Source organism: Bombus pyrosoma, linkage group LG9 (genome assembly GCF_014825855.1).
Source record: "Bombus pyrosoma isolate SC7728 linkage group LG9, ASM1482585v1, whole genome shotgun sequence".
Classification (NCBI taxonomy): Eukaryota; Metazoa; Arthropoda; class Insecta; order Hymenoptera; family Apidae; genus Bombus; species Bombus pyrosoma.
The window spans coordinates 3,570,489-3,642,577 of record NC_057778.1 but is presented as its reverse complement, the minus strand read 5'-3'; the positions used below and the strand labels follow the sequence as shown (position 1 = coordinate 3,642,577).

Genomic DNA, 72,089 nt, shown 5'->3' with positions numbered 1-72,089 from the left:
TTCGAAAGATCACAGATTGAAACACTCTTTGATTATGCATACGACAGACGACCCACCATTTCGTTACTTAAACAAAAGATTTCCATCGGTTATAAAAATAAACTTGCAGATAAGATTATGCAGATATAAATGGATATATATATCTATACGAAGATCTATCGTGATTAAAATTCATTAAGGAAACTCTAAACCCCATATGATTATCAACAGAAGAGAGAAAAGCCATTTTAAATTAACTAAAGATTGAACGTATTTAATTATTTTATAAAATACGGGTAATATGGAATTTTTTACGGAATTTTAAATACGATTAATTTTTACGGTTAAACTCTAAATTAAATAATGGTAGAAAATGAGACGGTATGATGTAAAAATGTAAATCACCGTATAAAAAAACATACCCTTAATTACCTAGATTATATAATTACGTGAGTATTATCAATTTAATTATTTAAAAACTAGAGTATAAAATTAAAAATTAAGAAATAATATATTAAGAATGTATGATCTGAATGAAAAGTATTCAAAAGAAATGACAAACTTTTTAACATCAATTAGCATTCTTAAGTTTACCATCTTATTTTTACAATACTTTACGATATGTGTATATAGTTTTAATAATTATTTGATTTCAATTTTTACATATCAGACAGCAACAGAATTAAAAGGCCTATTTAAAATACATTTACAACATTAAATTCCACTGATATGGCCAACTTGCCATTCAATAATGTTTACGATTAATAAATAATATAAGGAGTAATACATTATATCTAATTTTACATTTGTATAACAATCGATAAAGTAAATGTAATATATACGACGCATAAGTGAACAATGGTGCGTTATCACATGGAAAATATTGAACCAAAGAAAATTCCAGTCGAGCTACGTATATTTGCGGGTTAATTAATTAATGTATCTACGTTCATTTCATATCAGGTCGAATCGAGAATAAGGATAAAACGTCTCGTCTGCCCTCGCACGTATAATCATGACTCGAGAACGAACACCTGTGTTATCGTCTTCCTCTACTTATTACGCATAAGATGATAGTAAACTCAAAACTCGTCTCACAACGAACCTGGCAATTCCGTGCAAGGGAGTTAATCGAAGGAAAGCATGCGTTCTCTCCTTCCTCCCTGTTGCAGTGAAATATATTTATGAATCCTGTCACGACGAATTTATGCGCGGTTCTAGAAAATGAAAAGAAAAGTTATCGTTTTCTTGAATTGAAATAAAAGTAGATCCTCGAATTTATCATGATTTTAATTATAAAGATATTCGTAGGATACTTGTTGTTGTATTTACAGAATAAAATGGTATATTAGGTTTTTAATGAATAAGTAAATTTCAATGAGCATGATTCTCCTTGGTTAATAAGAAATTTTTTAATTTCTGATGAAATTACAGTGATTTCCTCTTCGTGGTTGTCCCGACAAGGAGATGTCAAGAACTGCGATATCTTCAATGAGTTAGCTTTATGTCGATTCGATGATTTAGGTTAATGGTAAAATGGCCACAAAAGAGTTTGGGTACATGACCTTTTGCTTTCTTTGAGAAATTAATATCTTGATAAATTCTTTTAATATTAATATTATGTTTCTTTCTAATATTAACTTTTTACAATTTATTTTGGTACACTCTTTATTACATTTATTTATTATAGTAATTTTGCATATCTGTACTATTTTGCGGTTGGAATATGTAATAAAAACATTTGAAACATAAGAAATTGTTTCACCAGGAACATAATTTCACTCAAATCTTTTTGAGATTGCTTAACCATCGACGTGAAGCATCCAATGGACATACAGTCAACTCATTCAAGAATTCACAAGAGTTCTAACCATATTCTTATAAGTACTACAATGTATGCAATGAACTATTAAATTATTATTATCGCACATGCATTTAACATATGTAATTTGACCGTTGTTTCCAAGAGTTTGTTCTTTTTACCAACAACGATATATTTGATGACTAACTCCGTCGTGAACTTCCGAATAGCTTTTCGCTTTTGAAATATATTTACAATATGTATAAATATTCTCTGGTATATAACGAACGCTCAAATTGAATGATTGCAATCGTCTTTGCTAATGAAAGAATTAACTAAAATTTCAGTTAGTTACATTCGAAAATTCGTTACAGAGAGAACTTGGAAGACGTTCATGTAGCATCCATCGAGAAGAATACGGTACTTACGGTAAGCCGGTAAGAAAAATCACAGAGGAACTCTCCCCGCGGATCTTCCATCATACCGTCCAAAGATTCCGTAACGATAATTTGGGAAACAGTGGGATAAGCAGGAAAAGTTTCGCGATTACGTGTGAATTGACAGAAAATTGTTACGTTCTGCCGGAAATGATATTTCAGTGTCTGGTTAAGCACTTTTAGAAAAAATGAGTGATACGAGGGGCTGAACTGTGCTAAGCACGCCAGAAAAAATTTCAAGTGGCGCGAAATATAAAACGTTAACTACACGAACGTAGGAAAGTGAAGCGGGGAACATTTTACTTGTATAATGATCTCTTCATTTCTCGCGGTCTATAACGCGCAAAACTTTTGTAAAACTACAACGATACGTCACACCTTGCTCCATGTAACACACCTGCAACTGAGATTTTACGTTTACACTCCCGACACGTTAAATCTCTTAATTCTTTTAGCGCCGATACGGTAACAAAAAGTAGACGCGTTCGTTCCTTTTATTGGAAAATGGAAGACTTTCTTTCTTTCCTTTTCCTCTGCGCGTGTGTTTCTTTTTTACGTTTTTCCGTTTGAATTCTTCGCGGTGGCCCAACAATGCATACAGGTAAAGTAAATCCGTGCCCGTTTTCACGCCGCGCATAGCGAGCACATAAATGAAAGTGGGGCAAGATGACGAATTGCAATCTTTTCATACGCGGATCCGGATAACCGGAGTAGGATTTGTCAAAATAACACCGATAAAAATCTGGCCGCAAGTGGAATTTTAACACGCTCGAGTTTAGCGTGTAACGTAGGAACCACGAGGCTAGAATCATCAACACGTTTATTGGAAAACGTTCCTTACGGTGATTTACAGCCATTGAAATAGTGATATTGGTTTGTTGATAAGTTAGAAAGGGGATCGTAATTTTATTTGCAATACCTCGAAACATCGAAGGATTATTGATGACGATTTGAGTAGGACAGATACAACACCGTTGTCGTGTCTTTGTCGTTTATATCGATGGACAAATGTTCTTTCAAACCTTGCTCTCGATACTTGCATTTTTCACGGTTTCACGCGAGCATTGGACAGTTATATTTCTACATGTATCCGGTTATTTTAAAAGTGATGTTGTATTTTTGTGAAATTTTGAAATCGTGGAAAATTAAAGATTTTAATTCGTTGCTTCAAATTATCGACTATTGAAGAATAATAATTCGACTATTACAAAGTGGGTATTTGTAAGCAATAACGAGGAATTTCGGATAAAAACTGTTTCATGAATTTTACCGTATTTGTTAAAAGTTTAGTATGCAATTATAAGAAAGGATTATGACTTTAATTGTCAGAATAAATCTTTCTATTCCTGGCTTTCCAGTAAACTGATCAACATTTTTATTATTATAGAATGGAGCAATTTAAATGAGTCGCTCAAAAGCCGAATTAATGAACTTCATCGACTAAAATACAGCGAAAATTGATGATTATCAACATAATTATTTAATTTCGTTTAAAAATTTGTACTTACTCAGATATGCTATTTCCTTGTAATAAATAAATTTATCGAAATAATACTCTGTTTCTGGAGATGTACGATACTAGTTTACAGATTTACCTCCTATTAATCTAGTAAAACACCAAATATAACTATTCTAAATTTGCTTTAAAATCCATTCGAATTTAGAAATTTCTCGCGATAACAACCGCAATAATTAATTAAATTCCATTAATAAAATGAAAACATCTCTCTCCAGCACGCTTCATCGAAACGTTTCTCGTCCATTAATTACCAAAAAATTCACGAGGATCGATCACGGAGCATTTACTGATTTTCCACCGCGTGTTGGAGCTACGTTCACGAGCGAAAATGCGGGGAATCGAAAGTTTTTAACGCGTTCGAGCTATTCACCTCTAAATTCCGCGCGAATGAAATCGTCGGGAATTTCAGACTTCATTTTCTCTGTCGCCGCGGAATCATGGAAGGGGCTTTATTTTAATAATTGAACGAACTACCTAGTTGTCGAGTATCCACAGAGTTCCTAGGAGTTCTTCCATTCTCATCGTGGCGGCGACGACGATACCGTTGAAAACGGAAGACAGCGATCCGTACGAAATCGACCGATGGAATGCGAACGAGATCGATCATCGTACGAGCCCTAACACCACGACGAATGTCACCGTGAAACTGTTGCCGGTGAATGTTGATAAATTCGCGGAAGTAATCGGCGTACAGCGATACTCGAAAGGTCGAGCTTCATTACGGAAGTTAGTTCAAACATTGAAAGTTCGTTCGATCGACTCGAGATGCGTGCGCCGATTCCGCTATTCATCGTCTCAGTTCAGGCGTCTTTGTGGATTTATTTAACAAATTCGTCAGATTGTTTCCACTCCTTCGGGCAGAACGGACGAATGGATTATAAACGTATTATATTCGAATCACCGTGAAAGCTTCTGAACCGGACACGGAAAGAGGGCGTCCGAGTGTTTGTCGATAAACTTAGCCGGTATAACGTATGAACGGAGAAAGAGGGAAAGGTTTTACTTAAAAGCCTCGCTGCAAAGTTGAAACGAGATCGTGGAACGCCGAGGAATTGTGCTTTGAGAAAAATGGGAAATGATGGAGGATTTTCTTCTTTCAGTAGACGTTCATGATTAATACTTGGAAATAATACCGAGAGGTATAAATATTGTAATTAATTGGTTCTGTTTTATGTCTGTTTTATCCCTTTATCCCATTATCTTTTTATCCTTTGCTTTTAGTAGTCCGATACAGTATGTGAAATTATCGTTTGATAACGCATAACAAAATAACGTTTGTTTGATTAAAATGTGCACATTGCTGTGAACGGCATTTTTACAATGTATGGTATTCCTTTCTAGAGGATTGCTATAAAAATTTACATTTTTCCATGTGGTAAATTCTTTAAATTTGTATTTATTTAATTTATTTAATATCTAGATATATCACGACAGTATTTACAAGAAACCAAATTAAATATTCTCTCAAATTATGGATTTTACAAAGAATATAGATGTACTGTTAATATCGACAAAATTGATGATCATGAATTTCAGTTCAATAATTAGAAATATGTATAATTATAACTATACATTAGTATGATTGAATAGGTATAAATTATGTAATTCAATAGCAATTGAATTATTCAGTTGAACAGGCTGAAAAAGAAATTACTTCTTCTATTGGAAATTTTAGATTTAGCTACTTCAAATCGATCGAATATCATAAAGCTTTGCTGTGATATGTAAATAGGTACAAGATACGTAGAACCATAAATTCAATATTGAATTAATATCAGATTTCTATTAATACATCAAATAGCAATCTATAAAGTTACATGAAATTGCTGGTCCATATCAGTTTCGGTGTTTCATTATAACTTTTCAATGAAATGTTTCCAAATCGATGTTTCTTTTCGAGGTTGCTGAAAAAAAAGTTGCCACGCCATATGTTATTCGTGATATGACGCTCAAAATTCATGTTTTATGTTATTCAATAACAATAATAACAGAATCAATGAAGAACATATTCTTTTAACTCATTTATATTGTCATTAGCTATATTAAAGCACATAAATGTCGTAAGAAAACAAGATATGAAATTCATTTTGATTCCTATAATTAGTAATTAACAGTATATTGAAAAAGATTAATGGAAGTTCTGTTGCAGCAGATTTTGTAAATTATTCATAAATTGATAACAAGCAAAAATTTTAATTAATGACATACAGTATAAATGATTACTTGGGATATTTATTTTATAATAACCATTATTAATTTCGCATCGTTCGACATAGTACTTAATTGAAATGTACGATTAAAGAATATATTATCACCTTGGAGATTTAAATTTACCACTAAAATAATATTTCTTGTATTTGAAATAATTTTAACGCATTTTAATGAACGATTTCTGAAGGCTTTTATTTCCGGTGATATAATTTTTGAAATCTTAATTTCTTTTGAAGCCACCAAAAACAACTGATTCCTCCGCGTGTCCACCATCTCTTAATTCTAAACATTAGAAAACATGACAATTTAATATACATTGCGAGATAGAAAGAAATCTAATTGCGTAATATCAGGTACTAAAAACTAGTTGTTAGCTTTAAAATTAATTACCAGGTACATACTTGCTACTAGTAACTAATTAACTACAGTTTCCCAACATGCACACGCTTAGACCTAATTATTATACCTGGCGTGCATAGTTCATAATACATGTAACTAAGCTTGCACCACGTGTTGTGCGATACTGAATTCCACGACTCGTAAATCGAACAAACAATTTTCCACTACCGTTCGACAAATAACTTACGATCTCTTTCAACTGTGTTCATTACGAATTCACGAGAGATTACAAAAGGACGCTTCGTGACGAATTTCCGACGAAAAATTTCAACCAGCCACGTGTATCTGTACGGTAACCGATAGTTCCGTGTATCACTTTGAAATATGCATTGCAACTGTAATCACTCATCGGAACTTTTATGACACATTTTTAAACAAACACCGGTGCATCAGGTCTCGCGATACTTTGCAAATAAAGTGGATATTTCTGCGCTCGAGCACGAACAGTCGTGACCGGACAATCGCAATTTTCGGTCGGAAGCTTCGATTCCAATTTTAAATGAATTATATTTTAAATTCGATCGTATAAAATTACATGGAACTCCCACTGCAAACTTCGAGCGGACTTTCGTAATTTTCGATGGAGCCACAGAAATTTATTGCCACTCTATGTATACCAGGCATTCCGTTCTGCCCGATCATTTCACGCAAATTGAAACGGTCAATCGAACTGTCGCCCTTCCGATTCCTCTGTCATTTAATCGCGTATCAAGCAATTTCAACACGAGAAGAGTACGAGATACGATTAATAATAGACCGATCGAAAGTGGTTTCTTTTAATAAACTTCGTCCTCTTTCCAATCAATTGTATTTTCGTTAATAAAGAAAGATAATTGGAAAATACGAACAGTAATACGTAATTAGACTGCGAATGTTTCTACAAATTCATATTTTTATAATGAAATTAAGAAGATACGAAGTTTAATACACATGGACGTAATTTTGAAAAAATTTAAACATTTAAACGTGTCGCGTCCGCTTTTCACAAACATTCAAACATTAGCTCCTAGTTAATGGCGAGAGCCACTTGATAACATCATTAGAGCATGAAACTGTTATAACTAGTTCGTAGTTTAAGCTCTGAAAATTCCTACTTTCATATCCCATCAATTCGCTATTGTGGAAAGAGCATAGTGAATAACTCCCGTTCGAGACTCATATTTTGAACAAATGAGATAAAAACTTCCTTTATAATTAATTTCTTCGTAAGTATAAGAAGAAATAAAATTTCAAAAATATTAATATTCAATATTAATAACGTGATATTGCCAATCGATCACCAGGTTTCACGCACTATACGTTCATAAATAAAGATTATGTGTTTAGCGTAAGTGTAAAAATCATAGATACATGCTTCAAATAATTTAGTTTTATGTGTCATATTTTTCTTATCTGTACTCATAGAACATACTGGCAATTTAAGTTAAATAATTTTATTAGAGATAAGACGTGGCCTAAGGCTTTCGATCGCTTCGGAACGCAAATATTCAATACACAAATCCATTCCACTCCCATACTTCCACACCATTCCGTAGAGTAAACGAACCGTAAACAAAATTTTCGAATAATCGCTGGTAACATCGCCACGAAGAGCCCACGGCAAGGCATTATAACCTGAAACCGGCTGTAAATAAAATAGCCAATAATTCGCAACCGCAACAAAAGACTGACGACCCACCCACGAGCCTTAACGTGGTTACAGCACGTAAACCAGACACGAAGCCGCGTCAGGCACACCTTACGATCGCCCATAAACATAATTAACCAACGAATCGACGCACGTGAACGCGTAGAAGCGTGTGGCCGCGAAGAGTGAATAGCGGAGGAACGTGCAAACAATCGTAGCCCGGTGGTGGCCAGATAGGTTCATGAGTAACAGTAAATATCAGCTTCCGAATCAGCTGTAGCCCGAATTTCCGGGACTTTTAAAACCCTTTTGAGGTACTCTGGTTAGCCACAATGTTTACAATGCAACTATCAGCGAATAGGGTGAGAGCAAGGGGCCGCGGAGTCACGCACCCGTATCGAGACTGGGCTAAAAACCAGGGAAACCTTCGCACACAAGCACCGATCGCGTGTACATCGACACTGTTCAATGGTCGAGGGCTGTGTTTTCAGCGGGAATAACGATTCGTGGTATAACGTATAATTAACATTCGGCGACGTCATTAAACCAACCCTCCTCTACGTACTGTATATGTTTTAAACGCTGACGGAACACTAACACGACCCGCTTAATACATCGTTGTTGCTCGTACCTTTTTCCGTTTCCATGCTTCGCTATGACAATTTATGTCGTTTCGTAATTTTTCGTTTGGATGTATTTTAATTTGAATTCTTTTATTTCTTGGTTGTATTCGAGTTTCGTGATTAGATTGTTGTGTATGGGTTACTTGTTAGAAGAAATTGTATGTAAAAATTGTTAAAGCGTGAGAATTATGTATATGTGAAAAGTGGTTTAAAGAAAATAAAAGTGGTTTCACAAAGTAAAGGCTTGAAGTATGTAAGTGGTTATTAATTGTGAAGAATTGTACGTCGAAAGGTATGTGACGAGGATGACTAACGATATAAATAAAAATACGAACGACTACGTCTTGAAACTCATCTGTTTGACGTTTTCTAACACATGGGCTTCTCTTAGACTTAGGATAGTTATCTTTTCCGATAATTTATTACGACAGCCAGAAATATATATGAAGTAACTTACACTGAAACGAGCTCGTGTTTCCTATCCAAAATGATATATGTGAGTGAATATATTCTACCAGTAGAATTAAAAATGTAAAAATCAATTTTCTCTAAACAACTTACATGTATATACTATTTCCAATGGATGAAAAACTATATTTTACATATGAAAAAATACAATTTTTTCACAGGGAAACATAAGATTCTCCAAACAATTACGCGCGTTATGTATACGGTACCATACAAGTCCAAGTCGTCTACACCCTAAAGCTGCCTAATCCAGAGCACAATTATTCATAATTAATCCACTTTAAACTAGGCAACCTCCCTATTCTAGTCAACCCGGATCTAATTCATCCAACTGTCCCCGTTAAGACCCAAATAATGCCGTGTGCGAAATTCACGTGTACTGGCGTGTTAGCGAGACCACGAAGAGAACATCGTCCATTTAAAAACGCCGGTGTTCGCCCATAGTGTGTGTCAAATTTGTTCGAATTCGAATCGAATCCGGCGTCTACGTTGTTGGTTATCAGCAACAATATACACGATTTTATAGCGCCGAACAGTAAATCTATCGGCGTTGTCTCAAAATTGAAAGTTCATCGATTTTGCATACAAGGCGACCAATTATAACAATGAAATTATTGTAACAATGAATAGTCGGCCTGTAATGCGGCCGGTCCAGGTCGCGTTGTTATCGCGCGACGGAAAACGGCCGCGTAACTACTCGTCGCTTGAATCATCGGCTGACAAATGGGCCGCGAGTCGCGCCGAATGACAAATCGAAGCTCCAGATTCCAGCACGTGAGGGTGAAATTACTGTGCGATCTGCCAACACCGACTGGTTCCGCGTCGTAATACTTCTCTGTCGGACATTCGAAGCAGAATCGTACAAAGTGAGCCGTGAGTCCACGCTTAAGAGCGAACCCTGTTGGTGAAGATCACGCTCTATCAATCTGTCCGTAGCTTCTGGTACTCTTGCGAATAGACGTGACTAGACGCTTGATAAACCTTTAGCTGATTCATTGGCATTTATTTGCGTCGATCGCGTTGCTATATCGTGACTGCGATGATTTCGAGAGATCATGATTCGCGACACTCTTTGCTGATGTACAAACGTACATACGTTTATATCGATACATGTTTATCGATGTTTAATACTGTTGCATAATAATGGCTGCTGCTTAGCCTTGCTCCATTATTATTATCCTTTTTACATCAAAATGCAAATCTTCTTGGTACGGGGAGATTTAATTTGTTTTATGTACGTTTAAGACGTTTAATATAATTGGTCAACTTCATCAATTAAAAGGTAGGAAAAGATGACGATATTACAGTTATTTTTTTAAACTTTGTTCTGGAATTTCCGATTATCGATGTTTGATTGTCCGTGCAACATACGAACTCATGGAAATAAATCATTTGTGTAGTATCGTCAATGGAATATATTCTTATTATATCCTGATATTTGTAATTTATTTACAACGAATGGATTGTACACATATAGACAGGAAAACGATGGTTAGTTTACTATGAACTAATCGCAACAACACGCTACAATCTAGACAACTCTCGTCACAACGGATCCAACGTTTTCTCTCACGCGGATCACACTCTCTCGACAACGCAACTCGTACTCTCTGACTTTTCGATTGATTCTCTTCGACTTCTCAACTCACAACTAGAACTGAACTGCCCTCGCATATCTTTTGTCTTTCCGTAGATCCACCACGCACGTGTTCCGCGACCGCTCGTGGCCAAGGCCACGTAGACCTTTTCTACGAAACTATTCACTTGAAGGACCGACGACACATTTATGGGCCCATCAGCACCTCGGCTCTCGGGACATTGTTTATGATTCACTAGATATTTCTTAGGCCCTTTTCCCCGATACTACATTTATTTTCCGAGAAATTCAACACTGGTTACGCATGTAGACTATAAAACTGAGAAACCTACAAGAAATAATATTAGTAAATCCGGTTTCTATGTAACAGAAAACTGATATCGATGCGATGCATGCATATCTCATCTTAAAAGTTGTCAACTTTTCTTCTTCAGATTCGAATGTGTGATTCATAAATATGTCAGTATGTACGCATATTTAACGTATCAGTCCATACAATCGCATTGCAGCACTCACCGTTAAAAAAAAAAAAAAAGAAAAATCCGTTTCGAAAGCGTAACTAACGATGCAACAATTAAGAATTCACTGAATTATCACTCAACGAGCAACGCCCAAGTGAAACACAATATACCATGACGTATAAGCCTGTCCCATAAAGTACACTCGACCATACGCGTGCATGCAATAAACGTTTAGGATGCATTTAGCGTTGGCTGAAATACGGCCAGGCCGCGTTTGCTGCGACATTTTAACGTTTTATAAAGATAGAAGATGTCTAACGCATATTGCTTATAGAGAAAAGTCCATTATTTTTAGTTTCCACTTTCGTATTTTCAGCGTGAAATTCTAGCCAGTATATCCCAGCAGTGACGCGTCCTTAACGGCCACGATAAAAATAAGACGAGTGGGGGCGAGTCAACCCTTTTCGGCCAAACCACTCGAGTTATCCGCGTTGAAAATACGTCAGCATGAATTACGGCCCTCCTAATTCGCCCTGCTGGCCGTGAATCTCTCTCTCTCTCTCTCTCTCTCTCTATCTCTTTCGACGTCTCTCTCATCCTTCGTCACGGATTAAAGAGTGTGATCCCAAGGAATCACGCTTCGCGTCATTGCGGTGAGCCGCGTCTCTTCAAAATGGGGAGGGACTGGGTGGTAGAGGAGAGCGGAGAAAGGTGACGGATCTTAGGGGATGGAGAAACAGCCTGAAAATGTGTCCCTCTCGACTTCCGGCCGGATAGAGTCCTGGAACTCGGCAAGTAAGGCAGGTAGCACGGAGTAACTTATCGCCTAATAAATTCCAGCCATTAGACTGCGGGAAGTAATGGATGTACCATTTGCACCCTCCAGTACGCTTCGTGGTGGGTAACTCGGTAGGCGTGAAAGGGAAGACGAGATGATGAGAGAAAGGCAGAGAGAGAGAGAGAGAGGGAGAGACAGGCAAGCAGACAGACAGACAGACAGACAGACAGACATACAGACAAACAGACAGAGACGAAAGAGAAGGAGAAGCCGTTGTGCCGGTTTCCTCTCTCGTCTAGACGAATTCCAGATATCGATTTAAAGTTTGGCGTTACTCGGTTACTGCATACATTTAGGCAAAGACTCGATTAGGTGTAGCAGCAGCTATCCATGCCGGTTGCACGGCGCGTTTATCGCGTCGACCAGAAGAGAAGGCAGCATGCCTGGAAACGCGGTTACCTGTTATCGCTTTCGTGGTAACACGATTTTCGAATTGAATCGAGAATCGATGCCGGCTAGTAAATCAGAAAAGGAATCCACGGACAATTTTCACGACTATTTTATGCGGCATAAAACGTTCGCGCAGATAAGGGAATGACGGATAACCGTGCGCAGAGGTTGCGGACCCAAGTAACGAGATACACACACACATACACACATACCCAGCGTCTATCAGTTTTGCCTGCCATGCTATCGCGATCTTCGCGCTTTAACTGAAATCGGTGGTAAGGTGCCAGTAACAAATTCTCGGATATACTTGTAAAGTCTACAAGTATACTTGTCAAGCTGTGGCTTCTAGGAATTAGTTAGAGTTTTAGTATCGCGCAAAGTTTCTAGGAAAAACGTTGATTACCACGGTACTGAGATCGTGGATGCTTATAACGAATTACAACTCGAAACATCTTATTTGGTATCGGTAAATACTGAACTTGTAACATTACGATTGGAGAGATTTCTGCAAGAAAACTTTGTAAGACGAAGCAGTGAATTGGGTAAATTACGTTAGAAGTACTAAGTCTACTTGTTTAATAGTAATTACGTTTAAATTTATGGTTTGAGAAATAAACAGGAGTCTTATAATGATTCCATTATTTGACTAGAAAATGTTAACATTTGTCAGATCTATAAGCTCTGTTTCTCCTTAATTATATTTATACTCCAGATATTTTTCGTGTAGCATAGTATAAGTTTAAAAGATTTCATAATAATTATCGTATATAAATTTAGTTTTGTTATCCTTTATCTGAATAACTGGTGACCGTGTATTAATTGCAAAACGTACTTCTAAAGAAATTTATTGCAGTTCAAAATATGAATAGGTTGTGCAGTTACAATAAGGGATCGTTATCTCGAGGAAGGAACATTTGTATACGAAAATACAGCAACATTCTCCAAATAGTTGAAGGTTTCTGTTTATCGGTCGAAAGTTGTTCTGTTCACGAGCTTGATATTCAACTTTCTTTGGTTAAATCGCCGTAGTTTGCTCTACTTTCCATGCTGCTACGTTACTTTGGTCAATTTGTTAAACTAATCTGACTGACTTAACCGATTCAATGTAATCTTGACCTATTTGACTTCGATTATATTTATGCTAATTCACCGTAAGTAGAACTTATCTTGGGTATAATTCAGGATATCTTCAACCCAGTCCTTTGCATATTACTCCAAATATCTGTAAAAAAAAAAGAACGATAAGTCTGAAAATAAAAAATATTCCAATGTAATATTCAATAGCAGTCAGTAAGTCAAGTATGTACAAATTTTAAAAGACTGGTGATAAAAATATTCGTAATGAGATCAAGAAAGGCAGTGTCAATATCGTCAATAGAGCATCGAAAGATATCATTCGGTAGACTATAATTGTCCTAACTTTGTTCGAATTTATTCATTATGACAATACTACCACGTATTTAACCATTTAAACGCGAATACGAATATGAGTAGCTATTAATCTTTTCCTCTTCTGGTATCCGTTTTATGAAAAAGAAATTTTATCGTACAACAAACTTTTGCAATCGAGGATTTCATATTAAATCAACCTAACATCGAAATTGCATTTTTTCCACGCTAATGCCAAAAATCAATGTTATCGCTAAAAACTCTACCTTAATGCTATCATCCATCAACTATTAAAAAAATCGATTCCTCTTCTGAAACTTTCCGAAACTCTGCTACAGAAGACGCTCGCCCACGATTTCCAATTTTATCGATGTCCCTTACGGAGAACCACATAAAACTCGTAGAAACGTAAAGATGGTTAAGCCGCGGAAAATCTTAAAAAGCAGTTACACCGTGTCCCAGTTCCTGAGATCGGCCTGTCCTCACACCGACGTAGTAACGAATACGAACGATCGGGTCGCCTGTTTATTAAAGGAGATCCTTTCGTTAAAAGAGAGGCCTCCTCGACCTTACGTTGCGAACTTTCTACTCACTCGAGAGTGTCTTCGCAGTTACATGTAACGATCGGTCGCCTTCATCTTCTTGGCCACCGTTACGAGAGTCCTTGACGGAGAAGTTGCGCAACGAAGGCGATCATCTTAAAGAGTGATAAAGATGAAAACTTGTTGGTTAATGATGCGATCCCTTTGAACCATGGGACGAAGACTCGACCGAGTGGAAACTAGACGAGTATGTTCCCGAGGGCTGAATGGGCTAATAGTGGTAGATGTCTTTCGAATAACGACCACTATTTAGCGATTCGATATCCGTCGAGGTAATTACCGCTGCTGCTGGTTGAAAGACCGATTGAAAATGCGACGTAGCGCTCGTTGAAAACAACTTCGCTTTCGAGACGATTTTATGTATCGTCGACTGATGCGACACGATACCGTATTACGAAGTTCGAGTAATTTCAGTTCCACGTAGAAATATGTCAAGAGTGATTGTTAGGGAAAACGTTGAAGCATCGGAACAATACTGACATTTTCGTGTTTAAAATGAATACACCTGCAGAGGCTGAATAATTACAGATATTATTATATCAGCAACGAGGAGCGAGAGATATCATTGAGTGGAATAAGAAAATCGAAAATGCTTCGCTTTGTTTCGGTAGGTCAAACTTAATTGCGTTTCTGTAAGGCATTCTTTATGACTTGCGTGTTTCTTTCTAATTACATGAAAAATATTTAAAGCACAATTTGATTCCTTTCGAAAGTATCGCGTTACTTCTTACAGATCATTTTTAAGATTCGCAGAGAATCTTATTGTTTTATCAGCGTTATTGTTTTAACAGTATATCGGGATACTTTTGAAGAATAAATGTAAGCAGAATCCGCGGTACAGATAGACGTTTCTTCCGGCTTCGTCGGATTTACAGGATTCACCGTGAACAGAATCTCGAATAGAGTTCTTCATGGTGGACTGACGAAATTCGTTTGTCAATAAAGCCTCGAGGAATATTCGTTTTATTAAACACACGTAGCTGGTCTTGGTACGGTTCTGTGCACACTAAATATCAAAAGAAATTTCGCCGTGCGATCATTCCCAAAGACCGAGTGCACCGTAAAACCGGGAGTCCATAGAAACGAACGTAAAACGGTTCGCTGTGCGTGGAAACGCTTATCGTTTGAAATTCCCTGCTCTTTTGGTCTTACCATTGTTCCAACGGCCCATTGCTCGACCGTTTCGTTATATGCACCTTAGAAAGGACGACGATTCAAGCAGAAAGAAATGTGCTCGTGATCGTGGAACGACTCGTTCGTCAGTAAGCCGCTTTATCGCATTCCTTGATTGCCCGTTTGTGTTTTTCAAATGATCCAGCTTGTCCGCAAACTCCTTGTGCCAATTGCTTCGTTACGACCATTATTTTGTAGATTATATTACAAAATATAATGGGAAAATCAGTTTCAACAGTAAACCTAAACAATAGATTACAGTTGTTAAAATATCTCTAATATCTTATATATATATATATATATATATATATATATATATATATATATATATATATTATAACAGTAAAATATCTGAAGTGTACAGATCAATGGTACATTAATAGTCAGAAGCAGCACTTGCTATTACACGACACGTACTTACACGACTCTCACTTATTAAATCTTCTTACACACAAAATATCACAATTATTTTGTGTAATCATTTACATCTAGTCGTTCATTTGGGCTAAATTGATTAAGTCCTTAAGATTTATTTAGAAAGATGGAAGGAAAATTGATCGATTTATATCCTCGAGTAAGAGAAAATAATGGCCAAGAAAAATGTTAGACAAATCCTTGAGATTCACACTCTTATCGTAACAACGTTAAAAAGCATAAGTGAATTACAGTGTATTGATTAAAAAAAAAAATCTTTTTTCAAATAAAACATTCAATTAACTCAACGTTGGCTCTGAGTAAATTAAGAAGATACTTCCGGCAATTGCCTATTTCCATCAAAAGTCATGATCAAAGTCAAATTTAACATTCGGAGCTGTACATCTCGGAGAATTTAAGCTCAAAGTATAACCACTTCGCTATAGGTATCCGCAGAAATGGTAAACATTAGACGAAGACTTATTTGAGAGGCACTGTAGGCTTCGTATAACGAAGCAAATGGTGACGCATGCATACAAATGACCCGGATATACATGGCACTGAAAGATCCCTGCCGCGGTTCCGAATGCGCAGTGCCTGTTTGAAAGACTCCCAGGGGTCGTGTAAACTCGGCCGCGGCGCTCGTGAAAGCACAAATGACCGGTAGGGTACAGGTTGACGAGAATCGATCGACATACGCAGGATTTGCGATTCGACTCGGCAACCCGTGGTTACTGTATCGCCAAATCGATATTAAAAGAGCCGTTGTTGCGATGTTGCGATACAATTATTTTACGTCCCGAGGTGACATCGTCTGTAGTTGCTTTCGCACGTGCACAATCACACGCATTATACACCCTCGTTTATAATTATTTGGACGCGTCCGAATTATTGCCAATATATCAGATAAATGTACCTTCAGTGAAATTCTTCGATCTCATTTTCACCACTCTCATCTTAACTCAGACAACCATGTGGTACAGATAATAGAGAACAACAGTTAGTGGCAATCAGTATAAATAAAAGTAACTGAAAGGAATGAACAATTAGTCCTAATGGAAGACATCCGAGTTGAATATATTTTATATCATTATCATGAATATAAGAATCTGTGCTTTTTAATTCTATCATGGGTAGTCTGGATCGTTCATCAAGTTCTATAGAACATAGATAGATGTCCCAAAATTTATGAACGACAATGTACTTGTACAGTTATCTATGGATGCAGCTCCATTCATAAATGTCCACATTTGTCTCTGATTTTATGTATATAAATTCTGTTTCTAATTAGTTCAACGCTCTTTCAACGAGATTTAGCTTAAGAGATTGTCAGAGACCAACAAGTAATTCTTAGATTATCGTGTTTAAAAATGAAAAAATTCCTAGAGCGTTATCCTACATTTTTTTTTTTTTAATTGTTTGATTTTAATTTTACAATTTGTCCAGTGGGACGGATATTAGGTAAAATGTTATATCTTGTAAATACATAGCATGTGGATGGTTACCCCCAGCGGGGTACCATCTTCCTGTTTTTTAAGTTATATCCTTTGTGAGATCAGCTGGGTGTTTCCTTTTTAGCCTTCTTTCTATGCTTGTGTTGATCGTTTCCGTAGCCAGCCGGTTTGTTATCCTACATGAAAGCAAAATTCTGGTCGATTAATCGTTGAAATTGATAACCTGAACCAACTATCACACTTTCTATAAAGTCAAAATATATCGTGATATTTATGAATGAAACTATACACATGCAGTTATATATATATACATTTAAACGCATCTAGCGGTTGGTAAAGGTACAAACATAACCGTGTTGGTATACAAAGGTTTTCTTCGCTCATTGAGAATTGGTTTATAGACTACTTACGTCGCAATCGCTCCCAGGGAAAACGTTCCTCGAGCCCCGTAGAAGCCCGACGTAATAAATATAACCATAAAACCCGAACCGTAAAATCCAGCGGAGGTGGTATACTCTGGAATCGTATATACGTATGTACTTGGTGGGAACAGGATGAAGAATAAAAAGAGAAAGACAGAGTTTACCTATTGGCACGTACGATGAAAAGATACAGCAAGAATGGTGCGGACAGCCTAACCCAAACGTCTCTACACGTGTAGCGGATGGCTTTTAAAACACCGTCGACTATTTCGGTTGTGTATCGCGATTCACCGATCCTCACGAAGAAGCCGTACGCCTTCTGGAAAAGAATAGACAGTTACAACGATGCATTAGTGTATTAGGTCGCAGCGTGATATATTTTATTCTGAAATAAAACTTTAAATATATACACGGGTCAACAACTTGGTATCTATATATACATATATTGAATTACCTGCTGATTTTACTATTCGAAATTCATCCTACCAATGTCACTGATAATATCTTTTACTTTCATACAGATTTTATTAACGGGGTTTTTTTTCAGATTACACAATTTCAAGATGATCGTCTTCTAATGTTGTAAGTTTCATGAAACACGCGATTTCAAACGTTTGGTAGTGCATACTTAATTCTATGCGTATGAAGTATCAGTGACAAAGATCGCCTGAATATTGTTAAAGAACTAACGAAACATTCCTATTTGAATAATTAAATTTACTTGTTTGATTCACTAAACTTTTCATCGCCAGAATATTCTTCATTTATGTACATTTCACAGAGCTAACCTTTGGTAATGTACTATTTCATATTTTAATCCTATTGAGATAAAATGTGTGCTTTCATTTCTTTGCGAATACTCTTACAGATACATAGCATCGTTTCCACTAGAATGTAAAACGATATAAATGCCTATTTTGTACTTAAATAGCGAACATGATACTTGTAAAAGTATTATGATTATAATTGAATATAATTTCCTCATAACTGATATTCTTTTTAACTGAAATTTCTTCAACAATACTGAATATCTATGACAAGTAATGCCATTATTCGCCATGGTAGTAAGATTTATTGAATGACAAACTTGTAGGACACAACAGTGCAGAGAATAAGGAAGTAGAATATATTCGATAAGTTTAGAACCCTGAAGTCTCTTGTAAGTCCACAAGTTCAATAACATCTAAGGATTTTAGTTTAATACAGAGAGACAGAGAGAGAGAATGAGTTCCAAAACCACGAAGTTCCAACAAGTTCGTGCATTTAACTGACTTCAATTTTGGAATTAATTTTAGGCTGTAGCTAAATTTATCGCTTTTATCGTAAAGAGAAATAAATCGTGAATCTCAATTAGATAAATAGATTCTTAATTTTTATTCTAACTTGTGTATATCATAAATCCATTAATAAATCTAAAGACACGGTCGGTTAAACATAGTTCAAGCTACATACATTTTGCTAAAAACTGCCAGTATGTATCCATCGTAACCAATAAAACAAAAAGCAGATAATTGCGTGTGCTTAATACTTGAAATATGGGTCATGTGTATCTACGTTTTTGCTTACCGAACGCAGAATTACAATTTCCCTCGGTAATTTCATGTGCACCATTTCTTTTCTATCCTCGGTTTTATTCCCACAAGTCCATATTACCAACACTAAAAAATTCTGTACGAAAATTGTCAATAAAATAACAATGTCCTATATCATCCCTTACAAAAAGGTAATAGATATGATTCCGAAGAATGTCCATCCTCGAATTCTTTCTGTCTCTATGCCATACCCGATCGTCGAGCGTCAGGAATTGCGAAGACCACTCGCTTGTTTGCGAGAATCTTGAAAATTCGTGCGAGAGATAGTTAGAATAGTTTGAAACAGTCTCGGCGCCATTCCCGATGATGTTAAACTACGGTGGCACGCTTCGATACTTGCGGATCGAACGGTTATCAGCGTGTGAAGATCGGTCTGAAGGATCCACGTATAGGCCAAGTGTGGAAAAGGAGACGCAAAGAGCTTTACACGGCATTCCTGTGGAACAGTTTCGCTGATACGGCAGTAATTTCGTAATTCGTACGCCCGGTGGTGGAGAGACTGGGCGCGTGTTCCCGTGGAAAATCAAGGGAAACCACCGGGGGATCACCTGTGTGTCCCAGTTTCTATTCTCTTGGTGTTGTAAGCTCTTTCCCTCTCTCTCCCTCCCTCTCTCCTTCTCTCTCTCTCTTTTGAGAAAGGTTCGCCATGGAGAGTTCGCCTGAAAGCAAAGGCACCACGAAGACTCGCCCCTTCGAGCTGGATAAGTGGGTATTAGGAGAGTCAAGGGGTGAACAATAACGCGGATCGGTTAACTTAATAATGGACATTAGAGCGTTATACTGACTGGGAAGAGGAGTAGCTACGGTTCAGTCTGAAACTTACTTCTCGTGATGTGGGTGATTTGCTTCCAAGATTTTCTCCAAGCACTTTGAGAAGTCGACTTTGCCGCGGCAATGAAGACGCTCTCTCTGTCTCACACTCTTCCCTTTCGCTCTCTTTGTCCCGCCTAGCCTGCAGCCCTATTCTCTCTCCCTCTCTCTCTCTCTATTTCCCTTTCTTCTGCTTTCCACTATTCCCCGGTGTACTATGAAACGATCCGGAGTCTCTTTGAGTTTAGCGGTGCCTGATGAAAAGGATTCGAAACGTCCGCCGTGATTTATTTCCGTGTTTCGTTCGTCACGAATTTTAAGAATTCCATAGGGCTCGACGAGCCGATTAATTGGCAAATAAAGTCGCTTTATTTACAGATCATAAATATGTTATAATTAGATTGATACTGGAATTATCGAACTGGCAGGTTTTAGCTCTTTCTTCTTGCAAATACAGAGACTCTATATGTTGAGTTTCAGTCAGATAAAAACATCGATTTGCCTTCTAAAATCCTAGTGATCCTGATACTAATTAACTGGCATCTTAGATATACTTAGAAATTAAAGTTTGATAGTTTTCATGTTAAGCACGGGCTGAAGTTTTAAAAGCGTTGGTTATATAGAGACATCAAAGTACAAATAAAAAGAAAACTCAGAAGATTTGCGAACGCTATAAGAATTGTCATGAATAAATGGATATAAGGAATATTCAAGTAGCTTTTATTTGGCGAAAGTATTTGCTTTCCATGAGAGTGCATATATCGGTATTTGCGTTTATATTATAGGAATATCGTTTGCGCGGAACTAAAAAGAATAACATAGATTTTTGACAAATTTATGAGAATTATATTTAACATTTGATACGAGATGTCTCGCTGCGTTTCATTGGCGAACTCTTGTTGTTGATGACCGCAACCCTCCAAAGAGATAGTCAGCAGCATACAATGCATGTCAAAATATAAAAACGAGCGAATGAGTGACGTGAAAATGGACACCCTCTGTAAAGTTCTAGAAACCGATGAACGTGTGAACATGCATATTGTTGCGTGTATTTGACAGTTACAGTGTGGAACATCAAAAGCGACGTGTAGCCGACCAAAAATTAAGCTTTAAATTTAACTTTACCGGAGGTGCATTGATTATGAATATTGATTAAGTAGAGAAACTAGTTAATGATTTCCGTAACTTCGTGCATGGCTATATAATAATATTCCACATTATATATGTATATAAAATAGTTACGTAACAATATTATAAAATAAAAAATATGACCAAGGAAGATCAAATTAGAACATTGCGATATAAAGGTGCTCAATATATTAAATTTTACACAAACGGTACACGATTTTTCATCACCAACAAATCCGAATAATCTCGTTTCCGAGAAATTTGGGTGTTAAATTGAAATTAGGAATATCCACTTGTATCGCGTAGTATTGTTTGATACGTTATACCAGTGTTAAGTATCGTTTGGCTTGGATATCCACTTGGCGGATCGAATAGGTGAAGTGAGTTAATCAGGGTTGCTTAAGCTTTGTTACACTATCTGTGTTCCATTATCACGGAATAACGTGCTGTATCAGTAGGAGATAGCGTATCTGTACTGGCTCGTGTCAGATTACATCGCTTTGTTCGATAGAAAGAAAATAATTGAACGCGCGTAGAATCCGCGCCGATACCAGCGCGATAAAAGTAAAGTAATTAACGGGGCCGCGATGGTATGATAGCGAAATGATTATGTTCGTTCTCGGTATAACGAGGGGTAGGTGACACAAGACGCCAAAACGCAATTAACTTGATACAACTTTAATTAATGTAATGCGTGCACAGGGTGGAATCGGGGTGTCTTAATGAGGTAAGTACACCTTAAATTCGCGCGACACGCAACTGCGAACCGTTCGTTGTACATTTTGTCGCGTGACAGACAGACGTCGCACGATAAACCGGAAGCGTAGCTTCAGACACTAGACTGCTTTGCATGCCTCCGATAACGCTTTTTGTCCATTAACGTGATTAAACGTCCAGCTGGATTACCGCACGATCTTTTCCAAATATAGTTTGTGCATGCGCGCGTGTAATCACACGGTCTCGTTCGGCCTTCTTTACTGTAAACGTCGCACAAAGGATACATCGTGTAGCGTCATTATAACGTTAAGCAGTATGTGCTATTTTTCTGGAAATTTCACGTTTCGGTTACGCTAGAGAGCTAGTCGAGCTGCGTACTAAGAGCATTTTAATCGTGTTAATGGCAATGGAGCGTAATTTTAAAATTAGACGCGCGCATCCTTTGGAACTGTTTAGTTGGGTATCTTCTAAATTCGTAGAAACAAAACAGAGCTCAGATGAAACTGGAAATATTCTTCATTTCTGCTATATACACAAACGTTCATATGGCAGAAAAATGTAGAAAAATGTAAGAATAAAGTACAGAATGAACGATTGAAAATTTTGTAATACGATGTTAGGAAAAAGAGGAACGAATGGTATATAAGTGGCACTAATAATTCGACGATGCAAGCAACAAATGCGGATACATGATATGCGCATAACTAACTGGCAGTGTGAAATTTCTGTCTCCCACCGGATTTAACTCGACTAAGTAAGTAGACTCCAGAGGATAGGTAGTTCAAGTGGATCTTGATTCACTTGTTAGATAAGAAAAACAAGTGCAATCTACCCGAAAATCTTTATAGGAATTATATAAGATATTTACTGCAGATATAGTTTCATATTAACGTTTGCAGTAGAATTTGTTTTAAGCTTTACAGTCTCCATACAGTGCTAATGAAATTAATGAATAACACGTTAACGTCTCGTTACCATATTAATGAAATTTCAGAGTATTTTCTATAACACATAAAATGTTTCCATCTAATTACAAGTGAATCACTACATACATGTATATAGCGTATTGTATATAGCAGACATTATAGACATTTACAATTTATATCTCGCTTAATGTCTTAAGCAAGAATGCGATGCAGCCGATAGCTAAGTCTCCTCTAGATAGTCTGCCACAGTTAACCACAGCATTATCAATATTTACAGGAGCAAATGCCTTTAACTTGGCCCCGGTACCTGTTCGACGTGTACGTTTGTATCGCAAGAACGTAACCTCCTCAAAGCATGCTATCTCGACCTATAAGCGAAATCTGTATTGTGCTGGTTAATATAACCTCATCATTAATATAATAGACAAAGATGACAGGTTGGTCAAATTTGGTTATTGAAATTGTCGTCGAAATCCTTGTCTACGTGTACTAGATTGTATTGTTCCGGTTGCAATCGCAGTCACACGATCTCTTTGAATACAGAGGGTGCGACCTATAAACATTATCAGCGATCGTGAATCAACGGGTTGCAACTGTTCCAGCCATTTTCTATAAGCGTAACCGAAGAGACAAGATAATTCTGTTCGAAAGTGGAAATAACCGATCATTAAAATTAAAATGAAATATTTCTTTTAATTTCAATATGTGATGTAAATGTACGTTTATAAATTTATTCCATAAAATTATAATACGTGAAAATAAATAGTTCAGTTTTAGAATTAACATACTAAGCACCAAACTACTCAAAATGATCGGTGGTTCCACACTTTTTGTTTTTGCAATTACTTACTTTACTAAAAACCTGTCGAAATTTTTGACAAAATCAAGCCTATCAAGTATCAAGTATAGTGTTCAGTTATATAGTTAAATATGCTATATAAATTATCATAAAGAATGAAAATCGAATTTGATTAATTAATATTTTTCAATCATTCAATTCCGTTTACCCTGATGACAGTCAACTAACTAAACGGAATAATTCCCAACGACGGAGATCGCATAACTGTTTGCGGGCATCTTGAGAGAAGTGGACAATGCGAAGTTAAAGGGGTTGGAAATCAAGTTTATCGGCTCGATAAGCTGTATGCACGAGCCGTTTGAACGGGTCTTAGCACGACAGGCCAGAAATTTCATTTCCTGGATAGATCTCTGGAGACAAATCGATTGTTCCGGGATCCCGGGCCGGGGTCAGAACAGAAGAGATTCACTTTGACGCGTCGAGTAACGCAACGCTGATCCTTTATCCTTTTCCTTATAGCCTCAGCCTCTTTCTTTATGATCTTCCGTCCCTTACGTGTTGTTACTCCCTGAAAAGATCCGACAAAAAGACTGGTCCGCTGTGGTAACGTCACTTCTCGTGTAGCTGCAATTTTATCGAAACGAAATTTCGCGTAAGTTGTCCAACAGTTTCATCTAGAGAGCCGAGTTGCCTGCCACCTCTCCGGAGTCTCCCAAGAGTATCCTTTTCACCGGATGCCATGCCATCTCTTCCCACGGCTAGATGTTTGTGGTTTGTTAGAAGGACGTAACAAATAAGGTAATCTTCCACACATATAGCCGGCTTGTTGAAGACGGGTGCCGAGCTGACTCTAAAACAGCACAGTCGTAGGAAACCCTTTCTCTTTGCCTCTTTTTCTTCCTTCTTTCTAGCTTGGTACTTTCGTTCCCTGGGCCGTCGCTGGTCTAGAAAGCGAACGACCGAGAAAACGTCGACGAACAGACTCGGAACTGTTGGAGAAGGAAGCGACTCTTCAGGCGATGTTTACGTCTGTGTACGTACACGAGTACAGTCGAACAAGTCGTGTGGATGTCAGGGAGGAAGAAGGAAGCTTCATAAGCGTACACAAGATTGGTACAGGAAACGAAGAGAGAATCGTCAGATTCACGCATGCACGAGAGCCGACGGCTCTACGTGGCTGGAAAACTGGAAGCACAGACCCTATATTCTCTGCATTTCTTCATTACGGGATCATACGCGGGGTAGTGTGAACGTGAGCGTGGCTACGGGCGACCGGTTTACGTGTGTATCGTTAGACGGACTCGAAGAATTTTCAACCGGAGTAACGCGCAAGTCCGTGGTTCACCGGTCAAAGCTTAACGCTGTTTCCCCTTGTTTCTTGTTCCTAGAATACACGCAACTTCTTCTGCCGGCTTTTTTTCATCCGTTATGCGCGCGATATGAGCACGCGCCTGAAAATAAACGTGTCAGAATCGCGTTGCACAATTTCTGCCGCCGTTTACGATCCGTGATTCGAGTCGAGTTCGTGACGAGCACCTTCTGAACAATGATTTTGGTAGAACTTTGACGGTACGACGTAAACATACATTATCTGGTTAATTGTTTGTGACAAGAATGGAACGACGCCGATGCGTATGAGAATTTTGTTTAGATTACCGTGATTGTTTCGTATCGGTGAGAAATAATTCTTTCACGTTGGAGTATTTTATCCGATTGATTGTCAATTGGATTCTACTTTTCTAAAAATAATTCTTCTTATTTAATAATTTCTTACTAATGAGTTTGCATTTATATTTTATTTGATAGTTTCGGACGTATCTTTAATTGCTATTATAAAACAATTCAGACTATTCTAGCTTCTTCTGAATGAATTTTCAGTTGAGCTGGAATAATGAGAAAAATATAATACGCTTATTCTAGTAAAGATGATACAACTGAAAACGAAACGATTAGGTCTCGCAGGAGGCTTCATTTTCGAAAATTCTGTAAACATTTTAAACGATAAGGAATTGGCACATCTATTATATTCGTGTAGTTAGCTTTTCTTGCGCTTTTAAATTATTATTATTATATATTTTATTATTATATATTATATATATTATTATTCAAATACCTATACTACTTTGTCAGAAAATCAAAGTTATCAAAGAACCGCATTAATCAAAAGTCGAAGTTTCGGATGAATCAGTGAATTTTTATAATTTTTTAAAGATCGTTTACTTTTAGCCTGGCATACTCCAACTTTTATCGCTTCGAAATTTTATACAAATTTTAACAAAGTTCAATTTCCTTGCATTGACTTTGCTTCTATACTTCCTATAATAATTACAGTAAAAGATACGAATTAGGGAAGCTTCGGCAAATATTTGAACGCTAACAGTTGACACTTTTAATGCATATCTTTTAATCTTTCAACTACCATTTAAGTACATACCTATCTGAGGCAGAAGATGAACAGTATAAGAAATAAATTTATAGAATATAATTTACGGAATAAGAATTTTCTCAAAATTCTGTTAAAAAATTAGGGAACAATCGGACCATACATAAAATATTCTCACGCGATTTATTTTAAAAATACGAACTTGTAAACATATTTCTCCGTAAAAATACAATCAAAACGGGAATTTTCACAGTACCCAGCTAATTTACACGTGTTGGAGCAACACAGAGCCACCCTTCCACTCAAAATTCCGGACGAAACCACAAACTCCGTCAGCCCTTTCGACGACAAAAGGGAATCCCTGTTTCGACATTTGCAAACGAGAACCCGTGGATTCGCAGTTGCAACAGTTAGCAGTGTCAGAGGGTCGCGCGAACGACGATCGTGGCTCGTTAGAAATCCGCAGTTGGTCCATCGCTACGTGCGAATTTGCTCGATAAAGTGCGAACCTACTTTATAGCGGGCATGTTCCGGGGCTTTGCTTCGTCCCTCGGCCTAACGTGTCCCTACGTGCGCCGAGTATTAAACGTGGATCCGGTTATCATCCTTCAGCGAGAAAGGACGCGCGAGTATCACGGATTTACGCGCGGACAGTTTCTCGCGGCTGTTCGGTCAAATATTGCGTTCCTCGAGGGAGCAGCCGCTTGCTGGAAACCTGGAACGCGCGTTAGACAGAAACGATCAAGAGGCAAAGAGATGTGGAAGCTAAATGGCAGCGAGCAAGTTAATGATACGTTGTTGTTGCTTTATTACCTAAAGTCGCATCAATTGCCAGAGATATTAGCGGCTACATTTTGGTTCAACCAAGGTACATGTTTATTCTTCTTTTTGTTACAGTCTCTAGTACCTTGAGATTGCTAACAAGGCCTTGTTTTTAAAACACATAACCATTGTGCCATTCGTAAGCAAGAGCTTCGGGTAAAGAGGGTAAACACAAAGGTAAACGAACAAGGCCAAACAGTAGCCTAAGATGCAGAGATCCCTATTACGAGCACTGACAATAAGATGCCAGTATTCTAGTGTGTCAGTACGTACACGCAGAATGAGTGACAATGTGTTCGTGAATGGTCGAACACGAGACCTACAGTTTTAAGTAGATTCCGAAGCATTAGAACAGCGATGAAATAAGCACGATACAATTACGAGTAAATCGAAGTTGCAAAAGCAATTTATAAAAAAGGACACATCCCTTGTATCGATATTATTGGTCTCACTGTACTTATTTATTATATATTGTTATATCTAATCATTATATCGCATTATTATATAAATATAAATATATATGTATGTATGTAGACACCTTTTATGAATATTATTATGAATATAATTACGTTATGATTATATTTCATTATGTGCAATTTTATGGTAATATTATAGAAACGAAAGAGGAATAAAGAGAACACATCTCGTCGATCTTATTGACATCGCAAAAAACATTCTGCCGGGTACACAGAATTTTTGTTTCATTAGCAATACGACTATGAAAATCTCATAATTACATTTTTAGTATTATGGCTGCGATTTTCACAACAAATACTGATAATAACATAATATAAAATTGCATATAAATTAAAATTGTATATCTTATTTATTATCTAAATAAAATTTAATATAAGCCAAACTCCAAAAGATGTATATCTCGCTAACTAAAGTTGAGCGACGACTATATATATATATAATTGAGATCACTCGGAATATTGTTCTTCATAGCATGTATCAAGATCACTCAAAATGGTATGCACTTGTGTGTGAGGTGTGGCTTTTCTCCATAATTAACCAACCGGATCGAAGGAAGGTTTACGAGCAGGTTGGAAAATGGCTCGTGTCTTGATCGATTCTTTCGTGTGCCCGGGTTGAACCGAATTTCGTGGCTGGGTGAACTTGCTCTGTCTATTTAAGATGATTGAACACCGGAAGAGAGGAAGGAATTTGAATCTGAAAAAGATTGTTGTTGCTGGTTTATGTGCATTGTTTACCGAGGGGATTTGAGGGGAACTAAGTAAGTCTTTTATATTATATTTGTATTAATTACAATCAATTCTTACGCATAGAATTATCAGCAATTTAGATTATGCGAAATTTTATGTGAAATTAGCATGACACGGTTAGAGAGGAATTTTCACTTTTATTTTTGAAGAAGAATTATAATTGGAACGGATTAAACAGAAATAGGATCTTGTTCTTATATTACATGCTGAAAGTATGAGTCTTTTTAGATAATTTGATAGGTTCTTTACTTTTGATGTTTTAATGATAGGTGTTTGTAAATTTTTAGTTTGAAAATTAAATTATTGAGTAAAGCAACTACTGACAAATTCCTGAATCATTTTTAGTTGTTTTCATGTGAAAGAAAATACAATTAAACTTTTTATAGTAACTTATATGAAGTTTCTAAACAGATTAGATATAATTTGTATTATTATTTCATTAATATAATAATTTAAAACGTTCGAAAATGAAGGCGATCCCTTTTACGATTTGAAACAAATGCAACCACTGAGTGAGTAACAATTCGATAAATCGATCTGATTGAATGGTAATCCAACGACATAGCTGTAGATGTAGCGTGGAAAAGAGGGAATCGTGGATTGATGAAAATTTTTATTGAAATTTCAAGTAAGGCTGTATCCATCTCTTCGATCGCAGCCATCGCAAACCTTAATCCCGTTCGTCCTGGAAAATTGTATTTCTATCTACTATACGTTCTGACTGAACTTACACATCCCCGATTTTATGCAAAGACATGAAATGTATATTAATCACGTAAGTGTTTCTAGTTTGTGAACTCTTAGTTTTAAATGACACTCAACAGCTACTTTTAAGCAGTCATATCCCAAATTTTTAGAACAAATAGAATATTTTATATGCATTAAGGAATATCTTTATTGAAGCCGTTGCAACATTGAATAAAACTAACAGCTACTGCGTATTTTATTAATACACTAGTGTATAAACGCGGTAAATCATTCCTAAATGTATAATTATTAATCATTCATCGATATGATAACTATTGCTTCTCAGAGTTCAAGAAAAACATCACAGTCGATTCTTTATTCGCGTATTCCTTTGTGTGAGAAAATGAAATTCTGGTTACAGAAGGATAATTTTAAGAATAAAGTTAAGAGATTGGCATAATAAATAATGATAAAGCAGTAGAAAATTCTAAAATAAACTTAAAAAGTAAATCAATGCGAAAAATGTGTGTCTCTAAAGATCAGTCATTATCGAGATTTCTTCCAGCTGAACACAGCAGAAAAGCAAAATTTTCGATATTTTATTAAAAACGTAATTTCTAAAGCTTTATATTTAAATAACATTTCATATAGAATATTCTATCCGTCATTGTCTCGTTCCTGTACAAGATACGTGATTTACGAATCACGATAAAATGCAGAAGATAATAAAATATTAGAGAAATGCACACAACAGATGGGTAAATTGGTAGACATTAGATTTTTCCTTTCATAACTAAGTGACGTTAGTGCGTTACGTGTTGAACATTCGAAATGTGCTTTTTTTTCCTTCACTTAATTAAAACTAACGGTACAATCGCACTGTACTATCCAACAGAAACTTCTGTAACAACTGTTGTGTATTTTTACATTTAATTGTACAAATACCGGAGGGAAGTAATAAATCGGATATAACAGTTATCCAATATTTTCAACTGAAAGCTGCACTCTCAACATTTTTCATTCGAAATAACTCCGTTGCTGTTTGATAACTACATAATTTTGCCAATTTCGCAACAAATTAACAAGATTTCAAATCGAATTCTCAAAATTCTTTCACACGATTCGAAATTCTATTTTCTTTTATTATCTGGTAAATGACGTTATTAATTTTTAATTATTTAATTTTAATTTTCCAGTAGAATTAATGTCAGAACGTTATGTGTGTCAAGAAGATTATTATTTTGGTTTCTTTTGTCATTATAATACTTGTAACATTTATATACATAATATTTAACATATATAACATGTGTATATACATTACGTATATATACGTGTATATATGTATTATACGTGATTATACGTGTACATTACATACGTGTAAGATGGCAGCAAACGCCATAAAATACACAGGCAAGGTATAAAGTGATATTAGCACTATGACGTACTATTAAAATTCCAATTCTTTAATTACGTCCAGAAAAATGTGAAATAATGAGAAATGCTAACTTACAACATTCGAAACGTATTTTTAACTAAAACTAATATAATCTACGATTCTATCAAGTGTTTCGTAAGTTATAATCAAAGTCATAGGTAACAAAAGAGAATATAATAAGCTTGTTTCACAAATCATAGAAACCATTTCTCAATAATCGTTAATGGTGGAACGAGAAACGATTGAAGACCGTGAGCGAGTTATAGCTTCGACGGAACGATCATAAATCTCCTTAGAAGGGTAGAAAAAACGTAGGAGAAGTAGTTCTAGGAAAAGTCGAAATAAACGAGGAAATGCGAGAACTAGAAGAAGCGGTAGATCGACGCACGAAAACCAGGCAGATGCATCAATAGATATCGAAAAATAGCTTTCGAAGAGTCAGGTATCTAGCAAACTGCAACCAGATCGAAGCTATCTCGAGGATCAATCGTAGTTCCTAGTTCTCGTTGAAACTCTTTTCATAGGACCATTTCGTTCGGCACCAATTCTAACCGCCTTCAATCAAATAGTACTAAGATATCGTAGCGGATATAAAACGATTTTTCCACGTAACAATCACGCGAAATTTTATAAAACCGTTCAGTTTGTCGAGTGTCAAACGTATAACTTCTCTCATGCCAATTGTGTACCTCTGCTTCCATTGCCGAGTAGACAGGAAATGATCAAAATTATTATACAAATGGACATTCAATGATTTCTTCTACAGAAAAAAGAATATGTACTGTAAAATGTTGTCGATCGAAATTAAGTTTTCGAGAAAGTGAGATACGAACGTTTTCTGTCTACGTGACATCGAAGTTTTCTAGCTTAAATATTTAAATATTTTCGTCAATCACTGTAGATTCTTTTATATAATCGAAAGAAGTTTGGTGATGTAGCAAATGAAATCTTTTAATAAATAATCTTTTATAAAGTGACTTTTATAAATTACAGATTATCCGATTAATTAATTTGATATAAAATCGTAACATTATAAAAGAGAAACCTATACAATGTCACTTGCCAATTCTTACAATAATTTCTAATACTTGGCAGATCAATCCTTTCGGATATCGTGTTTACCCTATTCGATAATTTATTGTTTACTATACACATGGATTCGATGTCGATTCAAGTTGTCTGTATTACATTTATACGTATAATCATTAACTACATTAATTACATTTTGGCACGGCTTCGCGATATTCCGAAGAAAATATGCACGTTATATATTTCAATTAAATTGAGTTGCTCGTATCACGATGAATTGAACACAAAGTGGCGAACCAACGATAATTTATCGTCGGTAGTGTGTCAATAATTTTGTCAGGCGAAAGTTCGGAAATTCTCTTCATAATTTTCAGCGAAAATGCAACGGGTTAAGCGAAATAGATAAAATGCTCCTGTCGAGTCTTTTACGTCGCAAGTTTTAATTAATTACGGGCCTATCAGTTTGTTTCCACCGGTTCATTCTAATAATTTCGTATGAAGGGTTGCAATAACATTAGCTGGTGGAATACTGATACGATGTGCGACCAAAAGCATAATACTCTACAAACGAGTGAAAACTAATTTCTTCTTAATATTCTTTGCCGACTGTCCTGCATATATAGCATATACATTTATATAGTCAGGATCCTTCGGTGATAAAGTGAAGTATCGTGGATAATAATTTTCTTCTGTGCTTCCATGAATCAACTTATTCATAAAAATCCAATGGATGTGTAGAAATAGTACTACATATACAAAGAAAAATACATTTTTCTCTTCCATTCTTCAAGACTTCAATATACATTAATAAAGGCAAAAGATGCAAGTTATTGTATAAAATTTTCAAATTGTATCGAGCCGCAAGAAGACTATATTTCTGCAACATTATTATCATAATTTATTTTCCATTACTATTTGCATTACGTTCCTGTATTATTTATCTTCTCTTACTAGCCCGGGTAGCTCTTCGAAAGCTTCCATTAGACTAAATTTACTTACGCTGCGCTTTTTATTTGCCTGCCGTTGCATTTCTTTCACGCACAAAATGAAACGTTTTAAGCGTCGTTCCGGTTGAAATAGACTTTATTCAAAATTAGTTAAAACTACCATCCCTTAGCTGCTGCTGCGAGGAGAGAAAAAGTAGCAGAAAATTATTTACCCAGCGGTCGCTTGATTCTACGCCGACACCCTTCATAACCCCATCCCCGTATCCCCTTTGTTGGAAGTAATTAAATTTAACAAGATTCAAAATCACCGCCTTCGTCCATGTAAATTTTCCGGCAGCCGTGCTATTGATTATTCAACGATGGTAGGAATTGCTGGTTTTGTTTCGGCTTTACAATGGAATTCGTGGTGTTTCATGGACAGTTCCCGTTTCTTTGATGTTGCGCGAACTTTGCATACGATGTTCAAGAATACGATATTACTGGCATTTGCGAAATATTTTAATTGCATCCTGAATGTAATTACAATTTACAAGGATTCAGATATTAGTATCGAATATCGCATAGTTCAACGAGATGCATTATCGGTACTTTTCTATGACGAGTATCGAGGGTGTAGTGTAAAATTTCGATATTGTGTTCAAGGTATTTGTGATATAACAATACGTATTTTTGAAATTACATCTGACTATAGTTACAATTTACAAAGACTCCGATATTGAAACGAGATAACATAAATTACTGAGGCACCGTAGTGTCGACACTTATATGTAGGAGACACTTAAAATAGATGTACGTGAAAATAATATTTATTTGAAGGAGCTTTTAAATGTAATCACGAAAAAGTATTTTCATAAATTGAGAAAAAATATAGACTGTTTCTTAGGTCTAAGTAAGAAAGAGTAATCTACTGTATAAATGGAGACATGGAAAAGTAGGGTACGTAAATAGACATATTCCCGGACAAAAATGTGAAACTAGTTATATGTATCTTATTGCCGATATAAACTTTGTACATTTTTGCACATTTAATCATTTTATATTTTTACAATGCAAACATTTAGTCAATGATATATTTATCTCATATATTTTTGCACATTTGGATTTCTTATAATGCATATCTGAAGTCTACTCATAATAAATCGATTTTCGAAGGGGGCCACGGAATGAAAACATATTGTCGAGTGGAATCGTAGCTCCAGGCGAAATTAATCGATGTATCCAAGGGAAGCAGCCCGTTATTTTCTCAACGACAACGACGAAAAGAAAACGTCCATCGGCCGGATTATCCCTGAAAATAATTAGCGCGGTCGATCACTGTGTCCACTTACCGGGTGAGAAACAAGTAAACCTATAAAAATACCATTATCCCAGCGGCACAAGTGCGACGGTTCGCACACAGCCAGGCGGCAGGAAGGGCGGTAGACGAGAATAGGAGGTGAAGGGTGAAAGAGGACAAGTGGAGAAGCCGAGGGTAAGGTAGACGGAGACTGCAAAAGCAAGGAGTAGGTTCCGTTAATGAATTTCGAACCTGGAAGCTTCTCCGTTCCTTATATCCCGGAGACTCTCATTACGTGAGAAGCTTTAAGAATACCTAGTACTCGTAATTCACGGGAATTCTGTGAGACAGCAACGTTGCTAAAACTGAAACATACTCGCGATGCCATTGGAACGCTCGTTCCACGCTCAAACATTTCCTACTGTACACAATGATAATCCATTAATCATCCGTCTGGAATAACATGAAATTTTGGCTTTCGCCGAAACCGGTTTCTACGAGTCGATCGTTCGAAATGGTTTTCAAATACAGTGATAACGCGAAAATGCAAAAGCTAAGATACGAATAATAATAGAGAGACGTTGCAGTAATAAACTACTTAGCGCGAATCTATTCCTAGAAAGGTAGAAAAAAATGAAGAAAAATTTGTTTCCGTTTGTAATTTATTTTACTTATCGACGAAAGTAAATATGATAAAATCAAATTATTATACTCAGTATCTAGTATTTAGTACACGCATTAATTGAAATCGCTTCAATTTGAGTAACGTAAGTCGAAGCGGCCGTCCAATGGAAACTGACGTGTATTTAAAATCGACTTGGTACGCTTTGTTAATTGAGAAAACAAATTAACTCGTGATTTGAATTTCCAATTTCATGTATACAATATCGTTGTTTCTTTACTTATAACGCCCCTATATTGTAATGCCTCGATTTATTTCTGTCGAAAATAAATTATATATTATTTGAGATTGGTTTATTCTTAGTAGCCATTGGTTTCGTAATTATAGGAATGTCCAGTTAAGGAATGACCCGGCGAGTAAGTTTCATTAGAATCTAATAAAAATGCGTTTGTAGGAAGTAAATATTTAAAGTTATCTGAATCCGAGGAATATGGTTTCTGTCTTCTTTCCCTCCTTTCTTCAGTGGATGGTAAAATTCTAAGATTTTGTTTATTGCGTCTCGAGAAAATAGCTCCCCAGAGCAAATGACAAAGTGCAGGTTTGTTTTCCTGTTATGCACTTCTGTGAGACACATAGATTGAAGCTTTTTAGGTTGTAAATTTTTTGCCAGTCACTTTCCAATTCCATTTACGTTATCATTTTCTGACATTTTTACGCTCTCCAGAGTGAACTTCGTCTCCTTTCTTTTTAGAGTAGCCAGACAGACTTGGATCTTCTGATGACTATGCGTTATGCGAGTATAAAACCTTCAATTCTAGAGTATTACCAATCATTTGTAACTTCACCGACAAGATTTGCGCACGTAATGATAGTGATGTCATCGTAAAAATAAGTTGAAATTATTTTGCATACGTCGAAGAATGACATATTAACAATCTATCGTCTTTAAATCACGCGAGAAATTATTTAAAGAATAAAATTAAATCTTCAGTGACAGTTTAAGATAATATCTGAGATTTAAAATAAAATAACCTGGAAATTACACATAATCAATAACGATAAATCGATTAAATGTACTTTCTGACTAACATTTCAATTGTATGGACACAAATTTTTTAATTCAAAATTGAATTTAATTCGATAAAATATTTCCAACTTGTTTCGATTCAGATAGACAAATCGTTTGAATTTGAATAACTCGTTTAATTCGAGTCTTAAACCCTGAAGCATTCTATCAAACAATTAATAAGCAAAACGTACATCAACCGTGATATCCAAGCAGAGACCAAAGTGAAATCATTGGGCAGCTTTAAATCTTCAGCGTACGGATCTGAGAAGCAGTGAAACAGATATTTCCATCCATTGAAATAAGAGAGTACTTTCAGTGAATTAATTGTTCACACATACAAACGCGCAAAGACGTGTTTCTTTGTTCAGACAAAGGGCAAAGGAAATCCAAATTAGAAACGCGACGAGCTATCGCCAGAAGGGAACGAGCAAGTAATTACTACGGTATTTCATTGTATTCAGCTCATCGTTCAGTAGGATCGCTCGATTACACGTGGTTCGTTATCGCGTCTCTCCGTTACATCGAGGCAAAACTTCGTCAGTGCAACTGCCAGTGTTACAACGGGTTACACAATTAATACAACGATTACACCTGTCCCTTCGTCACTTGCACGTATCTTGCGAACGTGTCACTGGTATTTGTTTTGTAATCGACTTCGTGTCCGCATCACTAGTAATAATTAAAATTAACTACATATTATAATCCCGTTCATAAGTAAAGATCACAGGAGGAAAACATGATAAGTATATTTTTGTTAATTTCCTAATTTTAATGTTGGCTCGCGATTAAACAATAGGATTTTTATACGGTGCAATTAGAAATAACCTGTTAAGAAGTAGAATTTTGAGAAGTATGAACGAACGATCGTTTCCTTGATTAAATTGATTTCAATTAATTTAAGATTACTTGTTAATCCCGCATGAAATCAGCGTGTGCCCCAATATTTATGAATGAAAATCCACGTTCACGTATGTATATTACATAAAATATCATTGGAGAAAATTATCAAGTCGCTCATACAATATTATAATATCCTGCTATTTAATATCATATCCTTGCACATCGTGATTAAATACGTTAATTATTCGGCAGATTTACTTTTTTAGTATATTCACGTATCATCGTGTTTATGTAATTTTTTAATTAAACGCAATGCAATTTCGAATATCTATATTTCCGTGTAAATTTTACGAACATATTTCACAGCCAAGGAAGGATGAACTTTTCTTCGTCATAGATATTTTAATTCATAATGAAAATATATGGAACGAGTAGTGGTGTTCTAACATCACTATTTTAACGAGACATCGTTGCATTCGAGTGAAATCAAACAACAGACAACTGAATGATTACATTGCCATGAAGACGCATTCCATCAAGAATTATTAAATTCCTGTGTGATAATCAATGTAATTTCAATATTAGCATTGAAAGGTTAATTAAAAAGCTACAGACGAGGATCATATTACGTGAGAGTAGCGAAGATAGGCTGGGCGGAATATGAAAAATTAAGGGGACAGAAAGTAATTAAATGAACGATAATTTGCACGCAATATCGCGTGATTCTTGTCAGTATATTATCATTTAATCTGTGGTAACTTGTTTGCGTTAATAATATTTCAATAACGGAGTCTCTGTCTCAAGTGTTGTTTCATTCGTTTCGTGGGGAAACATCGACATGCGAGTATTGCGTGTTTCTAACTAAATTTAAACTAAGTTATCGTAAAACGTCGCTCTTTTACTTTTCCTAAAATTTAATAAACTTTTGCCAAAATGACTTGAAATTAAGCGAAAAATAGTATATAAACTATCGTATGTATATATAGTGGCAAGAGAAAAAACTAGAAAGAAGATACAGCTTGAACGTTATGCGTCGTTCTATATGACGCGAGGATTCTTTCAGAAAGATATGTTTGCTCCTTAAATACTGCAAGCCCTTTATTTACTCTTTGATGGGGTGGAAATGTTTGAACTCCTTGTAATTTGCTCACGGATATTGCACGCGAAATCTTATACGTCTATGTGTCTTTGCCAGACATGGAAGCGTACCGTGTCACCGTGCACTGCTGTGAGGGAAAATAGCGACACTACCTTTCATTTGCTATTTATTACCTTCTAACATTTTACGAAAATTATTGAGCTACCACGAGTGATTGGAAATAGATCTTCGTGAAAAGATGCTAAGCGTGTCTGCAGTGGAATATCCAGTTAAATGATGGATAGTGTTTTACAGTGGAATATCTCCTTAAAGATTGGACGACGAGCTACATTCAGAAAAATACCGTTATTCAATTGTTCTCTTTGGGATACACAAGAACAGGAATTCATTAATCCAACAGTTTATGTCGAATTTTTATTTTTAGTTCTTTAATCATTTTCAAGCTTCAATAGACAAGTTATAATTTTGCTTCCTTAGAACTGTTGATTTTTAAATCGTAAGAGAGATATTCTTAATAAACAATGTCAGAAGGTATTTCATCCTTACTCCGCGTCGCGTTATATGAAAAATGGTAGCCGGTATTCACGCGGTACAGCTTAAAACGCAGTACCTCACCGTTTAGAAGAACGAAGGTCTGTTTGATACGAGTGAACCTCGTTGCCCGACAGCATAGCAATTCGCCATGCAAACTCGCATAAAATTTCAAAATTAACACGTTGACTACCGCGCTGCTGCCGTGGGATTCGTGCGAATTTTCGTGAAACCGCTGTACCGATCCCGCAGGACTGGTAAGATATATTAAACTTTTCAAGGAAGCTACGTTCATCGCTCTGTTATAATTAAACAAGAAATCGATACTATTATTACGAATAACCGCGAATCCTCTTCAGAAATGTAATGAGATTTAATAAAGAATATGTATGTGTATGCTGCAAATCACGGAAAATCTATTAGAATGTTACAAAAAATACTTCACGCTTGAAAAAGTTATAGAGTCTGTTTCAGTTTATAGAGACGAAAAAGGTGAGGATAGATGCAAAAAAAAAAAAAAAAATGGAAAATACACAATCGTAATCCATCTGAAAAGACCTTTCAAGCGATAAGTCAATATACTTTAATTCGACAGACGGATTAAAAATAGTTGAAACTAAAGTGACAAAAATTGTATAGTATTTTATACAGTACCGTGATAAAATAAATGGATCTAAAATGTATTATTCGTCTGTGTATGCTGACACTCTTTAATTTATTAGTGAACCGTAGTGAATAAACAAGCAGAATACGTCTCAAAGAATCTCAGCCCTGAAACTTTAAATTTTCCTCTAAAAGAAACAAGTGTATTATAAAGCTACAATCAAAAAATCTAAATTGAAAATATAAAGTCAACAGAATAAGAGAATGAAAATCGCTAAAAAATCTTTCCTACATAATCATTTTATCAAACCATTACATATATATATTTCTTTTTCAAAATAATCTCCAAAACTTTTGTTGAGTACTTAACACTAAAATATTTTACACGAACGATACTTGTTAACAAATCAACTATTGTAACTAGTAAAATGCTTCTTTTTATTCTTCGAACATTCGCATAATTATTCTATATATCCTTTGTATCAGCCATGCAAAGAGGCGGGTATCAACAAACGTTTTATTCTTTTGAACCATCATTATATCAAAAAATCATGTGGTTTACGGTAAATCACTAGGCAGCTGTATATGTATCTGGTAATCAAAGGAAATTCAATCTGGAATACCGCGACCGTTCGAACTTCTCTCTCTTCGGCACAGAGATTTACTTCCGATCGGTTGTGAATGCAAGCGATAGTAAATTCGCTATTTAGCAAGTTCTCAACCGATGAATATTCTGTCATGTGACGTATAATGGGATATACGTAGTACGTGCTTCATTCCCCCTTATTATGGCGGTTGCTCCGTTTCTATCGTGCCTCTTGCTGAATCCCTCACAGTGCTAACCTGCTATTCCGCGGCTATTCTATGGGTCTCAATTTATGCAATTATTTGCGAGAGGCGAGCTTTTGCGCGTACACCAACCTCCACGGGAATCGATAAAGTTCCTATTTATCTTGCTTGCAAATTATACCGATGCCAGTGTATTCGACAACTTCGGGTTCTTGTTCCATGCTCGTATGTGCACGAGGTGTGCTATTTAAGGGAAAATGCTATTCGCGGAACTAATGTATTATTTGCCTTTGATCGAGAAAAAAGTTACATGTTAATTTCGGTTTGTTTATTATCATGCAAATTAATATAAATCTCGGTCTGTAATATGCACCTAAATATTAGTTTCTCAAGAGCCATACCCCATAAATTAATTCAATAAATTGGAATTTGAAGAATGACAATTACAAATATTAGTTTCTCGTTTTTATCAATTATCAATTATTTACGCTATCTCCTTCTGATAAATAAGTTTGAAATTTCTTCCTTAAAACGTTTAGAAATTCCAAATATCCTAGCATAAAGTCACTGAATTTTAATTCCTTTGAAATAATAATATTGTTAACAATATTATTAAATTCTCCAAACACAACACCATCCTTTAAAGGCACAAAGTTGCAAAAAGCTTCGTCCAACCATATTTCTCCACGAATTTTCTCCTACTATTCCCCACAAAAAAACCTCAACCTATTCCACTGAAACTATTTCACGCGGACAAACCCAACAAATTGAAATAGCGAAACTACGTTCGTCTTCGAATGGAAGGTTTCGCAGGTCTGTGATTCGAGTTAACAAGCATTTCTGATTATTTGTAGAGTTAGAATCCGTTCAAAAACTGCAATTTCAACCTCAATTTCCGTCGCATCACAGGCTTCGCGAATATACCAGAGCATATAGCCACTGTGGGTGGCTCTCGAAAGACCATTGCATCGGTCCAACTCTGGGAAACAACAAATTACCTCGTCTAACATAACAAACAGGTTGCGGAGCCAACATGTCGGCCGCGTAATGCTCCGGGGTGTTGCTCCGTTGGCAGCAGAAAAAATTATCACTTCAAGTGGTCAACCCCTCAAACGTAACGCGCATCATCAGCGGAGGCCGCCAATCGACCCAATTTAGAAATACCTGTACATCGTATGGAATGTGTAGCGCGTTGGTAAAATCGTGTACCTGGTCGCCTCCTCGATACTCGTTCCGTGTCACCAACAACCATTTGTCGTTCGAAGGGGACTTTGAACGAGCGATTCGCTTAACATCGAGTCAACAGCAGATAAAACCAGAATCGATCGTCCTGTAATGGTCGATCGGAATCCAATGCCGCGTATCCCCGCATTAGCTTTTTGTTTCTAACAAACGGTGACCGCCCATCCTCTTTCCGCTGGAGAATGGCCAGCATTATACTTTATTTTTTCCCATTTTCACGCATCCTCCTTCCTTCTCCTCTCACGCAAAAAAAACCGACACCAGTTAGATGGAATAGAATTTTTTCTTTCTTCTCTCACTCTCCCACCTTTCCCCCCCCCTCTCTCTCTCTCTCTCGCTCTGTGTTTTCCCAGATAAAAGAAAATCAGCGTGATATTCGCGAGATTTATATTCGTTTCGGATTTGGATAAATCTTTTGGTTAAATTGTTCCTAGCTTTTTTTTTAGATTTGTGAACAGTGATTGTTATCTTCCTTTTGGGAGGATGGTTCAGTGGAAATGAATTCCACATTTTTCGTGGATACGTGAGTTTGTTGAACACGAGAGCGAAATGGTACGGAATAATCGATTCGTAATTTTTCGTACTTTTATGGATTTATAATGACTCATTTCTGGGAATTTAAATAATTTTTGATGTAAAACATACGGATGGAAGCTTGTTTCTCTACTGTATGTTTTCCGTCGGTATAACATTTCTTTTTGAGGAGAATATGAAAGAATAGCGATATCTCGTTTTAATTACACGCTAAAGATTCCCTCGAAACATCAAAAGTCTTTTTTCTCCGTTGAAATTAAACTAAGGGATGGAGACATAAAAAGAATTCGAGCACCGCGGTTAAACTAGAATGTATATATTCCGTGCTCTGTAATCAATTATTCTGTCTACAAAAGGAATAGCCAAACGAATATTTAACCGTTTTATTTGTACTGCGAATAATTATAGCAGCCATCTTGATCCCCTTATTTTATCTTTCTACGTGATCCTCTTTCGTGTCATAAACAGCCCAGTCACTATCCGAAAGGATCACCAGGAGAGCACTTTCGATTTGTAACCCAAGTAAATCGCATCACCGACAAAATGAGCGGCGACGATGGCGGTGTCCTTTTCTTCTTTAACAGCTGAGACGAAGCGAGGGCGGAGAAACTGAGACCCTTTGGCAGAACTTATGAATAATGAGGCAGTCTCTCGTTTCAACAAACGCTTACTTTGTCGGCGGCAGTTTTTTAGCCTCCAAAAAGACGAGAAACTTTCTTTCCCCCGCCCTGTAAACGTGATAGACCTTGGAAACACCACTACCTCGTCTCCAGCTTCTCGTCAGTCGCCCCCCCCCCCCGCCAACTTTAGCATTAAAAAGACATTACGCACCTTTTCAGTTTCTAATTGTATTTCGTCAGGTCCAGATGACGGACGCAGAATTTCGTTTCTATCTTCATTACGATGGAAATTAACGTGAAATCCTTGATGGAACGCGTTCGTCTTCGGAGGTGTTTGCCTCGCTGATCGAGCAACATTGAATCGCCCCGGTAATGTGATAAAATTTGCAATGCATTCCCGTACTTCGGACTAGCGTCGCGCTGAATAAGTCCCCGGGGACGGGATGCTAAACACCTCCCTGTACAATTTAGGGCTGGAAGTTCAATGCGTAGGATTCAGATGATTTTGAAAAGTACGATAGACTCGATTGTTTTAATTTAGGGTAAAAATGTAATGCATGGAACGGAATTTGAATAATTTGTCAAGATATAATTAATCGCCTTTCTAGGTAGAACGCATAGAATATAATTGGCAGAATTTTGGGAAATACGACAAGCACGATTGTTTTAATCAGCGAAGATAGAAGTTAATGCGTGGAATATAATTTGGATGATTTTCAAAAGTATATGATGAATTTAATTTTCTTAATTAACAAAAGTAGGACATTCAATGAGATGTGATTTGCATGATTCTGAACGATATGGTGAACTTCATTGTTAAGTTAACAAAGGTAGGGGTCCATCTGTGAATAAGTACAGAGAATTTCGTTCAAACGATATGAAATGACGGATGTAATTAGTTTAAGTATGAAAAGGTAATGAGATTTTAATTAAATATTTCTATGAATTCCTTAGTTTGATTGGTGTCAAAACGCATTTACTCAATGACAAAATATATTTTCTTCTTCTGACTTATAAGGCGACGAAATATTTTAAGAAAAGAGAAACTTCTGTCAGTTTTTCGGTTCGACACCGATCAACCCCTTTAACCACAGTCAACGTCACGCGCCGTCTTTCATTTCTTTCTTCATGAACAGTGTCCACCTTGAATCAGTGATGGGGGAATAATCGATCATTCCGCGAACTTCCCTTCAACAATATTTTCCTAGAGTATATCTTAGCGTGACGAAATGAAGACTTAGAAAAGTTTTCACATTTGGGAAGTAATCCTAGCACGGAACGATTCCAGCCCATCTTTCATAGGGCGTTCATGGGAGAAAGAATTCTAGTAATGAGGAAATAACGTAACTGCTAGACTGCAGATATTTATGTATTTATGGGAAGCTCAAGAGTGAAAAAATCTACAGAATGCGCGTAATATGCAAAAACACATAAAATACTCAAAACAGCATATTCGCTACGCTATGTAGAAAGTGAGCGTGAAATTTTTATTCAAGTTCCACTTCTTCAGTTACATTCATAAAAATATAAAATTCTATGAACATTCGCGGTATAGTAACGATACTAATTATAGATATATAAAGGACCATAAAAAATGCTAAAAAGGAGTTCCAGTAGTTTAAGAAAAATTACTACAAGATACTAAATAACAAATTCCATCATTCTAGACATGAGGTAAGAACGACAGCAAGGAGAAAATTATAGCGCAGAGATAGCGAATAGAAAATTTACTAATATATCAAAAGAAGGAAAAGCAAGAAACGTTAATATATCGAGAAATGCTTCTCAAATCTCTATACCATAGTAAATATGTAACACTATCACCTTAAAATTCCAAAACCGTAAAAACTTAAGCAACCTATTGTAGAACCCAGCAGCCTGCGCGCTCCACCTTCGCATAACATAACACCAACCGGTTAAACGATCTATTAAACGTCATCCGTGAAAGTTTAGCTTATGACGAAATACTTTTGCATCAAGATTGTGTGATTGTGAGCTGTGAGCGAGAAACATATCACGGAAACAGTACCGGCGACCCTCTCTTTTGTTTTATACGTGGGTGCTTCCTGCGAGGCAGTTCCCTTTCAGTCAGATACGCGTATCGCGTTTACACGACGAGAACCTAGCGTACAGAAAGAGTTGTTTGAAATAACAGCCGGCTACCGGAAGGATATTCGAAACAGTCTCCACTCCAATCACAAACGCGAACGACGGAGAACGTTAGCAGAAAGGGAGATAGAGGTGGAAAAAGAGGAAGGGAAAACAAAAAGAAAAGAAGAGAGAGGCGGGAGCGCGCACCATGCAACCGGGTAACGGAATAAGTTTCGTGGTAGGCAAATCGTCGGGATGGGCATCAAGTTCCCGAGAGAAGTGGCTTTTTTGCGATACGAGTAATATTTTAGCGTGCTTTCCCGTTCATAGCTGCCGTAGAAACTTTCTGTCATAGCCCGGAGAGGACTTCAACGACGGGCATGGTCGCGATTCTCGAGGACGCTCTTTACTTCGCGAATAGAACCACCGATTCGGGGGTAGCAGAGTCGAATTAAATGTCAAGCCCTTTTTCGCGAATTCCTCTGCTTATTTTGCTTGTCAAAAAATTGCAGAATATTTTGGAGACTGGTCATTACACGGGAGAAGAGTTCGATTAATTTTGGTGAAATACTTTAATGCATTAAATAAATAATGTAGAAGATACGTGTATGGTGTATGTATAGACCTTTGCTGAAAAATCCTAGGAAAGTTACTACGTTCGAGCCACTCACAGGAAATGCTGATCAACTCTGCAGACTGAAATGCAGAACATTTCAGAATATTTTTGAGAAATTTATCTTGGAATGTACGAATATTTAAATTCATGAAAATAAATTATGAAGATCTGTGACCAAGAAAGTGGATTTAATTAATTATGTTAAACAGTAATTTAATCAATTATAATTTAATTATTTACAATGTGATTTCGTGACAATTTCATTTTACTTAATTATTATTAAAACACACAAATAGATTGAAAATATTATACCTCAGATGTCATTTGAAACTTATCAGAACAGTTGATGGATATTTTACTCTGAAGAAAATTACGAAGGAAGCTATAAAAAATTGCTAACTAATAATAAATATAAAAATGTATCGTTGGCGTGAGAAAAAAGACTGACGTATTTTATGAAATTTCAAAGTTTCATCGAAAGTAGTATAGACTGACCTAATAACAAAGAATGTTTACGTACTGCTTCGATGAAAATCCTTCTTTCTGACATTAACGCCAGCTTTTGTTAAAGTTTTCAGACGGACGCAGAGAAGAAGGCTACGACTTTTAATAGAATTGCGAACTACATTAAACCGACGACTCGGCAAAATGTCTCTCTTGAAAAGGAACTTGTACAGTCACGTAATATGTTCGTAGTACTGGCTATTACAAGTAAATATCAAACAATAATTTCCGAGAAATTCAAACGATGTTAATTTAATAAAAATGAATAAGAACCTTCTACTTTAAAATTGTCAATGTTTTTGTCTATGTAGTCGTTAGAGTAGAATTGTGCTCCCGAAAACAAGAAAATTATGTTTGTCTCTGGTCTATTTTTACATCAGTATTTTAATACTGCATGCAAACTTAAATTTAATTTAGATGTATAGAATTAGAACAAAAAATTAGAAATTCTTGCTCGATTCATAAAATTATAATATATTATGTACATAAAAATGAATGAAAATCATTTATATATTATGAACTATACTATCTGCGTAATGAAATTTCTTTTCAGAATAATTTTCCTTTTAAAACGGCTTACGATGTAGTATTACAATAATAATTCCAAATTACCATTACACAAAATGGTAAGAAATCATTTCTGAAGGTTTATGACAACGATTTTACACGCGAACGACAATTCATTATGCAACTTATTAAGAAACATGCAAATATTTGCACAGCACTGTTTCATTTTTAAGCTTAAAGTAGGTAATCTTATATTTTCTTCCATGGTGTTCTCATTTTTGCCACGTACTTACATACACTTATGACATATACCAACCTTCATTCATTATTCCCTTGTACAAAAACCGGAGGAAGGAAAGGAAGGATGCGAGTGACGACGAAAAATAGGGATTAAAGTTGGTAAACCAAACATTTTGCTTAAAAAATACTACAAATTAGTTAAAAATTACGAAATTGTTTTTAAGTATTTTCTACGCGTGTTTTCCGCGATCATTCTTCTTCACTTACAAACGGAATTTTCCCTCGCCCCAATTTCCTCAAACGCTATTAACTTTTTCCTCTTCAAAGGAACCAAATTCCTTACGTTTTCAATATGGCGTAGAACAAAGGAATACGTGCAAAATTTCTTTGAATGATAAACTGTTGTTTGTTATTGTAATCGGATATAAAATATTCAAATATTACACGCAATTTACATTTAGAAATACTACGCGCGAAAACAAAATTCGAGATTCATATAGTAAATTTTATATTAATCACAATATTTTGAAACCGAATATAATCATTTGTCTGCAAACATGAAATAGATCATGAGTCGGTAAATTATGGAACCTAGAAAATTAATTTGAAAATTAAATCACGCGAAAAACTCCACAATGAAATAATAAACACCTTAAAAGATTTTCGAATAATCCGCTGTACTTAATTAAAACGGAACTATTCAAGAACAGAGAAGTATTCTATTCGTTGGAGACGTAGCTTCGGTTGAACGTGCCTCAAGTTCCACGTTATTGTAGGGAAAAGCGAAGAACATGGCGGAATCCGGAATCGACAGGCGCACTGTCAGCCGCGTAACGCGTTAAGAGATAAATCGAGCAGAGAAGTTGAGCATTTATGCTCGATTTGTATCGATCTTCGAACGGAAGTTTTTAAGCGTAACTGCAATTTTCAATTCCGAGCGAGAGGCAATTCGCGCACGATTCGAAACGACGGAAACGCTATCGTCACGAGCGAGGAATTTGCATCGCGTATTCATAAAATTTCTCCACGGTCTCACAGCCAGCCTCTAACAAATCGTCGTGCCGACTCTACGTTTCGTTTTGACCCCGTACACTTCGAAAAAGTTTGCGGTCGGTTAAATATTTCAACGAGCATGCCGGGGAAAAAAGGAGGCGCAGCCGAGAAAGTTGAAGTAACGACGGGACCAAGGTGGCCACGACCGAAAGAGAAACAAATGGAAAAAGTTTCGACCTCGGTCTGATTAACGGGAAATATGTCACGGTCGAAACTCGTCGCGAAAGGAAAAGAAAATCAATCAACCGCGGTCAGCGGGGTTCGTGTATGATTTATTTCCGCGTTACGATTAAGTGAAAACACGTGGGATAATATCGATTGTTTCGATTTAGAGTGGTTTACACGAGCACATACCGTGTACTGGCATTGTTTCATAGATCGTATGGATATTTTAATGATCAATTAACAGACATGGAAATAATCAATTTCTTGTGGTTTTGGAAAGGATTTTGGTTAGCGAAATGTTAAATCAAATGACAACTACTGTATCGTACGATCAATAATAAAGTAATGACATCGTACACAATTACAATTGCACTATGGGCAATTTTTAATAATCGTGTATATTACTTATTATATATTATACATGTAATTGTATGTAGCACGATAACACGACACAGAGGTTGGATATTCACTAGTTTTCTTAATCCTCATCCGTCCTTCATCTTTCTAACTTAATTTCTCTCATGATATCAAATTTAGATTGATGTCAGATAGATGGATAGATAAATAACACGAGTTTGTTGCGTGTATTAAGAAGATTGATTTTTAATTTCCTCATACAGATTTCACATATCCCGCGAACACGTGTCTTTGTAATGTATGATCTGCAGTTTCATGCGCTTGTAGCCCACGGGGTGTACTAAGAGAGTAGCTTAATTGCGAGAGTGTATGCGACTGTCCCGTAATGACGGTGATGAGATGATCATAGGTGTAATTTGCTGATTACTACAACTGAACTACCTGCTACCATTAAGGTTTACTATTTACTTTATATGACATGTTATCACATATTATGATGATGATAAATATCCAAATTCTTATTACAACATTTTATTCCCGTTGTCTTACTACATATAAATGGGTAATACTTTTTCTCTTCCTTTTTATAAATATATGAAAGAAAATACAATAAGATTAATAGAACTTGAAGGATGAACAGCTCCATTGAATGTCATCTTGCAATGTCTTATTTAAAGTTTATGTTCAATCTACTAATTGGAGGAAATATTGCTAATTGACTAAAAGCACTCCGCCTACACGCAATATACAATGGAGACGATTATATCAAACCACTGAATTCAGGAGTTATTACACCCTGCTATAAAACTGATTATTGTCGTTAGCTTACACAAATTCGCGCATGAAGAAATGAACACTAATTACAAGATGTTCACTTGTAAAAACCTAGTAAGAAGGATGACTGGTTGGAAATGAGCGGGAGTTAATTGTTGGAAACTAACAGGATTCACTAGTTGACAGTGATGAACATCGCTTTCTTGTAGATCCTGCAAGTAGTAATCCTGATTTGTTACAGGGATCTCGTTCCAATCAATGTAATTTCTATGAATGCATTGATTCATCATAATTTTTAGAACGTTAGATTTTAGGATAAAATTTCTCGGCTAGATAGGTATGCTTTAGCTATCACATATATAATTTTAATAATTTTAATAATTATCCGGCTAGTGTTTTATAAGAAGTACAACCCCGTCCACAAGTATATTAGATGTTTGCGGATTTTGCATAAATATCTTACAACTTTAGCTTCTTTCATGAATTTATTATCTTTTCCTATAACCTTGATACTATCCTTGGACGATATAAGCAATATTTATTAACAAATGATGCTGATAAAGTTATCATAAAGGGAGATAAGCGAAAATTTACGTAAACTAAAATTATCTGGACTCCTGCATCATCCTGTTCTCGTGTTTATGAATCTTAAATGACTGGTACCTATCCAAAGGTATAAAGATAAGAAACTTTGCGAGGAATAAACATATTGAATAGATTGCACCGTGAAGAAGAATAGACGGCAAACAAAATTATCTGAAACTTTTTTTTTCATTATGATATCTTCATATTACTCCTACATGTGCGCTTTCTTTCACCTATCTTTATACCAATTTTGTGGATATTATTTGTTAATAAATTTTGTCCAAAAACAACATCAAGATTGTAGAACAAAATAATCCATGAAAGAATCTGAAATAAGGTAACTATGCGAAATTTTCAAATACACGAATGTCCGGATACTTATTTATGGATTACTTAATTATTTTAACTAATCCCATAATGGATTTCAACATTAACAGAATGTAATATTTATTTTACAAATTTAATACATCGAAATCTCGAAAAGTAAAAAAAAAATTTAATGGACTATCGTTTGGGAGATCGTTACTCAACGATGGAATATTTATTTGAACGAATTTTTGCTAAAATCAATATTATCAAAATTGTCGCAGCAAATTCACTTGCACGCCTCAGATTGTATCTATATTTGCGTAAAATTTCACGCAGATGAAAAATAATATTTAGAGTGCCGAAATGATTTATGCCTCCCCGCACATACCAATATTAGTATCCCCAAAGGTTTTATTTAATATCAATTTGTTCTATAAGAACAGGAATATCAAATATTAAAGTTGGGACAAAATTTTGTGCTTCATTTTAATCTACAATATTCTAATAAATTTAATTTTGAATTTTGTAGTCAAAATATAATTAAATACTATAAAACTTGTGATAACCGTAGATAAAATGGAGTGATCTGTAATGGTTTTAGAGAAAAGTTAAAAATCTCGAGAAGCATTTATGGAAAAATCGGTTATTCTTTCGTAAAATTCCTCGTGTAATAAGAAATGAACGAAATAAAATTAACCCGTCGAGTCGCGTGACTGGAGCGCATTTTATAAATGCAACATAAAAATTATGCGCATCCTTTGTGTAATAGCTTGCCTAAATTATGCAGGAATTCGTTCTTTCGGTTCAGTTCCGGCAAAAGAGAAATTGCTTTCCTTCTTTTACAAAATACCTATATATTTTATATTCTATTTTATTATTACTGGATCATTACTATACTGTTATTATTACTTTTACTGTTCTTATACAACTACAGCATTGTCATGATTTCTACTGTTTTATACATTTTCATGTTAAAATAGTCACAAATTAACGTTAAGCGCTTATATTTTCACTTTATGTTTTACAATTCACGTAAATCGATTTTCATTAAACCAGCGGAATTGACAAACTGAATTTCAACATGAATAGTACAATAACGTGAAGAGAAATATTTGCCAAAAGAGTCCTAGCGCTGTCGGATAAGACCCATCATATTCGAATAGGTTTTTTTTATGATAAACTGACCTTTGTGTACTCAGTAAATATAGGCATCAGTTGGTAGGTTCACGGTGACCGTATCATATTTCGGAATATATTGGAAAATTTATAAATAAAACTTGATTGAATTTGAGCAATATTCCATACGGTTACACTTCATCAGTCTTCCTCTTTATTTAATGCACAAAGAGAATGCAATCTGTGCATTCGGCCACTTTATCTCTCGGCCACACCTGTTAAAATATCGCATCAACTACTTTTCTTATAAAATGATGTTGCAAGCATAAACAAATTTCTTTCTACTTACATTTCATTTGACTCTAAAGAATATATTTAGATATCTTGGCATCATTTTATAGTTTTGTACTTTGCATGTTTAATCTACACGTTGATGCTGCAAAATGTTACATTTTAAATAAACACATAAACTCGCTTTTTGCTATCTGCTTCTTCTTTGTTCCTACCTTAACATGCCTGTTATTTTGAAAAACCATTAATTAAAATTAAAAAACAGGAAATGTTTCAAAAAGGTTACCAATACATTTTAAATTCATTTTACATCAGCAAGAAATTTCCAATTATGTTTTTTATATGTGTAGATTAAACAATCTCTTAATGAACTACAATATAAAATTATCTTCTTATTTTTATCATTATGTCTTTACAATAATCTTTTCCGTTAAAGATCCATTTTTCAAGAAATATTGAAAAAGTTTATTTATTCCTCGAAAATGGTTCTCTTCTCTTAAATATAGAACTTTTGCGGCAATTTTCCATTAAAAAAATTATATTTCATTGGTTAAACATCACGGTGTACCTTCCTATGTAAAGATAACTATTGTAGGAAAGCTTGGTATCTTTTACGGTAAGTAGTTATTAGTACTCGTCTTACCAAATCGCTTTCAAACACACTGTTTATACTCGGAAAGTTATTTGAGCTTAACTAAATTGGATTTCTGGAGTAATTATATAACAGACAAGCATGCTATCGAGAATTTATGGCATCGACAAGCTATCCCCGCTGGACAAATTAGACAACTGGTAAGGGTAACGCTCAAAGGAAAGCGAATATTTACTTTAAACTACTCTCAGATTCTGTGTAAAGATATTGAAATAAATCTTTGATTTCCTGGTTTTCACGTAAGAATTCAGAAAAGAGTAATGTATTTCGATCGAATAATAAATAATAAATCAACATGTGTGATTAAAACTTAAACAATATTTGCAGTTTTATGAATATCAAAAATGAAATATTTTTTTCTTTTAATTATTAAAATGGAATTGCTACTTTCTTTAAAATCTACGCAGAATCGTTTTATGGGTAGAATTTTACCCAATGGAAGTGGGGAAATCGATTATTATGTTCTACATCACATCGTTCTGTCGCAACTATAGACAGGACATTCTACCAAGTGGTTGAAACAGAGATTTTCTTCTGACTTGTCCATCACTATAAACAATAGATACAAGCTTCTATACATATAATTAGTAAAGGAGAATATTCAATATCATATACACTGTAACAAGTAAAATAGTTACAATGTTATAGTTAAGCTAATAATAAATTTGTAACAATTTATTATGTATTGTGATTTAAAATATTAAATGAAATTTGTATGAAATAGTTTAAAGATCATAAGTTGCACTTGGTATAATTAAATCAGCATTATTACATATTGAGACCATATCACATGTCTAATTTACGTTGCTGTGCGATATATTCATGTAATATATAAAGATATTCCACAAGGAATACACTATAGTGAATATAAGATTCCCATTTCGAAAAAGTGAATATTAATTTTAAAAATGTACTGCACTTACTATAAATTCGGTAAAAATAAAACAGACATAAATTTTGGAGAGTATCTTCCCTTGGAGACATTTTAAAAAGAAAAATTTCTAGAAAGATAATTTTCAATAAAGTCACGGTAGACATCTGTTGGAGAGAAATCTTATATTAGATACTCTGTAATCAAACTTTTAAACTACCACAGGAGTAAAGATATTTTATTCTATTCTTTCAGTTGTCATTGGTAGATGACATATTACCGCAGAAAAGTTATATGACTGCTTTTGATATATTGAGTATTAACATTTCGACTAACTGGAAGCTGAAAAAATATATTGAATCTAGAATTATATGAACTGATATTAGTATAATATAATAATAATATAATAGAATTAATATTCTTCCATAGCAGTAATTTACCCTCAGAGACAAAACATAAATCAAATTGGAATAAAAGATAGAAATCCACGTTTCTTATCGAATGAAAATTATTTCTACAAAACGAATATCAATAATCTCAGGGAAGATAATTTCAACTAAATAATAGTCTCAAAGACAAGGCGTACAAAAATCACGACACTACCTCAATTTATCTCAACAACCTTACTTAACCTCAAAAGAGAAGGTACTATCTCGTGAATCATGAAGCTATAAATTAACAATGGAGCATATTATTCGCCCTTAAAAAACCTCCTTGTTATAAACAATTTAATAGAAGAAGTTATATAATTACAAAAATGCCAATTGCCAAAGCACAAAAAGGAAAGATTCAAGTGTTCAACCAAATGTAGCAGCATATGAGTCAACGGTTGATCCGAATCGGAAGAGACTCGTATTGTTGTGTTTTAGAGTGGCAACGTTGTTTTGGTTTGCTAGGTTCAAAGGTAAACAAACTCTGGACAAAATATTATCGCCGTTATTTGTAATCGTCAACCGGAGTTACATCTGAACTTTTTACAATACCACCGGTCGATACAAATAAATGAACGTGCTCTCTAGGACAACGAGTATATATAGCGAGTCATTATAACGAGTCACATATAGTCGAATAGCAAGCGTATAGTTGAACAGTAGCATTGGACGAGCGACGATTACGACCGGCACACACTATTTCTGTACTTGTACTTAAAGTGATTTTAATATAACTGACAATTACGAATTCCTCATTCGTCTCTTTAATAAACCAACCAACACGTATAATAATCCACCTGTTACGACCGTTCGCGGAGAAATGCGTCAGCGAGAGACGTAAATTCTCGCTACGATTTTGATAGTCGACGCCGCAAACCAGTCGTTCCCCTGTTTCGATTAGGACAACAGAGGTAGTTCAAATGATTGTAGCACTGAATTAACAGGGTTAATATAAGCTTCTATTTTTAACAATATTTAAAATTATAATTAACACGTTACAAATGATTTAACGACGATACAACTAGTTTATTATTATAACTCGACTCGACTTTATAGTATTTCTCGACGTATTCGTTTGACTAAGCGATCTTGATTTTATTTCTCTGAACCTCTCGATGTATTCGGTTTGACTCCTCGTATGATACTGATTGCCCTTCGATTTTTTCCTTTGTCTTCTCTTGGAGACGACCGTCACCACGCTCGGCTCTCGCGACCGTTCGCGTCTATGATCACGTATGCCACCTTTTTTGTGTAGGTAAAATAACGAACCGAAGGCGAATCGATGTTTTTTAGAACTCGCTGCTTGACAACAACTATACGCTTATCGCTACATTGTGTATACCTCGTCGGTCATGTAAGACGATCCGTCTGTAACTCTGTAGTACCAAGGGAGACGGTTAGGAACACGGCCTATAGTAAGCCTCGGGGCGTAACACCATCTCACCCACTAATCGACGTATAAAATACAAGCAATAAATATATAAATTCTAGAAGTTAATATTCAGATTGAAATATTAATCATTACCTTGCTATCTCATTATTCACTCAAATTAACTTTAACAAGTGCTATAAAAATCTATTAAAACGAACTCTTTCCGTCTTCTACATGACACAGTACAATAGTATCGTATAACAATTTCCAACAGAACAGTATCCAATAGGTAACTTCGATACCAAAGTCTCTCCATTTGACAAGGATAAAAATGATGTCAACAGTAAAAGTTCGAGAAACATGTTATATGTCTTCGCACCCTCGACGTTCTCACACATTAAGCCACTAACCAAGAAGACAGGAAAAAAGGAAAAACAGCTCGGGCTACTGTATTTTGTGGCACATCCACATTCGTGGGACGATGATATATGGTCAGAGAGAGATTCGTATCCACGTAAGAGGGAAGAATTACGTGTAGTACCGTTTGGAAATAAAACACTTTTACCTCTGTGCGTGCGTTCATAATTAAAAGGTTGCGCGGTTAAGAACTCGCATTGTCCAGTATCGCGTAGGAGATTACCGAGGGAAATATTACTTTTCCATTGGAATATCTGTTAAACATTCAACGTGACATGACCATATTTTTTTTATTCTTTAACCAGGTTTACAGTGAGCACGTTTTATTTAATTCTCCCTTGCGCGTTGGGTTTAACTGCGCCCCATTGAAATTCTGTCCTTTCCGCAAAGAAATCGTGCGAATACGTTTTAACGTAACGACCACTGTATTCTGCCCCAGCTATTGTTAGGCGTTAGTATAATACATGCAGAAAACATTGTTTGGCGTAGTGTCTGACCTTATCGTCGTTTTGCATTTCTTCCTTCTTTCATCTTTTCCTTATAGCTTTAGTTTTTCAATCGTTGCATATTTTAAGCCGTTTAACTTTATAAATATGGAATTTGTTAAAGTAGTATTTTGTGTTGGTTGTAAGTTGTTTAACTCTTCGAATGTTGATCCGAGAGATACATGTAAAACCTTTTAAAACGCTCTAGTATCTCTCTGACCTATAATCGTTATTATCTTTCAAGAACTTTGAGTGCATAACGAAGATGTGAAATCTCGATCACGTATTAAATTTGATTTAAAAGTAACCTTATATTTCTTATGAATGAATTATGGTAATTTCGCTGTTTGCTAAAACATTAAACTAGCAATGCATACATGTATCGTTAAAATAATTTTGGTGTTACCCAGCTTGCAAGAGTTTTACATGTTATTGAAATATTCAGGTCAGTCAAAGTTTCCAATATCTCCATGAAACGTAAAACTTTGAAGATTTTTAAGATTTATTACGACAGCTAAATTACTTGAAAAAATTTGAAATTGTCGAGACTTTGTAAGACAGAAAGCTTTCAGAACTTTCAAAGATAACTAAGATAATTCAATTAAATAAGGATTTCCAACTTTATAAAACCTCGTAAGGTAAAGCATAGTCAATAAAATGAATGATAATTTTAGTGAAGATTTTGATTAGAAATGAAAATTCCTGTTGGTCTTCAAACGTATGATTCGGTTATCTGTCTCGTTTCTTTTAAATTGCAAAACTAAAGTCTGATTATTTATAATTCTTTAAATAAATGTAAATTTGAAACCAAATATTTACGATGACTTTATCGTTTTTAATGATTATCTCTTGCATCACTTTCAATTAATACTTACTTATCGAAGTATCTATCAAATTTTTTCCCGAGTGATCGAAACAAAATTATAATTTTTTAAATTATGACAAATTTTTCTTCCAAATTAGCAAATCGATCGCAAAAGACCCATTCGTTCAAACTTGTCAAGGAAAATGTAAGGGGGCGCTTCAAGTAATAGGGGTTCCGCTAATTACCTCTTACGTCGCTAATTTAATATGCATAAAACTAATATCTAGAATATTCTTTTCTTTTATCCAACTACAATTGAAAATTTTGACTTACATATGTTATCATTTGTTACAAACTATGATCTCTCATACAAATTTTCAGTCACATTGAAATAGATATTTTTCTATAACGAGAAGTCAAAGTTCAAAATAATCAGCCGCTATAAAATCTCAAAATCACTGTTAGAAATTAAATGACCAAATCGGACGTATGAATAAAAAATTAAATCATCCTAATAAAACAATTTTAAAATCCGAGACGATTAATTTCAATTTAAACCAATCTATTCTTATAAGACATTAAGTCAAGCAAAAAACGTTGCTACTTTCCAGTACTCCAACTAAATAACTAAGGAAATTCCATACGACGCCTGGAAACATTCAAAATTCCAAACTCCGTAATTGCCCCATGATTGGAGCATAAACGTCGCTCGAATCGCCTCCTTATTTACTCCAGAAAACAATTATACCTCCTATTAACCACGGCTAAGAAAATCAATCATAATTCGTAGAACTGAATCGTGGCTCGACTAAATTCTCGACAAACAAAAGTCTCTGTCGGCAAGTTCGGTGAATCAATGGCTTTCACAAAGTTTCGCCCGGAGTAAACGGAGTTTAAACAAATGGACCGCTATACTTGTTTGTCGATAAGCTAAGAAATAACTGAATGTATACATATAAGTCGGACATGAGTGGCGGTGAACTCGAATTACTCCATTCAGATGAGATGTATCGAAGGAAGGAAGCACTCTATAGCTAGAGATGTACGCAGGTTCGGAACGCGTGTATATTCCGCGGATTCGCTAATGAAACAGTGGGTATTATCTGTTCGTTCGCAGTGCCATTATTATTATTTGTGACGAGCTTAACACGAGCTCGCGACACACGTTTGAAAATAGCATTGTTTCATGCTGGACACGTAAATGCAGCTTCGTTCGCCGTTTCCTATCGCGTCATATTATGCTGTCGTTGTAAAAGTAGCCCCGTCTAACGCGTCAATCGAACATGACCTTGTCCGAACAAAAATCACGCCTGACCAAGAGAGTGGCGTCAGCTTTCCATTGCCTTTTAAAACGAACGAATTCCACTGTCTGACAGGAAATCGACAGCAGAATTGAATACCGTTACATGTTTAGTGACATTCCTAGTGTCGGCAATTATCAACCTGTGTGCCGTCGATGGTGGTGAACAGAAAATTTTCGATTATATTCTGCTGTTGGCTTTTCAGTGTGCAATAGAGATTATAATAGATAAATTATATTTCAGTGTGGTGTTTCGTCGAACGTGTAATATGTTTTGATAGCGGATAATAATTTGGTATTAAGATATTGCGGTTATCCGCTATATGATACATATAGAATATTCAGGTTATTAGTCATTAGTGTTTTGTCGTGAGTGTAGTAGATTCCTCGAAAAATATAAAAAAGACAAAGTTCAAAAATTACGTATGAAAAATAGCGAAGCTTTATGCTTTTCTATTTTTTTTCAGAAATCCACCTCTTACGAGAAAGATACTGGAAATTTCATATTTGTTTATTTTTCTTCATTCCTACTAACCTTTGAAAGTGTCTTACAAAAATCAACCTTCTATTTATTGCATAACTAACAAATTCATATAAAAAATCAAAATTTTAGTTGTGTTAGAAAATAAAACTTCAGTCTTGAGCAATTTTTATCCAATAGCTGATTAAATCTAATATTCATCCAATATTAACTTAAGACAAATTCTTAATGATTCCATGTCATTCAAATGGGACTCCTGTCGAAACAAAAGAATGAAATAAAGCAATGTCTTTGGACAAAAACGATCATCTGACCTTTCTATACTTCAACAAAATCGATTCGCTGAAGTTATCAGATCAGATGAACAAAGAAGATTTTAAGTTTATTTCGTGACCTTTGCAAGAAGGAAGTTACAAGAAGAAGGCGAATCCTCGCGATCCATCCCTTATAGGACCCCTGTTATTCCACTTGATAAAACTTACGCAATAAAGTTTATACGTTCATAAGATGTGACTTTAAATTACACATGAAGCTTCGTAAAAACGGAACAACCAGAGAAGAAAGGAGATTAAGTATTTACCTGGGGAACATCACCGCTCTGAAAATTCTAAAGCCCCGCAGGCTACATCGAACGCACCCTCTATCTCTCGTTGCATACAGTTTTACGAGGGTAATCGATTTGTGCTTGGTTTTGCTTCCAAGATCTTTTCCCATGCACTTTTACCGTGAGATGCGAGTTTAACGAAGTTTCCTGCCACGTAGCTCATACAAATGGGAGACAAAATTATTTCTTCCGTTTTGACGTTGCATCGAATTCTACATTAATATGATTAATGTGATACACATACTTTTTATAAGGATAAGGCTTAAGAGAATTAATGTAATTACGAACTAGTATAGAAAAGGATAGAATAATATCGGATGGCATAGAACAACAATTACTGCGTTATTGATAGAGATCTTTAGTAGATAAAATCGTACGCCATAGTAACACTATAAACAAGTTTGAAAGAGCATTATACGTAAAGAAATTATTAATATTGATATGGAAAGTTGAAATCAAAGATACAAAAAAAAACCCTTGAACATAATTATGAAGAATTTCTATAATGTAATGACGCTGTAAATTCCGAAATATATTATGCACAATTAGAAAAATTACGAAACACCATGACTCTTGAATCAAAGAAAGTCACTCCAGTTGTATAGCAAGCACCATATTTCTCCAACTTCGTCAAACTACCATTTATTCGGAGCACTGCGACACTCATTATCAAGAAAAACATTTTGAAACACAGCAGTCAGCTGCAAAGATGTTAACATATTTCTGTTAACAAAAAGCTTAGGAAATATTCTAACTGATATAACTGACATAACAGAGTTGGTTGAAAAATGGGAACAAGTTGTAAAACGAAATAGAGACTGACATCTTCATCGTAAGAGAAGACACAAGGTGAAAACTACGAAAGAAAATTCTACGTTTTCAAAGCGACACGAATTTTCCAGACGACTTAATACAAAAGAAATTAATATAAAATTAAATCAAAACGAATTTCATTAGAAGTATATTCTATGTATACATAAATCCATATATACATACATTACTCTTTTATATCTGTCTATTGATGCGAAGAGCCTGCAGTATTCAGAAGCGACGATTGACATTTGCCAAGATTATGGATCTTCTGGAGAAATAAATTCTCAGATAGATACACTTATACCGCAACGTCAATCTGTCTTGAAAGACAAGGACGTTATTTTCTTCTCTAGGGAAAGACCTTCTGAAGATACCAAAGGGAGGGACGAATAGAGTCTTTCGAGACCCTATTACATAGTTTTATATATTTACTTATGGAATAGAAATCTGGAAATACAAAATATGCATCGTGGCTGAAGCAATCAGAATGTCTGAAGAAACAGAACTACACTGATCCACTCCATTAATTTAAAAAATTGAAAAAAGTAATGATTTCATAAACATTCCTTTTGAAGTTTTCAAAATGTCCAAGATCTTGGGTGAAATTTATTATTATTTTATATACCACAGACTTGTGACAATAAGTCGTTCGTTTCTAAAGAATTGAATAAGAATTCTATAGCAGCGTGTATGAAGAACGGAACTAAGAATTTACAGAAAGAAAAGTTGATTAATCTGTTTTCTTAGAATTCTCAATTTTGATCAAATCTATTCGTAATTTAACCTCCTAAGAACCAAGATACGAGAAACCCAACATCGTGTCAATATCGTTTATTACTGTTACTTATTTAACAAGCAATTATAGTCTGCAAAGTTATTTGTCAATCGCAGATGCTATAGATTAACGAGTTTGAAGGTGAAGAAAATAAATGTACCTTGCTCCATGAAGCTGTCAGCGAACGATATCAGTGTGAAAATGAAATTTCGCCGGGCATTTTTCCATTGGATTGCTGAGAAACACGAGTCCCTGTGAAGAACGTACAGAAGGCGGTGTACATTTGAAATTCGACCGTCTAGCAACAGCTTTTGCTAAAGTGACTCCGCCGAAAGAGGCGAGCAGCGTCAAATGTCATTCCCCCAAGGGTTATTTACGCCTCTAAACGATGTAAAACCACGAACGAGCAAGGACGTCGCCGCCAGTCGCTCGTGTTAATTTTGAATGTATCCTCATAACACGAACTGTGTGCCCTCTTTACTTCTTGCTACGTGCCCTCAATTAGTCTGAAAGCATGCATGTCGAATGTTCGCATGCAAAAATTGACACGACGTGTTAAACACACAAGATGTTCCACGAAATCTAATTTCTTATGAAAGAATAACGAGATGGAATCAAAAATTATTATTCAGGTGATATGTCATTTAGAGGATGTTTTAATGTTTTTAGTTTTTTATAAGTGTTAGTTACGTTTGTTAAGAATAGGATAAGGAGAATAATTAATTAGAATTAATTAGAATAATTAAGTGTATTAAGTATACTATACAATTTACCTTGAATATACTATATAATTTGTATAAGTATAAGAAATATGCTTTAAATAATATACAAAATGTACAAGCTACGTAGATTGGATTGAACTAATTTTTTCCATAATAAATGTCTATAAAATTTAACCTATTGAATATTACAATGTATATTATTATTATGTTAGAATACATAATGAGATGATTATTATATCATCATACGAGCATGGGTTCGATGTTATTGATATTATCACATTAGTGTAATTAATTCGGCTTTGCTTCGCAAAAATCGATTATATGCGAAACAAACGTTACACAAGTATCAATTTAACTAATTATCATTTTTGAAAAATTTTATGCAATAAGAATAAATATGTAATACAGAACAGGTCCAATAACAGTATGGAATATTTTTACTTCGATAAATAATTGTGCAAATAAGAAGGACTAAGAACTATTCTTTACCACTAGATCTTTTAACATGTAAACATTAACACAACTGCTATGAAATATATTAAGATTAATTATATTTAATTGCAAGCTGGAAAATAAATGAATATGTATATGACCAACGTTAATTTAAAAAAACAACTTTCAGACAGTTCATAATAAAAGAAAATTATATTCTTAAAAGGAAAGAAACATGATCTGTGGTAGACGTTTTGCATCAATCCTCTACAGCAGCGAACATAATAAAAAGAATATGTATCACGAACAGTATGAGCATCCTACAATCATAACATAAATATCCTAAACTGTAAAGAAATGTCTATTCAATTTTCTAACTGCACATAAGATTCAGCTATAACATACATCTGTACTCTAAGAAAATATTTATAGATTTTATTTAATTGTTATTTTATTTATAGACTACAATAAGAATATTCTCTCACATGTGCATATAATAATGTATCAGTTTGTAAATCAAGATTACAATTATTTTTATTTATTGCATATAAATGTCGAATATAACAGATGTTCAAACAGAAGGGCAAAGAGATTAAAATGTTGAATTCAGATCAGAAACTCCCTAATTCTAAGGGGTCAAAGAATATATGCCGTTATCGTTAAATCTATACGCATATGAAGTGGAAACAGAAGTACCATAAAATGGAGGGATCCGACCGAGGAAGTACCTTCGTATGTCAATTGGTTTGATAATTCAAGGACAAGAAACGAGGTACGATTCCCAGAAGAATTTTACTCACGTAACTACGCCACCGATTTCTAACGATCTTTTTTCATCACAACCTTTAGCTGAATTTATTGTTGCCGCGTCATGGTCCATATAAATGCCTTGCAAAAGGGCTTGATTACAATTTATTACACGTCTGAACGTTTCGCTATTGCTACTTATCAATTACTCTCAATTGAAACGCAATTGACGCTGAAAACGAACGGTTTGCCTCGCAGAAACGATAACATTAATCATTCATCACGCCGGAAAATTAGTGTGTGGAAAACGAATGCCACGCTTGTTCAAATTTTTAGCACTAGAGCCGCATACGAAACCGCTTCTAAGTAGCAAATTATTTTGCAAACAGTACGAAAGAATTTCTCAGCATTTATTTCGATAAAAGTATAATTTATATTGATTTTCGTAATGATCATAGATTAACGTTGATTATATCCTGATTACGTCGCGTATTAACACTCTATCATACTTCTCTATATCACAACGAATGATATAATCGAAAATGACATAGGTATGTAATTCTACTCACAAAAGTAAATCGCAAATATAAAATCATATTTTTCAATACGATGCTTTGTTTCAGAGAAAGTAAAGTTTGAAAATTGTTCAGATAAAACGTAAGCATCTCAAGATGCATTTAAAATGAAAAATTAAAAATGTTAAAGCATTTAAAACATATAACTTGATTAATATCCACTATAAACACTGTGTACGTATGAACTCGATAAATTTTCACATTGTTGTTACCACGAAAAAATTGTAACGATGAAAAAAATCAGATTAATCCGAAATTTTGTGTAATTTAATGTCTCGTTGAATTATGTAAAATTCTAGAACACAATATAGGAATACATATATTTTCTTTCACCGTATAAGAATAATTAAATGATGTTTAATAATCTATTTGTATATATACTGAATTATTAATTACGAAATGTAGCTAACTTTGATTTATATAAACCTGATCATCGAGTGAAAATATTTCCAAACAAAAATGATTCGGTAGTACAATGTAACTATGACACTCGAGCATAAAACGTTGGTCCACTAAATGGCGCCTACTGGAGTAATTTACAATACATATTTTACATATAATTATACATATTTTATACATATTATATATATTTTTTAGGGTGGGCGCCAGGAAGTTATTTCGGACCTTGCCTTACCGAAATATGTATCTGGAATAAATTTGTCAACTTTTAAAAATCGCGGACGCTTCTATCGCGAAACCTAACCTTGTTAATAACACACTATGGAGCTACATATGCCAGACGTGAAAAGCGGGAAGGTGAATGAGAGAGAACCCGATGAGTCTCCATAGAAGATAATGTAAAATGTAAGTATCCTACCTTGCCTTTATTCCCTGTTATCCTCCTGGCTGTTTAAAGATCCTCGCTGGACAGGCTCCCTGGCACGAAATCACATCCACCATAGCACACACAGAGTCGATGCACGTAAATGTGAACATGGATTGTCCCGTCCGCTCACTAACTTTTTGCTCTCGGGCGAAATCTTGTACGGCGGATGAAGCCAATAAGCTGCGTTATATATTCGTACAACGAGAATTCGCACTTACACAGAAAAACGATGAGATTAATTCCCTTTGTCGCGAAATGCGAGTGTCGCGCACTCAACCGAAACAGAAATGAGTCGCCCCGTCCCGCGCTGCGTCATTCCGTGGACTGTGCGATCGATATCGACATTGTACGCTCTGTCGAAGGTGAAATCGATATCACGTAAAATGCGCATATTTCCGATGCGCACCTCGGCCGCACAACCGACTTTCGACGATTTCAACCGAATTCCTATAGTCGCTCTCGACGACATTTATATGGTATGTTTGTTTACATATCTACCTCGGCACTCTCTTTCCTTTATGTTTTAATATCACAAAAAAACAGTGACAACGATTACACGAACTTGTACACATATAGTGAGAGGCAAAACAAAGTTCATAAAATAAGAAATAGAAGAAGACATTATAATTTTACACAACGCATTTATATCTAATAAAGGTAATGAACGAATATAATATATATATACCGCATATACATATACGATAAGCGACTGTTGGCAATATGGCGTAAAATGTTTATTATGGAAGTTACTAAAATTCATAACGTATCAATTTTAAGTTCTCCTTTATTCGCCGCTGTATATTTTAATGATTTACAACATTTTAATTTCATTGAAGAGTAAAATGTTTTTATATTTTTACAAATATTTTCATACTAATTACGCGATAATTTTTGTGCTATTTCTAAAGGGTTTGGTGAATGTAAAAAGTTAATTGTGTAAGCGTAGAGTAGTAGTTTAAAAAGCCTCGTTTTAAGTAAATCCAACGGTCGTCTTGAATTCTCCTTTCTCATTAGGCGGCCGTTTTTCTTTACAATGGAAAATCGGCGAGACTTACAAGCAAGTTACGAAGCCCAAGAGCCTCAGTCGGCGACTGTTCCGCAAACTTCATTTCGTGTCGCGTGGGAAAAAGTATGTGAGATCGTAGAATGCGAGTCACGATATTCCCTCAGGATTCAACGACAGTTTCGTCTGGAGTATCTACGGTCGGCGACGAACGAAAAAGAGATCGGAACTTCCCTTTTTTCCTTATTGTCTTGTGGATGCGAGAACTCACAAAACGCTAACTGAAAGAGTTTCTGACGATACTTGAAACGCTTACCGCTTGTTATTTTCAAGTATACAACGATTCATCCAATCTATGTAAACACGATTTATTATACATTTAGTTAAAAAAAAACAGATTTATTATAGGTATGATATCAATTTATTACTTATTTATCAATTATTTATCAATTCTATATTTGTACGGATAAAATTTTATTGTAGATATATGTAATTTTCTTAAAAACTAATGAGAAATCTAAATTTTCTTTAGTTTTAAACAATTGTAAAACTAGAGAAGTAAATATCTAATCGTTCTTTTTGTCCTTCTATTTTTCTTCTATTTTCACATGACGTTAGTTTGAAGTAAAGTTAGCCAGTTATTAAAAGACCATAATGTAGCGTTCACTACATCACTATTTCACTAGAATCAAATTGATCTAACTGCGTGACGTTTAAAACCCTACATTAAATTTAGCATCACGATAATGCGACTTCCAATTTTCAGAATGACAAAAATAATAAGATTTCGTATATATACTTTCAATTTGTTATACGAAATAAATGTTAATAATTGGATATTTAAGATTTGAAATTTATGGTATTTATATTTAAATATTTGAAAGCTATAATTAACTTTCACATAATGTAATATTTATACATAGGTATTTCTAATCTGTTATTCTATTAATATCCTACTCAACATAAAATCCTTGCAATCTGACCAATTCGGTGAAAATTTATTATGCATATTATTTATCGCCAATCATACCTCCATTGATCAATTTTATCCTCTCGTTGGATCATCCGTTTACGTTTAAACATCACGTAATTCCTCGTAATGTGTACACAAGACGGTGCCTTTTTTCGTATATAGGTATATCAGTCTGTGCACACGTTTTCGCGTGCAACCTGAACGTTTTCCGTGAAAACGGAAAATCCGCGTAGTTCCGTGGAACTACGAGGGAAGCCCTAAGAGCCTCGAAGTCTGAGGAACCGTTCCGCAAACTTCGTTTCGCCTCACGGGGGTAGGGAATGCCGCGAAAAGTGTGCAAGATCGGCGAATCCGAGTCACGATATTCTCAGGGGAAGTCGCGGCGAGGTCTCGATTATGTACGTCTGTGCCATCGCGATGAAGGAAATGAGATTTCACTTGATTCCTTTTTCATTGAAATTCTGGCCAGATGCACGCCCATTCTGATTCATAATCTCATAGTCATTACATCTTGCTATCGTGCGTTATTACGTTTTGGTTTATTCGTTAACAATATATAGATCATTTTCTATTTTTTCTGTACATTATTTTTGAGACTCTTTCTTCCTGGAAAGATTAATTGATGTTAATGTTAATTAATTATGTTAAGATTAATCGATTAAATGATTATTCATTAAAAAGTAAAATTTTGATATGCGAAGACATTAAGACACATAAGTCGTGGTATTTATTCTACTGTCAAAGGAGTGTCAAAGAATATATTTCGCATAATCTTTTCTCCTATCAGAGATCTCGTAAATATACCATTTTCTAAACGTTGTGTACTATTTGCCTTATTAATTATCGTAAGTTTATTGCATTAACTTAAAAAAACGTTTGATGCTGTCTTAGCACGTTTAAAATATATCTTGCAATTACTCTCCGCTTATGTTGCTTCATTTTTCACAGAAAAACGAGGTAAAAAATCTGCGAGAACGAAAACATGCAGTACCTACATGCCACAACGAAAGAAAGCAGGAAATGTACAGAGAGTTACTACTTGTAAGATGTCAAGACAATTGTTTGCCATGTTACCAACGACCACAAATCCTGATGACCATTAGTATGTTATATGCAAAAAAGGAAGAGATCATTCCAGAAATTTTCCAGAAAACTCCGCACAAAACCACGATTAAGAACTCTGTTATGAAGGTTTTGTGAATTAAAAGAATAACATTGTCGTGACACGTTCGAAGTTAAGGCGAAGAAAGTATAATGTGAGGCAAAAGTGCACAGTTGACATACCAGAGAGAGAGAGAGAGAGAGAGCCTATTCATTTTCGCCGGCCGTTTTGTGATCCGTATAAAAATAAGAGGATTCGCTGGAAGATTGTTCGTGAAAATAAATGCATCCGCGTAGAACGTCGTTGCGTTTTAATTACCTTGCGCGGAATTTTTTTCGTCTGGTGATAAATGTACGAAACGTTCCTTTTGAAATAATTTTAACGAGGAAACTTCGCCACTACTTCTGCTCATACGCCTAACATAAACAATTAATGTCTGTGTACGCATATTTTGCTTGGAACGTTCCCCACTCTCTTTACACGAGAACGCACTAAAACGCCATCCATGAAAGCTTCCATTTAATTTCGCCAGTGTAGAAGTTAATTCCTGGCTGGGTCTGTTATTGTATCGCTCGTTATTTCGATTTCTTCTCTAAATATTTCATGTGTTCGCGTATAGTCTCTAAATTTTCGCTGGAAGTTCTAAAATAATCGACAAATGGAATGTGAGCGATGGAAATATTAATTATGAAAAGAATATAAATTAATTATATAATTATAAATAGAGCATTAGTTTAGAAGTGGAAAAAAGTAAATTATTCTGTTTACAAGACGAAAAATATATTGAATTAATTGATTTAGGAGAATTTAAGAATTGTAAGCACTTAGCATTCCAATTCAGCTAATAATAAGTGAAATTTCAGATTTTTTATCCCAACAACACGCTAAGAGCCATGCAAATCTATTCTGCCTGATTTGATATTTAAATCAGGGCTCTCTTGCACAGTAAGTTACCAACTAAAAGAATATTAATGAATTAAAAAGTTATGGATTATAAACTTTATTTGATGCCAAATAGTATATTGATTTCTAATTTATAAAATGTAATTTAATTAGTTTTATTATCTTATTAGTTTATTGTTGTTATAGTGAGAATTAATTAATGTTGATAAGTTATAAACTGGACACCAGACATATGCAATAGACTTACAAGTGCATTAGTCAAAGTTTGGCAAAGAGCCATAACTTTACTAACTTACTTAACCGCAGTCTACATCAATTATCACCTAAGGTAGCCATCATCTACTTAACATTAACAATTTATATTCGACAACAACACTGGAAGTAACATAATGAAAAGTGTATAAGGATAAAGCAACTGCTTATTACAGCATTGTTTTAAGAGTATCTTCAACACTGTGCAAGTTAATTTACTTAAATCTGATTAGCCTGAAGTATAAGGAAACTGAGATTTCACGATAATGACAGGAGCCCCTTGTGGCAAATCTGTAGAACAAAGAGACACTTGTTGACTAATGAAGAACACCGTGTTGGCTAGTAGAAGAACACTTTTAGTTTCAGACTCCATCTCCTGGTGAACTTTGAGTGATGCAACAGTTGTATTGTTTTATACCTTTCGGACTTTAGCGAGAAGAATTCCCTGAAAGTGTTTCTATTTAAATACTTCCCCTTAAGATTCTATTCGCGTTTAGCAAATCGGTGAGAGCTTCATTAGAAAAGACCGCGATCTACAATTCTTATAGAATTCGAAATATTATCTTGGAGTATACATATTAAATTTCATTAAGAATAATTACCGTTTTATAAAATATAAGTAACATACATTAACTCTGTTACATTAATTGCAGTATAACGTAATATTCGAATAATTGATCTTGCTAATAAACCAATTATTATTCCTAAGCATATAGCAAGATAATATGTAAATTCGTCGATCGATCTTTGGTAAGTTGTAAAAAAATATTGCCTACTTGTTTATAATACACTCTTGATACTATTTTATCTGCGAGGGAAATTTAGCATAGATTCACGCGGTCTACAGAGTGGAGAATTAAATTTCTCTGGAGTGGTCAGAGCAGGATAAAGTTCGACTTTGAACCGAGTTTGTGTCGCTGTCGGGCAGAAAATTGGACGATAACGGAGAGGGAGAGGGTGAATTTCTGTATGGTTGACAATACAGTATGGAAAGTTGGAGCTCGGCAATGTTTCATCTCTTTTGAAATACCGGTAATTGAAAGTCAATTCCTACGTTAACGAGTAGGTTGTGCGCGTGGTTTTCATGCCGCCGGCCTGTGTGCGAACTGTTTTCACCGTCGAAAAGAGCACACGGTTTTTTTTCACCGTGTGCCTCCTCTTTATCTCCATCGTCGAGTAACCGTTTTTGTAAAAGCCCCGGCGGAGCATCGCGATAACTGGAGAAATTATCCGGGTCCGTGTGAGCAAAGCTTTCCGAACGGCGTGTTTCAGATTCAACGTTGGATAAAGTGTCCATTCATTCTCGCGAAACCCTCCCGGAAAATACACACAGAGGCCAGAGAGGAGGGTAGAAAAAAGACGAAAGGAGACTGAAAGATAGACAGAGAGAGAGAGAGAGAGAGAGGGAGAGTGAGTGAGAGAGAACCTGGAAGAGAAACGAGAAACACAGATTGACGATCGTTGAATAGCGATCCGTAGTTCCTTATCGGAGTGCGTTTCCTTTCGATATCTCGTGAACAGGATCTGGTAGCTAGTTCCACGCGAATGGTGCCAAGGGAACGACAACCTAGACGAGTCCTAAGCGCGAGCTACGTTTCCTGATTTTTATCGTCGCACACAATTTACTGGACAGAAAGCGAAAATGAGCAAGGGAAACGGGTAATTTCTATGGACGTATCGACGTTACCTTTTTTTGGACACGTCTCCGCGTGAACGTCCGGATAATCAAAACCTCCGTATCGGCGACTATCGGAACGCTAAAATGTAAGTACTTTAACTCCGACACCTTCAATGGCTTTCACGAGGTAGATTTGTCTCTTTGATAAATTGAAAAAGATAAAGGAAATATTCGGTCCGGGATCGACCGGACTTTTTCACAGTTGGTATAAAACTTCGGAATACTCGATTACCGTTTATTCGTCCTGTAATTCAATACCGATCCCTTTATGGTGAATCTCCGATTTGATGGACAAATTCACTTCTCCGAGCTTTTGTACGATTTCTATAATAAAATTTCTTGTAACCGTCCTATTTTATAGAGGATTTAAAAAAAATTGCAAATTAGGGCAGGGAATGAAAGGAATATTTTTTGAAGCAAAAAGATGTATACAATACTTCTTATCTGTGGTAACGAATGTTTTGAAAATGTGTTTCTGAGCGCCTGTTAATGAGGAATCCGATATGCACTGGCCGTACTCGCAAAGTGGCGAAGTTTTGAATAAGAAATTGTATATTGCTTAATGGGAAGACTGTCACGTCTAAATTGGAGTTCTTAAAGTGAATTATAAATAATCATTTCACAAAATGCTATTTTAAAGTTATTGCATTTAACTGCCAGAGGAAAGTAATCTTCTACAACACCATGCAACTTGGAAATTATATTGAAATGTATGTGTGTCTATATTTTGTATCGCCTGCCTATATTTATGCGTAACTTTACTTTATCACGACATTGGCACAAAACGAATTATTTATATTATTCCTCGATTTCAGATTAAAACAAACCTGCAATCAAGTATGATTTTTCTTTCTTCGTAAATTGGAAATTCCAATAAACAAAATTTACTGAATCAGTATAGGTATGAACGAAAAAAAAAATGTAACATTTTCTCCACTTATACGCACGAGACATTTCGAAATCGATAGGTAGCAAATTCGAACGTGTTAATACTTCTAAATGCCTAATTTTTCCAGCCATTAATGCTTCGAATTGTATTAAACGAAAACAAGCATAACAATTTTTATGACCATGTGCCTCTGTTAAAACGGAAATAGGATGCTAACGAAGAGGTCAAACTCGCGAGCGATCGAACATTGCACGAGCAGTTGAATCGCGTACTCGATATAAATCGTTTATACCTTTTTCTCGAATTACTTTCTCGTTTAGCTGTTCATTGCATAAAGCTTCTCCTTTGAAATATAATCAACAAACATGTAGACGTTCTGCGATTAGGGAGAAGATATTTCTCAGTAGAGTCTTTATGCGCCGTGCCGCGCCGTCGTGGAACGTGCAATTGGACGTGTTGCTAATGAGCTTGTAAGTTCGCGTGACTACGCGTCAAGTAAACTACTTTTATGTTACTTACTAATTCGGAACGATTGCAGTTCATAATTGCTTAAGTAAGTAAGCAAACATAATTTATACAATTATTAACTGTTTCGAGACGCCATATCTTCTTTATACTAATTACCAATTTAATTGGCATATTTTTGAAGAACGTATACTTACGTATATTTATTTTTATCAACGATTATTACGTCTGCTTATTACTTTTATCTAATGCAACAAATTTCTATCGATGCAAACGATAAAATATTATTGGAATTATAATAGTACAGCTACGTACCGAGAACATTAATTATTAACTAATAAAATTCATTTTAAACGAGCATTCGGAATTTGTATAGATATATGAGCTTACGGATTAAAAATTCGTGTGCTTAATATAGGGTTAATTATATGTTTCAATATCTGTGTACATTTCGGATTTCTAATTCACATGTGGTCAGATGGACGAGTAAGTACAGGTATATCCATATTTTAATTTGTGTATATAGACACCAAATTATTTAAGTATATTTAGCCAAGTAATTTGTGGAACAAATATACATACAGCTTCCGAAATTTCCATGTTACAGGTAAAATTAACTAATTCCAATCTAATTTCTCTTAACGATATTTACACATTTCGTTAGGATTTATAATTAACCAATAATAAAATAGTATTATTAATAGCAAATATGTGCTTTCTTTCCTAAGACACGAATACTCATATATTAAAAACTGTACGAATTAAGCTACGAATACGTTTATGCACGTAGTATACGTTTTATAGAGACATCTCTTAAGAAGTATTTATTTTTTCTTATAATAACTTGTTATAATTCTTTGGTCTTAAAATTTTATGGTATATTGTTCAATATTCATTGTACATATACATATACATACGTATAAAATGAGATAGATGTAGTGAGAGTAGTTCCATGCAACTGGGCCATGTCGTACTTCTTTTCTGGTTATAATCGGAAAAAAGTGTTGGTGAAAAAGCTGAATGGTTGAAAGAGCTACCTTTCCAAGACCATATCATTTTTTGCAACTGTAGCAGTACATGTGCGTGTTATAGTTTCTTACTTTTTATAGATAGAAACACAAGTAACAGAAAATATATGTACTTTAAAAAGCTATGTAACTATAGTTATATAACTAAATATCATGCGATCCTAAGAACATAGCATTCTTTCAATTATCTGTTTCCGATTTTCAGTTTTTCTTCAACACCTTCTCCTAATTATAACTAGAAAAAAAGATAGAACTCTCTCACCTGCAAAAGTTATTCTATAGAATACGCATACCGAGATTGTTAACTGTAAGATAGGATCATGAGTATTAACGTTTGGAACAACCAAGGTACAAAGTTTTTACAAGGCTATTAAAACTTCTGACGCGAAAGTAAGTGTTGCACATCAAGCTCTCATAACTTTTAACGACGATTATATGTTACACGTATCATTCAAAGTTGAAATATTTTCGTGGAAAGTAGCTTTACATGAAAAATATTTGTCAACTTAACAAAGTACATATCGAAGGATAGACTTTCGAGATGATTATCATTTCCAATTCTTTTGGAAATTCTAACGACTCTCGCAAAAGGTTACACAACATTCTACCTCGAGACAATATTATACAGTTTATTGTTTCAATTAAGTTGGTATACAGCGACCATTGATTATTTCTAATAGACTCAATGAGCATCCGTTTTGTTCCTAACCATTACCTAACATAGACGACGAAGATTCTATCTCATACACATCTATCTGAGAATTAATACAAAAAAGATACAAATCGTACTAATTGTAAATGTCGCCTCATTAAAAAAATATTAATAATAAGAGATATGTCTCTTTCAAAAATAGAATATGTCAAGTATCTGTATCATCTTAAATTCTCAGAAGAATAATTTAAGCTCTGACATTTAGAGGAATCACCCAGTACGTACATGGTACGCAGTAGTTAATGCCATACAGAATGTGCATCTTTGAACGACTTTATCAGTTCGGCGCCGTGGTTGCCGACGCCGTTCTGCCGCCGCGGAATGTCTTGAAAGAGTGAGAGAGCCAGCCCCTTGATGCTACCTCGAAACACTCGTTAATCTCGTTGGTCCAGAAGTGGGAAAGAGAAACGGAAAGGAGAACCGTAAGCTCTCGCAAGAAATCCTTTGGGAGACTCTATTGACCCTCGTCCCTTTCTCTATATAGAAAAGCAAATAGGTACACCGGTAGGGATGAACGAACGTGATCGGATCGCCTTTCCTGATCTAAACGATGTCTTTCAGAACCCGCTACGCATATGTAATGCGTGTTCACAGAGTTTATGGAATCGTAATAGAGCGGAAACCTTCATCGTTTGAAT

At 35.3% G+C, this 72,089-nt stretch overlaps 1 protein-coding gene across 2 annotated transcripts; it reads right to left on the bottom strand.

The window, feature by feature from the left end:
- Positions 1-13,125: 13,125 nt before the first annotated feature.
- LOC122570872 lies at positions 13,126-62,805 on the bottom strand. 2 transcript variants are annotated; one of them, XM_043733773.1, is made up of 4 exons: positions 19,371-19,430; positions 17,969-18,123; positions 17,793-17,898; positions 13,126-13,572 (listed from the first exon to the last, which is right to left on the bottom strand). In XM_043733773.1, exons 1-4 carry the CDS (start codon positions 19,413-19,415, stop codon positions 13,540-13,542), a joined length of 339 nt encoding a protein of 112 aa, XP_043589708.1. In that variant the 5' UTR covers positions 19,416-19,430; the 3' UTR covers positions 13,126-13,539. The 2 variants fall into 2 exon arrangements, 1 of the variants encoding a protein (XP_043589708.1); XR_006317906.1 differs by lacking the exons at positions 13,126-13,572; positions 19,371-19,430 and adding exons at positions 17,495-17,558; positions 62,438-62,805.
- Between the last annotated feature and the right edge of the window lie 9,284 nt (positions 62,806-72,089).

Coding starts and splice junctions, on each gene's coding strand:
- LOC122570872 (XM_043733773.1), bottom strand. CDS start 19,415: ATGGTGCACATGAAATTACCGAGGGAAATTGTAATTCTGCGTTCG. Junction 18,124..19,370: donor AAATTGTAATTCTGCGTTCG/GTAAGCAAAAAC, acceptor ATTCTTTTCCAG/AAGGCGTACGGCTTCTTCGT. Junction 13,573..17,792: donor TCCCTGGGAGCGATTGCGAC/GTAAGTAGTCTA, acceptor TTTTTTTTACAG/ATATTTGGAGTAATATGCAA.